Source organism: Arachis hypogaea, chromosome 16 (assembly GCF_003086295.3).
Source record: "Arachis hypogaea cultivar Tifrunner chromosome 16, arahy.Tifrunner.gnm2.J5K5, whole genome shotgun sequence".
NCBI classification, from domain to species: Eukaryota; Viridiplantae; Streptophyta; class Magnoliopsida; order Fabales; family Fabaceae; genus Arachis; species Arachis hypogaea.
Genome location: NC_092051.1, coordinates 25,725,621 through 25,797,473, shown reverse-complemented (window position 1 = coordinate 25,797,473; position 71,853 = coordinate 25,725,621). Strand labels below are relative to the sequence as shown.

The 71,853-nt window shown below is 35.1% G+C and overlaps 5 protein-coding genes across 9 annotated transcripts; 4 read left to right on the top strand and 1 right to left on the bottom strand.

Annotated features, from left to right (window-relative positions):
• The first annotated feature begins 535 nt into the window (after positions 1–535).
• LOC112758650 (phosphoinositide phosphatase SAC2) lies at positions 536–10,007 on the top strand. Of its 3 annotated transcripts, none has more exons than XM_025807358.3 (16): positions 536–1,080; positions 1,633–1,837; positions 1,945–2,110; positions 2,621–2,846; positions 3,324–3,400; positions 3,637–3,824; positions 3,906–4,003; positions 4,115–4,245; positions 4,336–4,458; positions 4,806–5,166; positions 6,060–6,181; positions 6,567–6,680; positions 7,337–7,507; positions 8,479–8,625; positions 9,175–9,262; positions 9,480–10,007. In XM_025807358.3, the coding sequence occupies exons 1-16, from the start codon at positions 991–993 to the stop codon at positions 9,594–9,596; spliced, it is 2,424 nt and encodes an 807-aa protein (XP_025663143.1). In that variant the 5' UTR covers positions 536–990; the 3' UTR covers positions 9,597–10,007. The 3 variants fall into 3 exon arrangements, with proteins under 3 accessions (XP_025663143.1, XP_025663142.1, XP_072076196.1); XM_025807357.3 differs by having other exon boundaries at positions 4,333–4,458; XM_072220095.1 differs by lacking the exon at positions 1,945–2,110 and having other exon boundaries at positions 574–1,080.
• Positions 10,008–40,473: 30,466 nt separating this feature from the next.
• Positions 40,474–40,809, top strand: LOC112756887 (transcription factor TCP7-like). Its single transcript, XM_025805497.1, has one exon. The coding sequence runs from the start codon at positions 40,474–40,476 to the stop codon at positions 40,807–40,809; it is 336 nt and encodes a 111-aa protein (XP_025661282.1).
• Positions 40,810–45,530: 4,721 nt separating this feature from the next.
• On the top strand, positions 45,531–57,255 carry LOC112758643 (uncharacterized). Of its 2 annotated transcripts, XM_025807353.3 has the most exons (11): positions 45,531–46,046; positions 46,625–46,746; positions 46,840–47,022; positions 47,136–47,235; positions 47,329–47,359; positions 49,443–49,485; positions 50,099–50,251; positions 52,620–54,573; positions 54,734–56,108; positions 56,242–56,325; positions 56,705–57,255. In XM_025807353.3, the coding sequence occupies exons 2-11, from the start codon at positions 46,688–46,690 to the stop codon at positions 56,767–56,769; spliced, it is 4,047 nt and encodes a 1,348-aa protein (XP_025663138.1). In that variant the 5' UTR covers positions 45,531–46,046; positions 46,625–46,687; the 3' UTR covers positions 56,770–57,255. The 2 variants fall into 2 exon arrangements, with proteins under 2 accessions (XP_025663138.1, XP_072076195.1); XM_072220094.1 differs by lacking the exon at positions 45,531–46,046 and having other exon boundaries at positions 46,540–46,746.
• Positions 57,256–62,466: 5,211 nt separating this feature from the next.
• On the top strand, positions 62,467–65,772 carry LOC112758639 (uncharacterized). 2 transcript variants are annotated; one of them, XM_072220093.1, is made up of 6 exons: positions 62,845–63,115; positions 63,247–63,403; positions 63,512–63,967; positions 64,288–64,521; positions 64,757–64,848; positions 64,995–65,772. In XM_072220093.1, the coding sequence occupies exons 2-6, from the start codon at positions 63,308–63,310 to the stop codon at positions 65,620–65,622; spliced, it is 1,506 nt and encodes a 501-aa protein (XP_072076194.1). In that variant the 5' UTR covers positions 62,845–63,115; positions 63,247–63,307; the 3' UTR covers positions 65,623–65,772. The 2 variants fall into 2 exon arrangements, with proteins under 2 accessions (XP_025663134.1, XP_072076194.1); XM_025807349.3 differs by having other exon boundaries at positions 62,467–63,115; positions 63,247–63,967.
• Positions 65,773–66,562: 790 nt separating this feature from the next.
• LOC112758640 (DNA N(6)-methyladenine demethylase ALKBH1D) lies at positions 66,563–68,242 on the bottom strand. The gene is made up of 3 exons (XM_025807352.3): positions 67,800–68,242; positions 67,097–67,711; positions 66,563–67,008 (listed from the first exon to the last, which is right to left on the bottom strand). Exons 1-3 carry the CDS (start codon positions 67,887–67,889, stop codon positions 66,733–66,735), a joined length of 981 nt encoding a protein of 326 aa, XP_025663137.1. The 5' UTR covers positions 67,890–68,242; the 3' UTR covers positions 66,563–66,732.
• Positions 68,243–71,853: the final 3,611 nt, after the last annotated feature.

Below are 71,853 nucleotides of genomic sequence, written 5' to 3'. Positions count from 1 at the left end.
CCCAAAGACATTTGACTAATTTTTGGCTGGTACCCTCTTGATTTCCTAACATTATTGTATTTAATTTAAACAATCTCTAACAACTCTGACTAAGTGGATCAAAATAAAATATACATTACTTATAGAACAAAACCAATTACTGTGTATTAATATATAGGTCTAATTAGTTGTTTTATAGATAAAATATGCATAATAATAATAATAAATATAACATTAGTTAAGAAAATAAATATTTTATATTTTATATAACACTTTTGAATTTAAAATTTATGATCAACAATTTTTTGTTAATTATATAATATAAATAAAAAATTTAGAAATTAACTTTTAGTTAGTTAATTTTTTTAATTCTAAAAATTTTCATGTTTTTTAAAAAATTTAAATTTTTAAGATTTAAAATTTAAAATTTAGAACTATAAATTTATGATTTAAAATTTAAAATAAATAAAATAATTTTTTAAAAAATAATTAATATTAATTGAAAAACTAATTATCTAATATTATATATATATACACACAGCAAAATATCTCTTATATTCTTATTATTATTATGCACTCATTCTCAGCAGATATGATCCTCTGTAAGGTTCAATAACCTTTAAGGTCAATGTCTTTAATTTAATCTATCCAAGTATCCATCAAAAAAAAAAAAAAAAAAGAAGTCTTTAATTTAATGACTTCAGAAAGTTCCTTTGCCGATTACTTTTTCCGGTGGCCGCCAAAGGCTAACCTGAGTTCTGTGTTATTGTTATTGTCATTGGGTCACTCAGCTGGATTAAGCATTCATTCATTATTCGAAAACACCTGCTACTGATCCTTCTTTCTTGTCTCTCCTTTTTTCTCTCTCTTTTTTATGTGTACTGGAACTAGAAGAGTCTCTGTTGATTCATGTGACACAAACAAGCTTGTTCAACTTCAATAATTCAATTTGAATTGTTGGTAATAAAACATTATATTTTGGAGGGGCTGGATTCTCCAGGGTGGAAGGTGATGGAGAACCATCGTCAACATCAGCAGAAGCTGAGTGATGGCGGTGAAGTACGGTATATGCAAAAATTCAGGCTCTACGAAACCTATTCGGTATGCATTCATCATCCTTACCTTTACTTTCTTCTCCTGTATCATGTTTTCGTTCCTTTTCTTCTTTGCATTGTGTGATAATCATCATGCTTTCTTTCCCTAGAACCGCAAATATTGCCGTGCAGTTTCTTGTCATCGCAGTTAATCTTCACAGGCATGTGATGGTGCTAACTGTGTCAACTAGTTTTGCAAAGCTAATTCCATACATTTCACCTTTTCATTGGCAAATTTCCTCATAGGGATTTACTATGAATTTCCCTATGATTTCTGATTATCTACTTTTCCTGCAGATTCTCAATTTTTAGGAAAAGTTTGCCTTTTAATTTCTCTACTCAATTGCATGCATATGACTGTGATGGGTGTGCCTTTAGATTTTGCAACTTTACATTAAGCTACTTGTTAAGCAGATCTTTTGTCATATAGTTATTTCCTGTAGTTTTGTTAATTGGATGTTAGTACTTTTCTTTGTTGAATATTATTCTTTTCATTTTCTTTGACCTACCAGAATGAACATTGATACAGCATTATTATATTTGTTTCTTCTAAATACAGAAATTTTATATGATTGGAAGAGACAAAAGCAGAACATATTGGAAAGTCTTAAAGATAGATAGACTGGAGCCATCTGAACTTACTATCAGTGAAGATTCAACAGTATTTTCAGAAACTGAGAGTAGTGATATTCTTAGGCGGATACATGAAGGAAACAAGCCAACCGGAGGACTTAAATTTGTCACAACTTGCTATGGAATCATAGGTATATCCATGTAATATGTGAGAGAAACCATTTATTTTTACTAGTTTTGTTCTTCCAATTACTGATAAAAATAAATCAATAATCCATGGAATTTTCTTTTATTTTAGGATTTATAAAATTTCTTGGACCATACTACATGCTGCTCATAACAAAAAGAAAGAAGATTGGGACAATTTGTGGGCATAATATATATGCTATCACAAAAAGTCAAATGATTACAGTTCCTCATATCATCATGCTATCCAAAATGGCATATTCTAATGATGAGAACAGGTCTCTAGTCAATTCTCCATGTAATTGTAATATATTTGGAGTTTATATAAATGAATATATAGAGTGGCATTGAGAATTATACTGGGTGTATTGTACTTACAGGTGTTTGTATTGTACCCTAAAAAATACATTGTGTGATTTAATTATTTAAATTCTAAGTTGTATTCTTTGCCTTTACATATACGTTGATTGTGTCTTCCAACAAAATGTTTGCTTCCAAACGTTCGTGTGGTACCCTCGTTGTCTTTGTTTTATCATTAATCCTTGCATTGGTACCGGGGCAATGTTCATTGTTATTAAGTCAAAGCAATTATTATGAACCAGTACACCGAACACCCCCCTTCCCTATCCAACCACCTGCCACACCCTGCCAATAAAAGAAAAAATACTGTTTTCACCTTTGCTCAACTTCATCTCTTTCATAATCCATAAATTGTTTTGATTAGCATTTTAATTCCTTGTATTCCTCCATTTAATTTCCCTTTTCATTTTCTTCTCTTGTTGACTTAGATACAAGAAGCTTCTATGCAGTGTGGATCTTACAAGGGACTTCTTTTTCAGCTACTCATACCATATCATGCTTAGTCTTCAAAAGAACTTATCTGCTAATAACCCACCAGGACTGTTACCATATGAGACTTTGTTTGTTTGGAACGAATATTTAACTCGTGGAATCAGGAATACTCTCCAGAATACTTCGTGGACAGTTGCCCTAGTACATGGCTTTTTTAAACAGGTAGGATTGAAGCTTCCTTTAGTGGATAATAGTATGATTTTTAAAGGAAGGCAACTAGCAGAGCTAATAGTAATATGGTTATGGTCCTTAAAGTTTTTCTGTTGCTGATATTTGTTACATTATACTTGATCATCAATCATACTTAACTATGTCTGTCTCTCATTATAATTGTGCAATTAATCTTGTTTGCATTTTAGACAGTGGTTAATAGTGATGCAATTAAACTTTTAAATTATAGTTTTCAGTTGTCGTGATTTTGGGAAATCCATTCGTCTAGATCAACTCTTTGGTATGGGAAGTATTTCCAACACATTTTGTTGTTTAAATCTTAATTGATTATATGGTACTAGAGTATATTTTTAACTGTTAATATATGGTACTTGTGTATATCATTACTATGATGGCACCTCAAAAAATTGTATGCACGCTAATCTTATGTGTTGTCTGAATTTCTTTTTGTCATGGCATGGTATCTAGGTCGAATTTTCTATATCCGACAGGAAGATCATCTTGACTATCATTGCTAGACGCTCACGCCATTTTGCTGGGACCAGGTTTGCACTTTGTTTAGCCTTTATCTCAGTTAATGATACAATAAAAGTTGGTCATCTAGATAACATCATTTCCTTTGAGCTGCTGTTCCATATTGTTATGAATTTATACTGGTTTCTCAGTGCACTTTAATTTATACAGTTTTTTCTATTTTATGTTGCTCATAATTTGTTGTCATTGTTGTTTCCCAAATCTAGAGAATATCTTCCTTAGTTTATCTAATCTGTATCTTGTGCAGATATTTGAAACGTGGAGTGAATGAAAAGGGTAGAGTAGCTAATGATGTTGAGACAGAGCAAATAGTCTTTGCAGATGCTCATGATGGAGACCCTATGCAAATAAGTTCTGCAGTGCAGATTCGGGGTTCAATCCCTCTATTTTGGTCTCAGGAAGCATCTCCATTGAATATAAAACCTGACATTATATGTATGATATCCAACAGTTTCCTTTATTCGTTTTTTATTCACTTTTCTGTTGTTTACACTGACTGTTGTTCTATCTTCCCAGTATCAAAGAAGGACCAGAAATTTGAAGCCACACAACTTCATTTTGAAAATCTCGTTAAGAGATACGGAAACCCCATTGTTATATTGAACTTAATTAAGGTAGAAATTTTTTTTACATATGTATGGAATCGTCCGGGCATGCTTGATTGCATCATCTCGTGGTCCTCGATAATGTGGTCTGACTCTGTCTTCTTTCATCTTGTATTTAAGACACGAGAAAAGAAGCCTCGAGAAACTATTCTTGGAGTTGAGTTTGCAAATGCTGTTAGGTTTATCAATAAAAATTGTGGGGAAATACACCTGAGGTTCTTTGATTGGGATCTTCATCAACACTCAAGATGGTAATTTGCTATTCCTCCATATTTGGTCCAATCCGAACAGGTTTTTCTTGGGCTTATTTTGACATTAATCATGAAAATTACCTTCAGCAGCAAAGCTACTGATGTATTGACAGAGCTTGGAAGAGTTGCTGCCAATGCATTGAAATTAACTGGCATTTTCTATTGTCATGTAACCCGAAGGCTTGGCGGATCAATAGAATATTCCAACTCTGTGTAAGTACAAAAACAGCATCTTTCAGCCTTTTTCTGCCATTGGATTGTATAGTGGATGTTGTTGATAATAATTCCTGAGGTGTGTTGTCATTACCTTTATGCTGATTACAATCAAAATGTTTTTGAAAACCCATCAAAGATGGGTTTTCTCGTTAGTACTTTACAATAACTGACGTATTTACCCAAATCTTGTTGATGTATCATCCACACATTTGGATCAGTTACATGGTATACCTAACTGGATGAGTTTTTCATAAATAAATATCCAACAAATAATGATAACAACTGTTTTTCCCGCAAAACACTTGCTGATAATTGTACTGATAAGCTTTTGAGACATGATGCAGGAATTGTGTTGACAAGCACTCTACTGCCAAACAAGCTAATTCAAACAAGGCTAATGTTGATAAGGATCGAGTAGCGAAAGACTGTTCGCATGCTGATGAGAGCGTAGATTACATTATAGAACCCCTGATGTTTCAGTCAGGGGTCCTGAGGACCAATTGTATAGACTGCTTAGATCGGACTAATGTTGCTCAATATGCTTATGGTCTAGCTGCACTTGGACGTCAACTAGAAACCTTAGGATTTTTCGAATCCTCTAACATTGATCTTGATGATCCTATAGCAATGGAGATCATGGCATTATATGAGTCCATGGGTGACACACTAGCTCTCCAATATGGAGGCTCTGGAGCACACAATAAGGTCATTTTTCTATTCTTCAGGTTCAATAATTGGTATTGCAGCATGCATCAAAATGTCATCTGGCACCCAACACCTCACACACGATGCCTGTCTTCCCTCTCACATTCATGTATGGGGGGAATGGGAGATTGTTCTTGCCAGAAAGGTTGCCAACCTTGAACACTCAAGTTTCAAAGCCTTGTAGGCTTGTAGTGTTTAACAGTAGTGTTTAGTACCTCTATTTCTATTTCACTATGTCCTGCACCCCCATAGATGCACCAAATCTATTGAAATGTCATTATGCATGATGAAGCAACTTGATTATCCCTATACAATGATTAAGACCCCCTGATATTCATGAAGGATAATAGGAGTACAAAATAAAAAATACAACCTAGAACTCTGGACTTAATACTGTGATATAACCAAGGAATAGCAAGAAACAATAAAATGTTATTGTACTTCACGAGACAACTACTAGCAACTTGAAATATTCCCTGTTCTATGCCTGGTTGACAGTTAGTTATTAAACCCACCCCGCCTACAGTTCACTTAGTTTATGATTGACTAGGTTCTTAAATATTTATTGCATAGGGAAGAGCTTGACCTTTCGTTGCAATTGTATTGTGTGATTAGAAGATCTATTTTATTAAGGTTAGTTGCTTGAATATTATAAACTTGGGACTAGAAGCAGTTGTTTAGTTATTGTGCAAAAACATTGATTCATAGAGACTTGGATACTTATAACTACATGTATTTCACCATGTTCTTAAGGGATGAAATGTCCAAATGTAATTTGAGCATATAAACTATTTTACCCTTCTGTCTGTTTGCTTGTCCTTTCCTTGCAAAGGTTTGGTCTGAATTTAGTTCTTCATGTGTCTGATAATCCTGTATTTGATTCTTCCATACAGATATTTTCTGAGAAAAGAGGACAATGGAAGGCTGCAACTCAATCACGGGAGTATATTCGATCCTTTCAGCGTTATTATAGCAACACGTACTTGGATGGCAATAAACAAAAAGCAATTAACTTGTAAGAAACAGGGTCATTTGTTGTCATTAACCCGTTTGGAAATTCTAAGCAATAATTTAAATAATCTTATTGTTAGGGAAACTTAGATTTAGAAAATTATCCTTACTAAATTCTCGTTCTTCCTAAATTATTTCTACCCACTTACACTCGTCTATTTAATTGGGGATATAATTGAAATAAATTAATTAATATTACTTAGATTTCCTAAATAGAAATTTTTTTTAAAGAAAAATGAATTTTGCTAAGTGGCCAGAGAATTAGTTCCAGTAGGAGGGATTACGTTCAGATAATTGTTTCCATAAGAAGTGATATATAGTTATATACTTATCCTAGTTGTATTATAGTGGAAGATTAAACTGTGTTGCTTGATTTTATATTTGGTTAGGTTCTTGGGCCATTTTCAGCCACAACAGGGAAAGCCAGCACTCTGGGAACTAGATTCAGATCAGTATTGCACTGTTGGGAAACACGGCCCTTCTTCAGTTGATAGCAATGTTAGGTATGATGATGTATTTCAAAATGCTAGTCAAGATATTGGCTAATATATACCAACCAAACTTTCGGTAGCCAATTTTGATCTTTTTCTGCATAATTTCATTTATACTTTCCTATTTAAATCAGCTTTCATTCTCAACTTATTCTCAAATTGAAATAGAAGTTAAGCATATGAAGTTATACATCAAACTTGCTGATTTTGTGATGCAAGGAATTCAGGATTCCTTTGTAGTGATACTTCAAATGCATACTAAGATAATCTTGTGTAGTTCATGGTAGTGTTAATATGAGTAGTGAATGCATCTCTTTTTTTTTTCCCTATCACTCATTATCAAAGTGTACTCTAGCTACATTCCTCTGTGAAGTTGCTGCTAACAATACAGAATGACCACATTAAATGCTCAGTTTATTCTGTAACCAAAAGAAAAAAGAAATAAAGAAAGAAAAGAGCTCAATTTGGTCATTTTACTTCAAACAACGGGTTTGCTCTGATTTATGATGTAATTAACGGACCATTTAGGCAGTATTAGTCTTAAAATTCATGTGGATGAAAAACAAGGGTGTACAAGATATATGCTTCTTGAATCTTATTAACTGATATTCTCCATGACTGACTTCCACCTTTGAAACATTAACAATGCTATTCATTTATTTTGTTAGGTCGACTATTAGAAGATCGCTATCAGACGGCAGTATTCTCTGCGAAACTGATACTACAATTAGGAGCATGGAACATATAAATTGTCAGCACTCTGGAAAAAGTGATCAGCATAGTCTTTTAGAGATTTCTCCAGATATCCGTATTTGTGGAAGTGATGTTTGTCATTGCAGGTATGCTTAATTAATCTTGTGCATAGTGCAGCAAGCAGACAAACTAAATTTTTGTACTTGGATATACTTATGTCCACTTTGTTGGCTAAATATAAGTTTCGTATTTTTCTAAAAGGAGAATCGTCTATCTAAAATGTAGTGTAACTTCTTTGAAAGACCATCCAAAGATGTCACAGTATCACTAAACCAGACAGTACGTGGTTCCGGATTCAAATTCTGAGAAACACAATTCATCTGTTTTGATTTTGAATTTTCTTAAATCATGTACAACTGTTAAGCTTTGATAATTCTTTGAATAGACTATAGGGTCAGTTTGGATTGCCTTTTGAAAAAAGTAATTAGTTTTTTCATCTTTTTAAAAAAGATCTTTTTTAACAGACAAAAATTATTTTACATTTGGATAGACTTTTTAAAGAGTTTTCAAGTATTAAAAACGTGTTTTGCTTCTGTTTTTTTTTTTAAAGCAAGGTATTGTTAGCTTTTAGAAAAAACAAATAATTTTTTTTAATAAAGTACTTTTTTAAAAGACGTATCCAAATGGGTTTTAAATTTAATAAAAGTATTTTATTTTTTAAGAAAGATATTTTTTCCACTCAAAAAAACCAATCCAAACTAGCATTTTATCCTTTGATCGTTTCAGAAGGAAAAAGTTAAGAATGCTAGTTAAAGCTTAGATCTTCTTCCTATGAACTATATGCCATGGAGTGAAGTAAACACAAAATAACAAGAAGTTGCCTACAAGTGTATAATGGATGTGTATTCTGAATTTATTAAGATTCAGTATCTCATTTCTTTTCTTTATTTTAATGTTAATTTAACTTGTCATTGAAGTTGAAAGTTGAGAATAGGTGTTTGTCAGACATAGTAATTGTTGCCAAATTTGTTTGATGTGATCTTTAGTTTGACCTGAAATTTTTTTATCATGCAAACCTTCCAAATTTTTCTAGTCATGGTTTCTTAATATCATACAGGCAAATATATAGTGGTGAGTTCGAAGACCCAGTTGAAGATCACATTTGTTATGATGAACATGGGAATTCATATGACTGCTCTGATGTCCTTGATGTTGACTGGCCTTCTTCTTCTGCAAATTCTTGCGAAGAAGAAACACTAGAAAGGTATTTCCATGTCTTCAAGAGTTGTTTTCTTCTTCCCTGTAGGGAAAAAAATGAGTAGACACTAACACATAATTGAAGTTTGAGCCTACTAAATACAAATGATAAGCCCACAACATTTCACTTTATACCATATAACTTGGCCCAGGAGAATCCAGTTATTCCTCCTTTAACCAGAACTTAGCAAGTTGTTCAACTTGTAGGATGCCTGAAAAACTACACTGTTGCTCCTTAATTTCTAAAATAAGTAAGAGCCTTTAATCTGTCATGGGAATTATTATCTAATTTGTAGGTTGTGGTGGTGGTTGTGGTGTTAGTCTTGTGTTTTATGCCGGATTGAATCCTCGAGTGAAATTAAGGAGAATATGTTGTTAAATGGTTTATAAGTTCGTGTCCGATTTGACAGATTGAAGGATGATGGGGTAGTCAAAATTATTGTGTTGGGGATTTGTTGACAGCAATGATGCTATAGGCATTAATTGATATCAATATGGTGGATTATATACTTACAACAGTTCATTTTTTCCCCCTTTTTTGTTTATGAATATACAGGTCAACCTTCATATCATCAAAAAATATTTTGAATGAACTAAGGGCCGAGAAAACTGGATGTACAAGACAAACTGAATCCTGCACAAAGGTCAGTATATGTTATGCTAGTGCCAGAATCACATACTTTAGTTTCCTAGAGGTAAGACGGAGGAGTTGGGGGCTTATAAAGTGGAAGAAAAGTAAACATCGAAAAACATTGTCCTCCCTGGATTCCATAATAATCTTGTACACCTCGCTTGTTGATTAGTTATGGCTTTTGGTAAGCAACCAGTTGGAAATGACAATTTATTTTGACCGCCTTTCAGATTCAGCGAAGGGGACAGATTGAAGTACAGCTAAACAAAGACACCAAATTTACAAAAAGCTTTGGGCGTTGGGTAAACCATGAGGATGGGGGATGCTTTTGGTCTAAAGATTGTTGACACACATTTTATGTCTCAACACCTCAGTCTATATGAATATGGATGGGGTTCCTGTACAGAAATGAAATAAAATGATTGTTTGAATGTGGGTGGCATATTCCAAAGCATATAGCAGTTGATGGCAGCAGCTCAGCAAATGATTTTCCTTGGCGTACATAATTTGGAAGGTAATTGACTAATGGTATATACATCACAATAGGTTGTTGGCAAGTCATTTTTCAACATCCCAAGCGCACTGATACATTAGAGCTAGTAAGTAAATAACTAACCATGTATATAATCATTTTTGTTAAGGAAGGCAAATTTCAACACTAAGGTTCTGGTTGTCAAATGACGTGAGTTGAATCAAACTTAGTTATTTATCCGATGTAACTGCCTGCATTTTATTTTGAAAAAGAAGATTTTATTTCATTGATTCTATTTATTTTGTTTTTTGTTTTCATCAGCATTATCGCTTATTTGGTTGTGTATACTTTTAATACATTCACCTCAAAGAATTAATGGCGGTCAAAGTGCATACTCTGGACACCAGTAATGTTAGGGTTTAGGAGTGTCATTATTCCCACATTTATATTTATAGTTACAATATTCGAGTTAAATCTCAATTTGGTCCCTGAAATTTAATTCGATACTCATAATGACCCCCACAATTTCGTTGGTTTCAATTAGAACCCCTAAATTTGCAATTGTGGCTCCAATTTGTCTCAATAATCATTTCCGTCACCAGAATGCTGATTTGATGCAATTACATGATACGGTGGACACTATTTAAACGACGGCGCATTGGTTTCGCGCCCAAACCCTTTGAAAATCACGTCGTTTCAGTTTTTTTGTGGGTTAAAACTCTCTTTCCACTACAACGATCATAAGTTGCCAAACATTAAGAAAACCCTTACACTACGTGGTTTTCAAAGGGTTTGCGTGCGAAACCAATGCGTCGTCGTTTAAGTAGTTTCCACCATGTCATGCAATTGTGCTAGATCAGCATTCCGGTGACGGAGATGATCGCAGGGACAAGATGGAGCCACAATTGTAAATTTGGGGGTTCTAATTGGGGCCAACGAAATTGTGGAGGTCATTTTGAGCATCAGGCCAAATTTCAGGAACCAAATTGAGATTTAACTCTACAATACTTACAATTAAATTGAATTCACTCTCAAAGGCCGGATTTTTTTTTAAATAAATATTTTAAATATTTTATTTATCAATATAGGTACTTTGAACACAATTTACGTTTTTATATCGTATTACTTATCTTGCTTACCATGTAAAGGAATTAAGTATGAGTATATCTCATTTACACTCTTAAACACGTATCTTATTTATATGGTAAACGAGATAGATTCATAATTAATTCGTTTATACTATAAACGAGATATATGATTGTAAGTATAAAAATATAATTTTTAAAATAATAAAATATTAATAATTTAATTTAAATTAATTTAAAAAAATTAATACATTTTGTTACTACTTGAATCGAATGAAATATTAATAAATGTTGTAGTTGCATCATTAAATTTTTAAAAAAAATTCAAATATAGGAGCAGTTAAAAATTGTGTTTGTTTTGTTAACGTCAAAATTCTCTCCATATTTGTCAAGTATGCCAATTTTTCTACATTCCGACTACTTGTATCAACTAACTATCTCTTTCTCTGTTATATTTAAACAACCAATCTTCCTTTCTTGTAATCCATTGAAAATTTTAAACTTTACCATTTTTTTCTTAAATTTATTTTTATTTAATTAGATATGAAACCACCCAGGTTTATTAGAAGAGGAGGAGTACGAGAATTTGTTTCAAATTTAATTTATAGGAATGAGAAGAAAAATCAATAAACAATATATTTAAACAAGCTATGGAAGCCAAATCAAAAGGATTGGAAGTTGAATAAATTTAAATAAAATTTGTATGTACTTTTCTAAGTATTAAAAATTTAAATATACGTATTTCTTATATCTATTATATATTTAAAAATAAATTCAAATAAAAATTTATGTACTCTTTTAAGTATTAAAAATTTGGATTATTTTAGTCGTATTTTTTTATAATAATACATGTGTATTTTTTTAAATTCTAAATATCTCGTTTACACTACATCCATAATTATCTTGTTTACACTGCAAACAAAATAAGTCATGTGATGCAAATTGGTAAATATGCTACAAATTATATATTTCGATAAATAAAATAATTAAAATATTTATTTAAAAAAAATCCCAAATAAACACTTGTTCATACCCTGACCCAAAACATAAAGCTATGCCCAATGAGGATGAAAATGTCCGTCCAAAAAAGATGGCCTCTACCATTTACCCGACTTCTTGAAGAGTCAGGCATAGAAAAAAGGGTGGTTCAATCTTATTTATTTGAATAAGTAATTACCTCCTGGAATCTCTCCTACTATCTCTATCTCCGCTAAGAGATAGATTCCAACGAACTCCCAAGATAAAGGGAACGGTCATCCACCAACAAATGTGGAACTACTCCAAAGGGTGGTTATCGACTCTACTATAAATACACTGACACCCCTCAGGTATATTTACGTTATAATCTACTAAAAACTTGCCTAAAACCCTTGCTAACTTAAGCATCGGAGTCTCTTGCAAGTACCACCCCCACCTCCTCATGAGGATCTCAGACGGCGGCACCTCGGCACTAGAGTAAGTCGGATGCTGCCTCATAAGGAGTTTGGACCTCACATCCAGGTCCAAATCAACGTTTCAGGTAATCCTCAGAACATTGGCGCCATTGCCAGAGACCTAGAATTCAATCCTTGATAATGGCGGACGATCAATACGAAGATGATCACACGGCATCTAAATCAGAACTAGAGCTTTACCGCGATGATCTCACACTTGCAATACCCCCTCCTCAGGAAAGGACGCACGGACTTCGGGAAACCCCCAACCAAGGTGGATCCAGTCAGAGGTCCATTCGCCAAAAGACAAAGAACCTCTCCGTCCAACGGATATACTAGGTTTAGTCCACGGACACCATGGAGGACTAGAGCAACTTGAACTAGAAGTTGAACGACAACGAAAAGTAGAACGGAAACTGCAAAGGGAGGTACGGCGATGAAAGAGTTGGAAGAAAAGCTCTTAAGATTGGAAGCTGACCTCCGAAGACAGAGTAATCGCGTGGATAGGGAAGAAAGCCTACTGGGGGTGAAGATCCATTTGTTATAAAGATCATGCGGGCCAAAATACCAAGAAATTTCAAAACCTCTGACATGGATCTCTATAACGGAACGACCGAACCGAGGCATCATCTTACCAATTTCAAAAGTCGGATGTACCAAGTCAATGCCTCTGATACTACTCATTGCAAAGCCTTCCCGATGACCTTGACCAAAGTCGCGATGAAGTGGTTTGATAACTTACCTCCCAGGTCGGTAACTTGTTTTGACAACCTGGCAAGGAAGTTTCTTACTAGATTCTCAATTCATAAGGATAAGGTGAAGCATGCCCCGAGCTTGCTAGGAGTTAAGCAAGAAATCAGAGAGACATTTCGGGATTACATGGAAAGATTCAACAAAGCATGTTTGGAAATACAAAACTTACCTCCTAAATCAGTTATAATGGGACTAGTTAATGGCCTTAAAGAAGGGTCGTTCTCTCAGTCCATATCCAAGCGACACCTGGCTTCTTTGTACGAAGTACAAGAACGGGCAGAGAAATATATCGACATGGAGGAGAATTCATGACTAAGAGATCCCCTCCAAAGCCCAGCCTGCCCTATCTACCTCGGAAAAAGGAGAAAGAAGCCAAGAAAAAAGAAGAGTACAACTCGAAAAAACTTTGATGGTATCATAATTATACTCCACTCCGAGTTTCTCTTGTAGATATATACAAGAAGATATGCCACACCGAGAAGCTTCCACCTCCTCGCCCAATCAAACACGGAAAGGCAAGAAGTCGGACGGAATACTGCGAGTACCACAAGTTTTATGGACACTCTATCAATGAGTGTTATAACTTAAAGAATATCATACAAAAGCTGGCCAGAAAAGATTGGCTAGACAGATTCTTAGCTGATAGGTTGGATGACCAAAGAAAAAGAAAGAGAGATGAAGAAGGAGGTTGGCAAGAGTTTCCACCTCAAACTCCAGAACGACACATACACATGATAAATGGAGAATTTGTTGGAGGAGGAATCTCGAAATCATCATGAAAGAGGCACGTTAAAGAGGTGTATCAAGTCGGAAAAGATAACAGGACTCCCGACTTGCCAACCATCTCGTTCACTAAAGAAGATGCTCAGAGGGTAACACCTGGCCATGACGACCCAGTAGTGATAACAATAATCATCGCCAATGCAAATCTCCATAGAACCCTAGTGGATCAAGGCAGTTTGACAGATATATTGTTTAAATCCGCCTTTGACAAGCTCGGACTGGAAGAGAAGGATCTAAAGGTGTACCCAGATAATCTTTTCGGGTTGAGAGACACGCCGATCTGACCTTTTGGGTTTATCTCTCTATACACTACTTTTGTAAAGGGCACGAAGTCAAGGACGTTAAGCATCGACTATATCGTGGTCGATATCACGTTAGCATACAATGCCCTAATAGGTCGAACCACCTTAAACCGACTTGCAACGGTTGTTTCTACACCTCATTTGTGTATGAAATTTTGCACCGCAGAAAGAATTGCCACCATAAAGGGAGATTAAAAGTTGGCACGATTACAATGAAAGCCTTAATTTAAAAGGCAGCTCGGGAGAAAAGAAAGTCAACACTATCGAACTTGGAGGTGTTTGAACTCGAGAAGAACTACGCCCCCAACCTGGAGGAAAGGAAGCATAAGTGCAAATCGAACATCATCCTGAAAAGACAACAAATATAGGGGCTAATCTAGAAGGAGGTCTAAAAGCATAGCTCATAGATCTCCTACGAAGGAATTCCAACCTCTTCGCTTGGAAGGCCTCCGATATGCCTGGTATAGATCCTGACTTGATGTCCTATAAGCTTGTTGTATACCTGGGTTCCAAGCCTATTCAGCAAAGGCGTCAGAAACTCGGGCCTGCAAGGACACAGGTCGTGGAAAAATAAGTGCAAGCCCTATTGGAAGCAAGATTCATAAGAGAGGTAAAATATTCATTGTGGCTGGCTAATGTGGTTCTAGTAAAGAAGCAGAATGGAAAATGGAAGATGTGTGTAGATTACATGGATCTCAACAAAGCTTGCCCTAAGAATCCATATCATCTCCCAAGTATCGACGCTCTAGTCGACTCAACCTCAGGTTATTAGTACTTGTCCTTTATGGACGCCTACTCGAGATACAATCAAATCCCGATGTATAAGTCGGACCAAGAAAATACCTCTTTCATAACTCCTAAGGCTAACTAGTAATGCCTTTTGGTCTAAAAAATGTCGGAGCCACATACCAGCGACTGATGAACAAGGTGTTTTCCATTCACCTAAGGAATCTCATGGAAGTCTATGTGGATGACATGCTCGTCCAAAGTAAAGACGACCTAACCCTCTTCTCCGACCTCTCTAAAGTATTCTCCATAGTCAGAAAACATGAAATGAGACTAAACCCCTTAAAATGCACCTTTGCGGTGAAAATTGGAAAGTTTTTAGGTTTCATGCTCACTCAGAGGAGCATAGAAGCAAACCTGGACAATTGCGCATCTATACTAGAGATGAAGAGCCCGACTTGTCTCAAGAAAGTTCAACAGCTAAATAGAAGACTAGTAGTGCTGTCCAGATTCTTAGCAGGTCAGCATTGAAGTCCCTACCCTTATATTCAATTCTCAGAAAAGGGGAAGCAATTTGAATGGTCCCAGGAGTGTAGACAAGCATTTCAAGGCTTTAAAGTATTCCTAGGCCAACCACTCATACTTACCCGACCTGTTGCGGGAGAAGAGCTCGTCTTCTACCTAGCATTGGCAAACCAAGCTATAGCTTCAGCCTTGATCTGAGAAGATGAAAACGGGCAGCAACCTATCAACTTTATTAGCAAAGCTTCACAAGGAGTAGAGCTGAACTATCAAAAGATAGAAAAATTCACTTATGTCCTTATCCTTATCTCCCGAAGGTACCTTACTTCCAAGCTCACACGATAAAGGTCTGTACTAATCATCCAATGAAGCACATTCTGCAAAAAAACGGACCTAACAGGAAGGATGTTGCAATGGGTTGTAGAACTGTCCGAGTTTGATTTGAAGTATGAAGCTCAGACAGCAATTAAATCCCAATATCTTGCTGACTTCGTAGCTGAATACACTGAAAGTCAAGGAAGCCCGGCAACATGGAGCCTATACGTAGGTGGATCATCCAATAAAGTCGGCAGTGGAGCAGGTGTCATCCTAGAAAGTGAGCAAGGAACTCAGATAGAACTCTCATTAAGGTTCGAATTTTCAGCTTCCAATAACCAAGCAAAATATGAAGCCTTGCTCGCTGGCTTGAAGTTGGCTACAGAAGTGGGAGCAGAAAGGTTGGTAGTGTTCAGTGACTCTCAAGTGGTAACTTCACAAATCAATGACACTTATCAAGCCAAAGACCCCAACATGAAGAAATACTTAGATGAAGCATGGAAACAACTAGCAAAATTCTCAAAAGGAGAGATTCGATATATAACTCGGGAATCAAATGTCCGAGCAGACACCCTCTCCAAGCTAGCCAGCACCAAGCCAAGGGGTAACAATAGAAGCCTCATCCAGGAAAATCTCCATACGCTATTAATATCAAAGGGAGATGACAACTCGGACATAATGGCCATATCCAATCAAAATTTAGGATGGATGATCCGCATAGTCAACTATCTTAAATTTGATATCTTACCTGAAAATGAAAAGGAAGCTTGAAGACTCATAAAGGAAGAACAAAATTACACCTTGGTTCACAATATTTTATACAAAAGAGGGGTATCAACACCTCTCCTAAAGTACGTCCCGACCTCCAATACAAAGGTGGTCTTAGAGGAAGTACACAATGGCATATGTGGGAACCACTTGGGAGCCTGATCACTAGCCAAGAAGGTGATCCAGGCCGGCTTCTTTTGGCTAACCTTGTTAAAACGATGCTAACTTCCATGTTCCACCTCCCGAAGAGCTCATTAGCGTTACCTCCCTATGGCCATTTGCAAAATGGGACTTCGATTTACTTGGGCCATTCCCTTAAGCTCTAGGGCAAGTGAAATATCTCATAGTAGGGATTGACTATTTCACTAAATGGATTGAGGTGGAACCACTAGCAACGACCACTGCCCAGAGAACTCAGAAATTCCTCTACAAGAATATTGTCACAAGGTTTGGTGTTCTCCACTCCATCACCACGGATAATGGGACCCAATTTACAAACTCAACTTTTAAGAATTTAGTGGCTGATCTCAAGATAAAACACCAATTCACATCGATGGAGCATCCTCAGGCCAATGGACAAGTTAAAGCTACAAACAAAGTCATATTGGTCAGGTTGAAGCGCCGACTACAAGATGCCAATGGAGCATGGGCAGATGAACTTTCTCAAGTCTTATGGGCATATCAAACAACTCCTCACTTCACAACAGGGGAGTCACCTTTCCGACTTGCTTGCAGAATGGAAGCCATGATCCTCATAAAAATTGCAGAAAAATCACCAATTGGCTCGTGATATCACTTGTCGGTCTATGAATGCCAACCCGACACGTCCTTTCGGATGTCGCCTTTCTGCCATGTCCGAGGATATAGCGCCTTGCACACTTGCATGCTCATTCTGAGGATATAGTGCCTGGCACACTCTTGCGGCAGAGAAGGAAAACAACAACATCATCTATTTCATCATAAATCATTCCAAGGATATAGTGCCTGACACACTGTCATTCCAAGGATATAGTGCCTGGCACACTTTCCACATCCAACAAGTCTTTCCACCTCAAATCATCACCAGTCATCACCATTTCTCATCTCAATCCACTTTCAATTATCAATTCTCAACATTCCAAGGATATAGTGCCTGGCACACTCTCCATCAAACATTATCATTCCAAGGATATAGTGCCTGGTACACTTTTCACATTCAACAAGATCATCATTCCTCTTTGAGTCCTCATCTCATCATAACCATCATCATTTCCATTAACATCCTTAAACATTTATATTTCTCAAGTTCATCAGTTTCTTAATTTGTTGTCAGTAATCACCAAGTTAACTACTCATCCTACTCTCTCAACCAAACTCATCCTCAACACCAGAACCTAACCTCCGTTTGCTAACTTTTCAAAGTAAAATCCAAATCAAATCTCCTAAGACCTTTACCATATTTTAATGCCCAAAAATAAGCCCAAGAGTCTTAATTAGGTGTCATAGAAGTATTCAATCTTGTTGGAAAAGTGAGATGTTTCGAAAACAAAGTTTAAGTTATAAAACAGGGCGTGTGCGTGCGCACTCCCAAGAGAATCTTTAAACGTGTGCGTATGCATAGGGGTCTGTGTATGCACAAGTACAAATTTTCACAATTCTGTTCACCCGCACAAGCTGTGCTAGCGCCCCCAACAGACTGCCTTTTCCAATGTGTGCGTGCGCACAGGGTTGTTGGTGCACGAAATTGTGATTTAAAAACTTGGTATGGCGAATTAGTAATCTCAATACTTCTTCACAACTCCGATGCAACTAACCAGCAAGTGCACTAGGTCATCCAAGTAATACCTTACGTGAGTAAGGGTCGATCCCACGGAGATTGTTGGCTTGAAGCAAGCTATGGTCATCCTTGTAAATCTCAGTCAGGCGGATTCAAATGGTTATGAGGTTTTGATAATTAAAATATAAATAAAATATAAAATAAGATAGAAATACTTATGTAATTCATTGGTGGGAATTTCAGATAAGCGTATTGAGATGCTTTGTTGCTTCTGAACCTCTGCTTTCCTATTGCCTTCTTCCAACCATGCGTTACCTCCTTCCACGGCAAGCTGTATGATCCTCTCGGATGAAAACAAATCCATCTGTGCTGTCACCGCAGGGCTAATCATCTGTCGGTTCCCACTAGCGTCGGAATAAGACCATTGTCTTTTTGCACACTGTCACTTGTGCCCCACATTCGCAGGTTTGAAGCTTGTCACAGTCATCCCTTCCCAGATCCTACTCGGAATACCACAGACAAGGTTTAGACTTTCTGGATCCCAGGAATGGCTGCCAATAATTCTAGCCTATACCATAAAGACTCTGATCTCACAGAATGGACTTCTCTGTTGTCAGGAGAGACAACCATGCGTCGTGAACCAGGAGGCTAAGAGATACACACTCAAGCTATTGCAGGTAGAACGGAAGTGGTTGTCAGGCACGCGTTCATAAGTGAGAATGATGATGAGTGTCACGAATCATCACATTCATCAAGTTGAAGTGCGAGTGAATATCTTAGAGAAGAAGTAGGCGTTAATTGAATAGAAAAACAATAGTACTTGTATTAATTCATGAAGAACAACAGAGCTCCACACCTTAATCTATGGGGTGTAGAAACTCCACCGTAGAAAATACATAAGTGAAAGAAGTCTAGGCATGGCCGTGAGGCCAGCCTCTCCAAACGTGAACAATAGATGATCAAAAGATCAAAGTGATCAAAGATGAAAATACAATAGTAAAAGGTTCTATTTATAATGAACTAATGGCCAAGGATTTACAAAAATAAGTAAATGATGCAGAAATCCACTTCCGGGGCCCACTTGGTGTGTTCTTGGGCTGAGCATTGAAGCTTCTTCGTGCTTAGGCTGTTGCTGGAGTTAAACGCCAACTTTGGTGCCAATTTGGGCATTTAACTCCAATTCTGGTGCCAGTTTGGGCGTTTTACGCCAGAATTCCTTGGGCTGACTTTGAACGCCAGTTTGGGCCATCAAATCTCAGGAAACGTATAAACTATTATATATTGCTGGAAAGCCTAGGATGTCTACTTTCCAACGCAATTGAGAGCGCACCAATTAGGCTTCTATAGCTCCAGAAAATCCACTTCGAGTGCAGGGAGGTCAGAATTCAACAGCATCTGCAGTCCTTTTTCAGCCCCTGAATCAGATTTTTGCTCAGGTCCCTCAATTTCAGCCAGAAAATACCTGAAATCATAAAAAAATATACAAACTCATAGTAAATTCCAGAAATGTGATTTTTATTTAAAAACTAATAATTATATACTAAAAACTACCTAAAAACAATGCTAAAAAGCGTATAAATTATCCGCTCATCAGTTGTACGTGCACACAGGTTGTAATTCTTCATTGGTTATTGATAAACCACAATTTTGTGGTTTATCTTGTGCTTAATTTAGGGAATTTTATCACATTTTCTCATATTTATTCAATGAAATAGCATTGTTTTGTAATTCTCCCTTAAATTGTGCTTAAGTATAAAAACATGCTTTTTAGGCCCTTAAATTGGTGATTTTAATTCACATTAATTCCATTCGATACCTTGACGTATTTGTTGAGTGATTTCAGGTTCATAAGGCAAGTATTGGATGGAAGAAATAAAGAGAAAAACAAGCAAAATGGAAAATTCATGAAGAAATGAGCATTTGGAGAATTGAGGGCCACGCGCACGCGTCATCCACGCGTACGCGTGAGTAGGAGTTTTGGCCAGCGATGCGCACACATCACCCACGCGTAAGCGTGATGCTCGGCACGTGACTCACTTAAAGTGAAATCGCTGGGGGTGATTTTTGAGCTGCCCAGGCCCAAATCCAACTCGTTTCTGATGGTATTTTATGCAGAAATGAAGATTGAGTAAGGGAGGGAGGAATTAGTAGTAGCTTGGCATCATTTAGTTTAGTTTCTTGAGAGAAAAGCTCCCTCTTCTCTCTAGAATTAGGGTTCCTAGGGTACTTTGCATCTTAGATCTAGGGTTTAATTCTTGATTTTATCTTCTTTTTTTTACAATTTCTTGCTTCTACACTTTCATTCTCATAGCTTGGAGTGTTAATTTTACCTTTATGCCTCTTTTATGTTATTGATGAACTCTTGTTGGATTTGGATTCTCTTTAATGCAATTAATTTTTGATGTTCTTTTATTGTTGATTTGAGTTGTGGATCTTACTTTGCTTGTATTGGGTAGTTGTAGAGTTTATCCTTCCTTGCAATTTACTATACTTTCCTTTTATGCCTTCCAAGTGTTTGACAAAATGCTTGGTAGGACGTTAGAGTATATCTTTGAACATTCTTAGCTTGGAAAGATGAATTAGGTGACCTTGAGTCATGAATACCCAACCTATGTTGGTGATCTAGAGTTATTAGCTAGTATTGTTTCCATTGACTCTAACCTCTTGCTAATTCAATTAGTGAGTTGATTAGGACTTTTGGATTAAGATTAGCTAGTCCTGTTTGACTTTCTCTCATGTGAAGATAACATTATACCTTCTTCCATTGTTAGAGATGAACAAATAGGATAAATTCTTTTTAATTATTGTTATGATTAGTGACTAGGTGATGGGGTGCGGAAACTAACCAGCTAAGAAATTAATAAACGAAATGCGTTGCAAGTACAGCCCTTAACCAGTTAAAATCCACCTCACCAATTTAAAAAGGATATCACAAAAATTAAGAATAAAAATACTGGGAGTATGAGTCCCAAGTCGTCTCCCAACGAGTTGCAGGAAAGGGTGCTATTTTATTAACTAGGAATTTTCCGAAAGTTTGAGAGTTGAATAATGATGAGAAATTGAATAATTATAAATTAGAGCAATAAAAATAAACTAAGAATAATTATTGATATTCTAAATAAAAAGCCTTGACTGGGGGAATGATTAATTGGAAGTTCTATCCTTGTTGAGGTCTCTTAAGTGTAGTATTAAAAAGGTTATTATTTTCACTTAGTTAACCCTTACTAAATAAAGGAAAGTCAAGTGATTAAGCCAACCCTTATTCGCAAATCCTAGTCCTCTCCCTTAGGAAGATCTAGCGTTAGTAAATATAGAACTAGCCAACAATGTTCAATTTAACCGACACTTAAGCCTTCCAACTCAAGTGTCTCCTCTTAATCAACCCCCATGTCAAGTAGAAAAACTACTCCATTGACATGGATATAATACTCATAAAAATATAAGAAGACATAATAAATTAATTAAAATAAAATAGAAAATTAAAATTAATTCAAAAGTGAAAGTAACTCTACATATTAATAAATCCAAAATGCAACATACTTATCTGAATAGGGTCAATGATCAACTGAAAAGAGTAAAGGAATAAGGAAATAAACTAAAGTAGTAACTTCAACGGAGGTGATGACTCTTCAACATCCAAAATCCAAAGCAAAAGCATAAACTATGAATGTAAGGCAAATCTAGATTTAGATCTAAAATTAAAAGTAATCATAATATCAATGTATCTGAATGTGTGTTTATGCGTATGGATGCGTGTTGAGTCTCTGCATGTTTCCTGGCTTTATTCTGTGTTTCTGGGCCAAAAAATGGGTTAAAACGCGGCCCGAAATCGCCCCCAGCGTATTCTGTTATTCTGCATATCGCGCAGGTCACGCGTACGCATAGTCCACACGTTCGCGTCATTTAGCGATTTTCCTTGTCACGCGTACGCGTCAGGCACGCATTCGTATCGCTGCGATTTCTTCGTTTCGCGCGCTCGCGTGAGCCATGCGCTCGCGTCAATGTTCGTTGGTCATCTCCTTAGTTTCTTGTGTTCCTTCCATTTTTGCAAGCTTCCTCTCCATTCTCTGAGCCATTCCTGTCCTATGAAGCCTGAAACACTTAACACATGGATCACGGCATCGAATGGGATAAAGGAGAATTAAAATGTACTAATTAAAGGTTTCTAGGAAGCAAGTTTTCAACCATAAATAATACTAGGAAGGAATTATAAAATCATGCAATTCATATGAATAAGTAGGTAATGGCTTGATAAAAATCACTCAATTAAACACAATATAAATCATAAAATAGTGGTTTATCACTAGGATAGAAAGCCTATAATCTCAACCCTTGCCATGAATGTCTCTCTTTATTACTTGCTTTCATTAGTTACTTGATTTACGTTTGTTGTCATTTATTTTCTTGCCCTTTTACCAATCAAACCCCCTTGCATCTTCATAGCCAATAATCAAACACTTTATTGCAATTCCTTGTGAGACGACCCGAGGTTTAAATACTTCGGTTAATTTTTATTGGGGTTTGTACTTGTGACAACCAAATTTTTGCATGTGAGGATTGTTTGTTGGTTTAGAACTATACTTGCAACGAGAATTTAATTGTGAAATTCTAAACCATACAATAATCCGAACATCAAAATGGCGCCGTTGCCGGGGAATTGCAATGGTGCTATGTTATTGGCTATTGTATATATTGTGAATATGTTTGCCTCTTGCTTCTTTGTTAGTTTTTACTAGTTGTAGAACTTTGCTTTCTTTGTTCCTTGTTAGTTTTGTTTTTGTTTTCTCTTGTCACCATGAATTCTCATCACTTTGGCTATGAGTGTGGTTCAAACTATGTTGTAGGAAATGGAAGCTTTAATGAGGATTCGCATCAAGGATTTGGAGATCAAAGGTGGGAGGAGCCCCAAGCTTATGGACAACCTTCTTGGCAACAATCTCCTCCCGAATCAAGTTTAACAAGAGTTCTTGGGGACATGACTTCTCTCCTCACGGAGATGCGCAAGGAACAAAAGGCATTTTATTCCATCCAAGCCGTTCAAGCACCACCCCAACATGATTACTCTCCGAATTCTTATGGGTACAATCCAAATCCTAATGCATACCAATCTAATGTGTGTGATGACTCTTATTGTGATTGTCAATCACAACCACCACATACATATGACCCTTTCCCTCAACATAGCCCCCAACAACCTCATTCACAAGCCTCATACCACCAAACACCTCCATATGATCCTAACCCATATCTACCATACCAACCACTATATGAACCATACCTAGAGCCACCACCATTCCAACACCAATACTCCCAAGAACCACAATTTCCATACACACCACCTCAAGACTTTCACCAATATGGACCACCTTCCAACTACAATACCTTTCCCTCAAACAATGAACCCTCTCTTCCACCACCACCTTCATCGGACGACCTAATTCGAGAGCAACAAGAACTTCTAGCTAGGTGTCTGAAGTAAGGTGAAGAGCTCAAGGAGATAGAAGCCAAGGTTGCTATTATGATGGAAGCCGTCAGCAACATGGTCTCATCCCGCCTAAGCCTATGCGATCAAGGCACTCCCATTGTTGAATGTGGAGAAGCACTCAAGGAGCTTAGTGAGGGAATGGACTTGAAACTTCAAGGGGAAGAAGAGGAGTTAAAGCAAGAAGTCTAACAAGAGAAGGAGGTAGAGATTATTGAACAAGAAGAAGTAGTGGTTGGAGATTTAGGATATGTTGAGTACATAGGAGAATCACAAGTTGAAAAGCCCTCTTCCAAGAAACTTGATATTGATGTTGAAGAGGGTATACAACCTCCAAAGCATATTATGGTTGAAGACTTGGAAAAGGTTGAAGAGATGGATTCAATCATTGAGAATTTCTTATCTACAATCGAATCATCTCCCATTGGGCTTGAAATTGAGATTAAAGAAGAAGATGCACAACCTCCCATACCCTTGGTGAGCAATGAAGATGAGATGAAATTGGAAGAAAGCTACCAAGAAGAAGGTTTGGAGAAGTTGGGTAATCAACAAGTCCTCCTATATATGATGATTTCGCATCAACATATGATCCTTTTGAGCTTGATGAATCCTTCCCCACTATGCTTGGAATTGATGATGAGGTAGATTTCACTAAACCTCCTATCTATGATGAGAGTGATGGGGAAGAGCTTGAAGAAATTGGTGAAGAAGAATGTGGACTTGAGGAAGCTTGGCAAGAGGCAAAGCTTGAAGAACCTTGCCAAGTGGTGGAAGCCTCTAGAAGAGGATGGACGGGAGTGGAACATGCTTTGTCAAGACCGTTGGGAACTCCTCTACCTGAGTTGCCGTCTAATCTTTCATTTGAGTGGGTAAAACTTCTAACTCTTAGCTTTCTTATCCCACTTGAATATGGTATTCTTGAGACGGATGGCCAACTTAGGGTGCTTTGTGGAATTAAGTGTAAGCGGAGAATGTTTAGTGGTTGGTGTTGTAAGTCTAGGCTCATTATGGTTGGAAGCTCAAAATTGAAGAGCATGGATTGGTGTAGTGCTCAAGTAGATGGGTCTAGGAGGGTAGTTTGGTGTCTTCATGAGAATTCGGTTTTTCTACCACCCGGAGGGAATCACCATGATCAATTCGAAGACGGGTGTGAAAACAAAGTATGGGATCCCGGACTACTAGAGGAGGATCAACCTTAGGAGCCTATGGTTTGTGAAGAACTCCATCAAAGCTTGGAGATATCAATTTCGAATGATGGAGCTTATTGGAAGTCCAAGTATTGGTGGATATTCAAGGATGGGTTCAAGCACAAGCCACCTTGATGAAGAGCTCCCCATAAGTCCAACTTAAGGACAATAAACAAAAGTGCTAGGTGGGAGACACCCCACCATGGTAAACTCTTTTCATTTTTTATTTTTGTAAATATTGGTAAGATTAGTTTAATTTCATGTTTTGATTGGTTTTTTGAGTTTAATTGGGAGTTTGGTATATTAAATAATGTTTTATGGTGTTTTGATAGCTGTTTGGAGGTGTGAAATGCTTGGTTTGGTGCAAGAACATGAAAAATTTTGAAAAACAGAGCACCAACCCACGCGTACGTGTGACCCAAGTTTTTTTTCGACCATCCACGCGCACACATCACCCACGCGTACGCGTGGATCCCAAATTTTCACCCCCAAGCCAAAAACCCGAGAGTTGTGCGTGAAGTGTGCCAACTTTGTGCCTTCACCCACATGTACGCGTATCTCACGCGTACGCGTCGATTCTCTCTGAATAACCCACCACGCGTACGCATGCCTCACGTGTACGCGTCGCTTCCATTTCACCACTCCACGCACACGCGTCACTGATGCGTACGCGTGGGATGCCCTGCATCACCCATCTTCTTTTCTTCTCTTCTTTCCATTTCTTTTCTTCTTCTCTCTTCTCTTCTCTTCTTTCCACCCTTCAACTATCACCCAACACTACCAAACACCATATAACACCATTTCTTTTAGTTAGTTGATTAGTTGTTTAGTTTTTTTGTTTCATGTTTATTTTTTCTATTTCATTATAAGTGTTGGATTATTAATCTTGTTTACTGTTTATTGCTGCTTATTATTAACTGGATGCTATTTTAGCATACTGTTTTTTATATTCATTGTTAGATTCTTTGTTGAGGGTACTATTTTGTTACTTGGTTTCGAGTTCTTAATGCTTAATGTTTTGAATACCAAGTCCTTGTATATTGCCTCCAAGTATCTTAACTCTTTTGAATTGTATGTTTTGGCCGCCATGCATTCATCATCCATCGTTAGGCAATTGTACATTATCAATGCATTTTTTTTAGGTGATGCTTGCTATGCTTGATCCGTATTCACATCACCTATTTCATGCGTTGATATTTTGGAATTGTGAAATTGGATCGAAAGCTTACCTGAGTGACATATTTTTGAGCTCTTCAAGTTTTGTGGACCATGCTTGCTATGAGATTGATCTTAACTCTTATATTTCTTTTCCTAAATTCCATAGCACTCATGTGTTCCACCTCTATGTCACTTAGGTGTTGCAACAACTTCAATATGTATTATTGTTTGATGTGTGAGCTCTCTATACCATTTTGTTCACCAAGTTACCTTGCACATCAATCAATGTCCATGCATTATCCAATTTCACAATTACTTGATTGTTGCTTGAATGCTTTTATGCTTCTTTATTGCTTGTTTGGTTGTCTTAACCTACAAATTTTTCTTAAAGTATTTCAAGCACACTAGAATGAGTGAAGTGTATGCTTTCTTTGTGTAATTATGACATAACTCTCTATGATAGTGTGCGTTCTAAAGGGCGCCTAATTTAGAATTCATACACCTATTCTTTCTTAATGTCACCTTAATTCACTCATCCTATTCTAATGATTTACCTCATTTTGAAAATTTACGCTTCCTTACTTTTGTATTTTCTCATCTTACGGTGTTATTTTCTGTTTTTCATGACCGCTGCACCATAAACAAAAATGAAAGCGGAAGAAAAAACATGCAGCGCAGCACCAGTTGATCCACCAGTTGAAGGTGACAATTCAGAAAGTTGCCGTACACCCCTAGCTCATCTTTGAGTGCACCAAGGACGGTGCAAACTTTTAAGTGTGGGGAGGTCGTCCGACCAGTCGGCGTTTTTGGGTGACAAATTTTTAATCCCAACACTTTTGCATCTCATTTTAGGTCTTCTAGGATTTTTAGTTGCATTTTATTATTTTGCATATATATACATAATAAGCTTAGTCAAAATAATGAGATTTTTCAAGAAATTTATCTATAGGGCACCCCAATTATTGAAAAAAAATTTAGAACTTACTTGAATTACACACATTGCGGATCATGTTTTTGAGCTAAGAACACAAGCATGTGAGATTTGAGCCTAATTGTGTGGTTACATCATATAACCATTTATTTTCATTCTTGTGTGTATTATTCTCTTTCTATGAATGCAATCTTTGATTTGTTCGATTCTATATGTCCATTATTTTGTGTATGAATGTACTTATATGATTGAGGCCATTGTTCAAATAGCTCACTTACCCAAATAGTCTACCTTTTATCTTCCATTGTTAACCAACTTTGAGCCTATTTAAACCCATTTGTTCTTAATTTTAGCATATTACAAGCCTAAGTGAAAAACAATAAATATCCCTTGCTTGTTTGGATCTTTGATTAGCTTAGACTAGTGAGAGTGTTATCATTTGATTTTGGGAGAGTTGGGAACAATGGGTAAAGATAAAAGTGTATTTTGTAGTTTTGTTGAAAATATTGGGAATTGGGTGCATACTCATGCATCGAACATTAAACTATATGCATTGATGCTCTTGTATATATTTTAGTTTGAAAAAAAAAAATGAGAAAAATAAAAAGAAAAAAAAAAAAAAAAATATATATATATATATATATATATATATATATATATAAAGAAAAAAATAGAAAAAGAAAGAAAAAGAAAAGTAATAAAAATGGGACAAAATGCCCAAAAGTAAAGTTCAATAAAAAGCAATGCATATATGTGGTGAAGTGAAAAGAGAATGCATGAGTGTGTGAAAAAGTGAAGAATGTGTAGTTAGGTTAGCTTTGAAATTATATAGGTTATCATAGGTTAGGTGGGAAGTTTAAACTTATCAAAGATTCAAATTCTATTCCACTTGACCATATGCATCCTTGACCATATGCATCTTTACCTTGACCCTAGCCCCATTACAACCTATGGGAAAGACCTCATGATATTTGTATGCATGCATGAAATAATTGTTGATTGTTAGATGAAAAACAAATCTTAGAAAGCATGATTAGGGGAGAATTGAGTGAATCAACCCAAACACTTGAGTTACTAGAGCGGATACACATCCGGTAGTTCGATTGCTCAATTACATGCTTCCACCCATGATCATCTTTTCTTGCAAGTTTATGAACTATTTTTAATAACTCAATTCAATTGTGGGTTTGATTTGATTGCTATTGCTTTATCCCTTGTACTTGTATATGTATTCTTGGGAATTGATTTATTTTGACCAAGTAATTGCATTCATTTAGGTAGATTACATATAGGTAGTTGCATTTAGGTAGTTTACATTGAATAAATGTTGATACCCTTTATTTCTCTCTTGAGTTTAGCATGAGGACATGCTTGGTTTAAGTGTGGGGAGGTTTGATAAATCCCAATTTTGTGGTTTATCTTGTGCTTAATTTAGAGGATTTTATCACATTTTCTCATATTTATTCAATGAAATAGCATGGTTTTGTAATTCTCCCTTAAATTGTGCTTAAGTGTAAAAACATGCTTTTTAAGCCCTTAAATTGGTGATTTTAATTCACTTTAATTCCATTCGATGCCTTGACGTGTTTGTTGAGTGATTTCAGGTTCATAAGGCAAGTATTGGATAGAAGAAATAAAGAGAAAAGCATACAAAATGGAGAATTCATGAAGAAATGAGCATTTGGGGAATTGAGGGCCACACGAACACGTCATCCACGCGTACGCGTGCTTTGAAGATTTGCAAGCCACGCGCACGCGTCACCCACGCGTATGCGTGAGTAGGAGTTTTGGCCAGCGACGCGCACGCGTCACCCACGCGTACGCGTGACGCTCGGCACGTGATTCACTTAAAGTGAAATCGCTGGGGCGATTTCTAAGCTACCCAGGCCCAAATCCAACTCATTTTTGAAGGTATTTCACGCATAATTGAAGATTGAGCAAGGGGGAGCAATTAGTGGTAGCTTGGCATCATGTAGTTTAGTTTCTAGAGAGAAAAACTCCCTCTTCTCTCTAGAATTAGGGCTCCTAGGGTACTTTGCATCTTAGATCTAGGGTTTAATTCTTGATTTCATCTTGTTTTCTTTACAATTTCTTGCTTCTACACTCTCATTCTCATAGCTTGTAGTGTTAATTTTACCTTTATGCCTCTTTTATGTTATTGATGAACTCTTGTTGGATTTGGATTCTCTTTAATGCAATTAATGTTTGATGTTCTTTTATTGTTGATTTGAGTTGTGGATCTTACTTTGCTTGTATTGGGTAGTTGTAGAGTTTATCCTTCCTTACAATTTACTATGCTTTTTTTTTATGCCTTCCAAGTGTTTGACAAAATGCTTGATAGGATGTTAGAGTAGATCTTTGAACATTCTTAGCTTGGAAAGATGAATTAGGTGACCTTGAGTCATGAATACCCAACCTATGTTGGTGATATAGAGTTGTTAGCTAGTATTGTTTCCATTGACTCTAACCTCTTGCTAATTCAATTAGTGAGTTGATTAGGACTTTTAGATTAAGATTAGCTAGTCCTGTTTGACTTTCTCTCATGTGAAGATAACATTATACCTTCTTCCATTGTTAGAGATGACCAAATAGGATAAATTCTTGTTAATTATTGTTATGATTAGTGTCTAGGATAGAAAGCCTATGATCTCAACCCTTGCCATGAATGTCTCTCTTTATTACTTGCTTTCGTTAGTTACTTAATTTACGTTTATTGTCATTTATTTTCTTGCCCTTTTACCAATCAAACCCCCTTGCATCTTCATAGCCAATAATCAAACACTTCATTGCAATTCCTTGTGAGACGACCTAAGGTTTAAATACTTCGGTTAATTTTTATTGGGGTTTGTACTTGTGAAAACCAAATTTTTGCATGTGAGGATTGTTTGTTGGTTTAGAACTATACTTGCAACGAGAATTCAATTGTGAAATTCTAAACCATACAATAATCCGAACATTAGTTATGTACGCGCACAAGCTGTGCCAGCGCTCTAAACAGGAAGCCTTCCCCTGCCTGTGCGTACGCATAGGGCTGTGCGTGCGCACAGGTTTAGAATTTCGCAGGGGTGTGTGTGCTCACAAGATTGTGCGTGTGCACATACCAGAAATCACAAAATTCTGCAAATTTGCAGAATTTCAAATTTTGACACCAACTTTGAATGATCATAACTTCTACAAAAATCCAAAGTTTACAAACTTTATATCATTTTGAAGAGTTTTCAATGGACTTTAATCCTAAACAATTTTCATCAACTTTTGGAAATTGAGGCACAAGTTATGACCTGTCAACGTTCACTAAAAACCAGTGTTTACCAAATAGCACAAAATTTTCCAATTCCTTGCAACACACAACCAATTCAAACTATTCCAAACTCAAATTCCCATCATAACTCACCCTTTGTGTCATATTCCACCATTCATACCAACTTTTTCTCAAACACATTACCATATCATCAATCTCAACATCACACATATCATACTAAACCAATTCTCATTCCACACAATCATTCCTCACCATCATATCATTATCAATCATCATAACTGAAATCATTCAATCTCAACATTTCTCTTCAACATCCTTTTATCAACATTAATATCACATCTCATCAAATTAGTCAAAACTCATTAATTCGTCATGCATCACATCTCAAAAAATCAACAAGCCAATATCATAATATATCATTAACACCAATAACCCTCATCAACAACAATAATTCACACATTCATCATCAACCTTCATAATCATTAAATACCAATAATCACCAACAACATATATCATCACACCTCATAATCACCATTCAACAACATCCACAACCATCATAAAGACTCATAATTCTCCTTGTTCATCATAATCATCATGCAACCTCTTATCTCAACACAACGTCAATAATCCATCATCATGCTACATATACTCAAAGTCATCATACATCACATTCATTAACATCCAAATTCAATCCTATCCTATGGTCCACTAGCCTAAGTATCTAAAAATATTACATATTACATAAAGAAAATTGAAACCATACCTTGGTCGATTCCCAATATGCACAAAACACCACTTTGAGCCCAAACAAGCTTCCAAAAAGCCAAGCCAACTCCAACAAGCACCAAAGCTCAAACTAACATCATATAACATATAAACATCAAACCTAAGGTTTACAAAAATAACTAAACACAAGGTTTTAGTGAAACCTTACCTTTTCCAATGAGATTAGGGGTAAAATCCAATAATTATCCACAATTAGAGATCACCTAAACAAGCAAAACCACAAAATCCACTCAAAAACCAAACCCCCAAAAAGGCAGAAGTTAGGATAGGAAACTGGGGAGTGAGTTTTGATTCCTTACCATATTTTCTTAGATATAAAGGAAGAGCTCATTGAGAGCTTCGCGTGGCCACAAACGGCTCGTTAATCGGAGTTCCGTAGCTCAAGTTATGGCTCCCAGAAGATGGAGGTGAATAGTGAAACCCCTCTTCTCCTCTCTTCCCCTAAAACCGTGCCTCTCTCTCTCTCTCTCTCTCTCTCTTATTAAGGTGGAAATGAGATGAAAAGCTCATTTAATGAGCATATATATATTGGGCCTTGGATCTGGTTTAGGCCCGGTCCAACCCGTTAGCTTTTTTGGTCCGTTTGGCCTACTTTGGGCCAAAACCTTTAAGATTAGTGTCCGGTTTTCAATTCTAAATCATTTTTGTCCTTTAAAAATAATAAATCAATTTTTAAAATCTTATTTTTCTCAAAACACAGTATCGGACATACTTAAACCGGTCCGACCGGTTCGGCTGTCGGTTCGCAGTTTTTTTCGGTTTTTCGCAGAAAATACATTTTCTGACTCAGAAAAATTCACTGAGACCAAATTTCCCCTTTTTATTTTCAGATTAAAACTTCTAGATTATAAATCTATTCCAGGCACTAAGACCATTTTTATTAAAACGGTTTTACATGAAAAACTCTGGTTCTTACATTCTCCCCTCCTAATAAAATTTTCGCCCTCAAAAATTCGAATCACGCGACATATCCCCATCAAAGCATTCTACCGTGTCGATGTTCCATCTCGCCTTCTGCTGCGTCACTCTAATTATCGTCATCAAGAATCTGAAATTTTTCTCAAAACAAAAATTGATTTTTTGTAACATTTTTCCAAAACATTCAAAACAAGTTTATTCTAATCCAATTCATTGTTGCGCTTTCTCAAAAGAGTCCAAAAATCATTTACTCGGAAGTCGATTATTTTAAATCATGATTTTCTTAAATAAAAACTTTTCAAATTGAATCCCTTTCGATAAGATAAATTGAGAACCAATTTCACAATTGAACAAAATCAGAGAACTCATTTTTCTTTTAAACCATATCTCTTAAATCAAGAGTTCCGACCAACTTTTAAAACCAAATCATTTAAACCAAAGTTTCAAACCAGATTTGAAAATCATTCTAAACCTTAAAACCTCAAAATCATAGTTAAAACCGCAAAAGCGTCAGTTGGTACTTTCATTGCCACTAGTGCTGAACTGCTCCCATCATCCATACAGGGAGCCAACAAGATTTCCAGTGATGCCCGATAACCATTCCGGTACGTCTACTCGATTTATCGTCATTAAGAAACCGGATTACTCAACTACATGCACCCAGAAGCCTCCTTCTCCATCGGTCCCTCTAACAAAACTCTAAGTTCGACCAAACTTACGACAACCTTCCATAGGATAAAACTAAGCCAACTGGGTCCTAATAACATATCACTACAACTTTATGCGCTTACCTCGCATTAGCGAATCTGACTCTATCGTCTCTTTTGCCTCCGTGGTGAACACACAGCCTGATTGTTGATTCTGACCCATGTTCTGGTTTCCCTTACGACGACAGTTCTTGGCTAGGTGCCCAGGTAGTCCACAAGCATAACACAGGAGACTCCCTCTCATATGGTGAAACTGGGCGTTGTTGTCCCTTCTGAAATTCCCTTGACCTTGCAGATGCGGAGGAGTATGTCCGTTTTTCTTAAAATTCTATCATCTTGGTCCAAGGTGATCGTCACGTTCCCTACTAGTGTTTCCTTCAGAAGTGTCCTTTGACGATGCTACCGTCTTTGCATATTCTTCAACCACTCTCGCCTTGTTCACCAGCTCGGAGAAAATATGAATCTTCATAGGAGCCACAGCAGTCATGATATCATCTTTCAAGCCCCTTTGATACTTGATGCACTTCCAACTTTTATAGGTCTCTGGGGCACCCTGACATGCCCTAGAGAACCTACAGAGCTCCTCAAATCGGCTAGTATAGTCCACCACAGACAAGGGACCTTGCTTCAACTGCATAAGTTCCATCTCCTTCACTTCCCTTGCAGACTCAGAAAAGTACTTCTTATAGAAAGCCGTCTGAAATACATCCCAAGGGATATCAGCATTCTGAAGCTGGAGCAAACGGCATTCTGCTTGCCACCAATGTTGAGCCTATCCCAAAAGCTGATATGCAGCAAACTCTACATATCGGTTGTTTGGGACATGCTGCGCTTGCAGCACGCGCTCCATGGCTTGGAACCAGTTATCCACTTCCATAAGATTAGTTGAACCTCTGAAACTTAGAGGATGAACCTTGAGGAAAGTCGCCAAGGTCATCGGAACACCTCCTATGTTATCTCCATTTCCTTCAGCATTATCATTCGCATTTCCCTCTCCATTCCCGTTTTCGTTTCCAGCCAGTTGGCCTAACCTCTGCACAACTTGCAGAGTTGCAGCAACATTAGCTTCCATGGTGTTCGCAAGATTTGCCATTGCCGCCATAAATTCGGCATGGTTATCGGCCGGTTGTGCGTTTCTACTCTCGTCCCGTGAATGTGTACGACCTCATCCGCGAGTGGCCATTAGGGTTCCTGTCTACACCAAACAATCGATATCAAGGTGACCAGTCTCAATATCAAAAGTCTAGTGCTTCAATTATCCCAAACAGACACTCACAAATAAGCATGCTATGCAATATCAAGTAGATAACCTAATAGCATCGAAGAAAAGACACACAGAACCCTTGTTTTCTCTGTAAGTCATGAGCCACTAAACCTCTTGATTAAGGTTAGGAGCTCTGTTTATTTCTATAGATTAAGGCTATTACTTTTTTATTTTAATTAATGTACTGATTCAGTTTCAAGGATTACTTTCGTTCTTAATTTTATAAATTTGGGTGGAACGAGAGTATGACCCTTATTTTAGATGCGTTCTTGTGACCCTCGGGAGAGGTCTCTCACATGAACATAGCCTGAAAGTAAATTCCTCCTAAATTGCTAATTACTTGAACTAATATGGATACGTGACATATAATCTATTTAACTTTGGGTAATTAGAGTTTCTGTGGCCATAAACTAGATTTGAACTTAATCCTCTAATCGGAATCAAGTGACCAAGAGATTGGTGGTTGATGAAGGTTAGAGGAGACTAAATCACTAAGAGATTAGGGTTTAGTAAATTACAGTTTGCCATGAAATAAATCTTGTATGATTAAAATAGTTGGTAAAAAAACTTAATCCGGAAAAGTAAACATCTCTGATACCTTAACTGTTTCTCTCATTGATTTCTACACTGATAAACCCCAATTTTGTGGTTTATCTTGTGTTAAATTTAGGGAATTTTATCAATTTATCTCACATTTATTCAATGAAATATCATGTTTTGTAATTCTCCCTAATTTGTGCTTAATGATTGAAAACATGCATTTTAGGCCTTAAAATAGCTAAATTTAATTCACTTTAATTCCATTTGATGCCTTGATATGTTTGTTGAGTGATTTCAGACTTATAAGGCAAGGATTGGATGGAAGAAGTGAAGAGAAAAGCATGCAAAGTGTGAGAATTCATGAAGAAATGAGGATTTGCTGAACTCAAGGCCACGCACATGCGTCACCCACGCGTACGCGTGAGGAGAAAATTTTCCAGGCGACACGCACGTGTCAACCACGCGCACACGTGACGTTGGTCACGCGACCTCATTAAAGGCAACACGCTGGAGGCGATTTCTGAGCCATCCAGACCCAAATCCAACTCATTTCTAAAGCTATTTGATGCAGAATTCAAGAGGAAACAAGGGAGAGCAATTAGATTAGCTTAGAATCATTATTTAGGTAGTTTTCTACAGAGAAAATCTCCCTCTTCTCTCTAGAATTAAGGTAGAATTAGGTCAAACTCTCTTAGATTTAGGTTTTGTTTCTTTTTTTCATTTAGTTTTCTTTACAATTTCTTGTTCCTACATCCTTGTTCTCTTAATTTTACTTGTTTATTTCCCTTTTATGTTTTTTTCATGTTCATGCACTATTGTTGGATTTGGATTTTCTTTAATACAATTTTATGTTTTCATGTCATTGATGTTTAATTGAGTTGTTAGTGTTATTTTCTTGCATTAGGTAGTTGTAGAATTTATGTTTCTTGTTATTTTATCATGCTTTCTTTTTATGCCTTCTAAGTGTTTGACAAGATGCTTGCTTGGATTTTAGGATAGATTTTGTGCATTCTTGGCTTGGAAAGAGAAATTAGGCAATATTGAGTCATTAATACCCAATTTAGATTGGTGATCTAGACTGATTAGTTAGTCTTGTATCCATTAACATTACTTATGGATTGGGATTAACTAGTCCTATTTGACTTTCTCTCAATGTGAAGATAACATTGTACTTTCTTCCGATGTTGGAGATGACGAAATAGGATTAGCTCTTATTAACTATTGTATGATAATTAATGACTAGGATAAAAAGTCTTGATTCTCAATCCTTGCCATGAATGCCTCTTTTTATTAGTTGTTATCTTTAATTGCTTGATTTACTTTTATTGTCATTTAAATTCTCGCCTTTTTAATTTCTTGCACTTTTATCAACCCAACCCCTTGAAACTCATAACCAATAATTGAGCACTCGATTGTAATTCTTAGGGAGAACGACCCGGGACTAATACTCTCGGTTATTTTTAGTGGGTTGGACTTGTGACAACCAAAATTAAACTTTGATTGAGATTATTTGTCGGTTTGGAACTATACTTGCAACAAAGCTATTCCTCTTACCTAGAAGAAATTCTAAGCCGACGGTAACCCTCTATCATACACCAAACGCATTGTTTACTTTCTTTACTCTTTACTTATTGTTTAATGCTATTAAAACCCACAAAACCAACTTTTCTGTTTGTCTGACTAAACCAATCAGTTGACATTGTTGCTCAGTTTCTCAGTTCTCGTGGGATCGACCCTCACTTACCTGAGGTATTACTTGGACGGTACACTTGCCAGTTCAGTTGTGAACATTCTAAAATCTGCAATATTATCCGTGTCAATTAGGCCAAATCACAATAATGTTGCTAGCATTTTTATGTGCATCACAGTAAGAAATAGGCTATCAGTTAGTACGGACCTTCCCGCATTAGCAACTTTAGGCTATCAGTCAGGCGGACACTTTCGCATTAGTAATTGGCACAAAGGCCCAATCAAACAACCAATAATTATCCATTTTTAATTATCTCTTTCATTCATCATTTCTTATTCTTTTTCTTTTTGTCATACCTCCGTATCGTCAAATAATTAGTCACACCTCTGCTTCACCATGTAATCATTCATATTTCCGCATCACCATATGATTATGCACACCGTCGCATCACTAGAAAGGTACACTTTCAGTCATTTATCAATCATAATATCGAAACGTTTAGTTTATAAGTATTTAAACTTTTGTTATCTTTCTTAAGCATTATTTTAGTCTTTGCTCTCTACTCTCATGTGGTAGTGATCCCCTTAGATCCTTTTAATCTTTTCTTTTCTTTTCTTCATTCTTTTATTTTATTTTTTTTTTGTTTTAATATTACAAATCACCTTCCCACTCTTCCCTCATCTCTCCCTAGATATTTTATAAAGAGAGAATTATAAAATGCTTAACTTCATTCTGTGTTCCTAATAATTTTAGAAAGTCTTATTATTTTACTTTTTTTTGTTTACTGAAAATAATGGTTATAATAAATTATACTAATTATTTATGTATAAATATAATAATATTACAGAGATATTAATATTTCAATATATATATTTCCTATATATAGAAACTAGTTTGGTTAAAGCTTTATTCTTTAACTTCTAAAATTATACTTTAAATCTCAAGCTTTTAAGTATTTTAATTTTAACCCAACATTTTCATAAAATTTCTACTTTAACTTCATATCTTTTAGCATTTTAAAAGTAATTTTGAACTTTCATAAAATATCCATTTTATTTCTAAATTTTTACTTATTACTTATAATACCCTAAAACATATATAATTACTATTTTTAACCTCGATCTTTTATCAAAATACATTTTCATTCTCGAAAATAATTTAATGCTGGTGACAAACACTTTTTCTGAAAACCAAAATCGTCTCTTGTAATCTTTCAAAATATATACTTGATTTTTAATTTGTTTTTGAGCTCTACCATTACCGATTTCTTTCAACTTTCACTTTAATCTTCAAACTACTAAATCTTATCAAATTCTCAAGAGTTTAAACTTAGAAACAATCCAAATAAAGCCACAAACAGTTGGTTCTTGACTGCTCAATAGTAACCAAACCATGAATCCAAGAAATCAACAACATTTAATTAATCACAAATCAAATACAAAATTACTCAATTTTAAGCCATAAACATCAAATTAACAATCACACGTCAAGAACACATTTAATTATTATAAAATTATTAAAATTCTACCTCCATATGAAATTAAAACAATGGAAGTTTTAGAAAAGCTTTTTGACCAAGTTGTTAAAGAAGAAAACGTCAGAAATCGTCTGTGCCTCCTAGAATTTTGATTGGCCGAACTCAAAGAAAAAGAGAATTACGTCACCGTCAACTTCTACTGAACAAAAGTGACGCTGACGTATAAAGGAGAAAGATATACAAACACTTTTATCAAATTAGATTTTTTTATTGAAATTACAGATCTCAAAAAATTAAAGCTGAAAGCTCAGAGGTTCTATGATTTCTCTTGCTCTGTCCCTCACGGCCTCTCTCTTTTCTTTTATTTGGGTTCAGGTTCGGTGGTGAATGAAAGAAAATGAAGATGATTAAGATTAATGGTGATGAATAATAATGAGTGGTGGTAAAGCATTATAGGTGTCAAGTTATATACATATATGTATATATGTATTAAGCCACGTTAACACTTTCTTTTCCTTTGTTCCCTTTCTTTCTTTTTCACCAAATGACTTCGTTGATGATGATGATTAATTGGTGATAAGTGTGTTTATTGGCTAAGTGTCATGGTTCATTAATAAAGGACTTGGGTGTCATGTTTCGGTGTTGTCAGCAGTTTAAATTATAAATATTTTAAACGAATAATTATAAAAAGTGGATATATATATATATATATATATATGAGTTATTAATATAAATGACATTAGTAATATAATAATAAAAGATATTTAATAAAGTATTAACAAAGTTAAACTCATCAAAGTGTATCAATATTTATTCATATCGGCGAATTTTGAACTTGATAATAATAATATTAACTAAATTTTGTTTTAATCAAAGCGAATAATAATAATAATAATAATAATAATAATAATAATAATAATAATAATAATAATAATAATAATAATAATAATTTTATCTTTTTTTAAAATATCTTGTTATAATAAAATTATATAAAAATTTTAATTAATTTAAATTTTAGTTATCATAAAATCAATTATGTAAAATATCTTATTATAAAAAAATTATATAATAACCATAATTTATCCAAATTCAAATGATAATAATAATAATAATTATAAAAATTAATTTAATTTTATTTAATAAAATAATTTCAAAAAAATAATTCAAATTAATAGAATAAATTATAATCAAGTTAAACTTTTATAATCATAAAATTCTATTTAATTACTTTTGGTAAAATAGTTTTCCTACAAATAAAATCTCAACAAATATAATAACTCATAAATAACTTAATTATTTAATTTTAAAAAACTTAGGATGTTACAATGCGCACACATAAAATCTAAAAAATTGAGAAATCATGCATACACATGTCTCATGTGTACGCACAAATGGATGTTTTTTGCACGTCATGCGTACGCATGGGATGCGTACACATGACCCCTGAATAGTTGGCATTTTACACGCCAAGGATAATGGGCGTGCCATTTTGGCATGCCTTCGAGGCCTCTTTTACATACATTTCAGTGGCATTTTACACGCCATATATGGGATTTGCCACATGCCACAGTACACCTCCCAAGACTTGAATTTTGTTATGGCGTTTCACACGCTGAGACACGGTGTTACACGCTAGGCTAGAATTTTAAAAAACCACTTCAAGACACTATTGGGAGTTTCACACGCCGCACCAAGGACGTGTCACAACCAAGAAGAATGAAGTCTCCAGAGATATCAAGAAGTAGTGTTTCACACGCCACAAAGAGGTGTTACACGCCAAAATATGTTGCTCCTAGGGGAAGAAAAGCGTGGCGTTTCATGAGCCAATGGGTTGGCATTTCACACGCCCCTTAGCGCAGCTTTCACAAGCTATTTTGGAAACTCTCCAAGCCCATTATGAATGATAAAGAATTTGACCATTGAAGTCTTGAACCGAAAAATACTATTGAAAGCTGAAGATTTAATGCGAAAGATTGGATTTAATTTGATTTGATTTTGTTTTGAATTAGTTTGAATTTAATGATTAGGTTTTGTTTTAAATTGAGTATATAAGCACATGGAAAAAGGACTTTTGGGGAATCAGACTTTTTGCCATTTTTTTATTCTAAGTTTCAGGTTTTTATTGAAGCATGAGTCACTAGTCTCTTTGGTTAAAATTAGGAGCTTTGTTTATCTTTTTATGAATTATTAATCTAAGTGTTTATTTTATATGAGAGTTATACCTTACTTTATTTCATGATTGAGTTTTCATTCTTCATCCCTAAAAATTTAAAATTGTTGAAAAATATTCTAACTCCGTTTTAGATTCTAAATATTGTTTTGGAAAAAATTAATATTTGAATTAGTTTGAAAACTCTTTCACACTACTTTTTTATTTCACTAGGAATAGTTTCAAAGAGTGTGTGACATTTTGTGATTTTTAATGGTTAGAACTATCTTGAATACGTGACATATAATTCAACCTAAGGACTATTTTTGAATCTTACTTGAAAAATTGAATTAGAATTGTACTTCACCTCTTTTTCTTAAGTAATTGACTAAGAAATTAACGTTTAGAGTAAAGGACAAGTCCATCCCTAACCTTTTTTTCCTCGAACATTTTTGTCCCCGAGGATTGAAAATACTTTAATGTCCCTGACCTCTCGAAAAAGCGGACATATTTACCCCTCCGTTAAAGTCACTCCGTTTGTCCTGACGGAAAACGGTGACGTGGCTCCCGTGGGGCTGATTTAGCCGTTACGGGCTGCCACGTGAGATGAGCTTTTGAAAAGAGGACGTATTAGTCCCTGGAATTAAAACATCGCCGTTTCTCCGTCCACCTCCAATCTATGAAATCTTTGAGCCCTAATCCTTCGAATGTAGTGTGAGGGTGAAGCGGGTGAAGGAAGAAAGGGAGCATTCCGACCCATGGCGGAGATCGGCCACAAGTCCGACGGCCAGACCATCGAGTGGCTCCTCTGCCAGGCTAAGCCCTCAATCATTGCCGCCACCGGAACCGGAACCACTCCCGCCAGCTTCTCCTCCATTTCCGTCTCCGTACGCGGCGGTGCTGGCTCTCTCTCTTCTCCTTCCTCAACCTCTGCAGCGTCTTCGCTCGACCACAAGCCCTTGCTCGCTCCCACTCCCTTCATACTCGTCAAGCGCATACGCACCGACGATGACGCTTCCGCTAAGGACGACGACGTCCCCGTGGGGCCTGCCGTGGGGTCCTCAGTGGTCCCCGGAGCTCCCGCAAGGCTCTAGGCCCTCCCAGCCAGGCTTGATTTCGGTCAAATTTAGTATACAGTGAGCCTGTATTTTGTGTTCGGATAAGATGTGAACCAGATTTTGAGTAGGTAGATGGGTCGTAGACCAATGAGATGATTTTTCACATTTCTTTGTTACATATGATTTAATTTTAGCAAGCTGTCGTTCCCAATTATCTTGGAGCTGTCTCGTATGTTAAACTCAATTATTCAACTCAGCATTATCATCTATTTTTCTACCATGGAGCTTTATCTTCAATTTTTGAATATTTGCTTATGCTTGCATGTTTATGTATTATACTATTATCATACTAAGCATTGTGCAGAAATTGCTCTGATAATATGATATATTCATGTCTAAAAATTTTGCATATGGGAATTATCCTAATTATCCTATTCTATGTTGAATTTGCAGGAAAAATTTGCATCAATGATTGCTGATGCAGGGTTCCAGAAAATATAGTATAAGAATCTAGTAGGGGGAGTGGTTGCCGTCCATTCAGAGGTCATAGTTGGCACTTACAATTCACAATTTTGGTGAGAATGTGTATATAACTTTTCTTTTTTACTTATATTAAATTCTTTACCAAAAAGATAGAAACAGAATTGACGATTGTTGTTAGTAAATATACTTAAGAACAATACATAAATAAATAATTCAAATAGATCCTCTTTATTTTATCTTTTCAATTCATGATTTTATTAACATGTTCTTCCTATTTTGTTCATAGAGCCTTTCAATATGCTTGATATCTTCCATTTCCTACCCCTCACCACCACACTAACCCAATAGCACAATCAAACAACAAAGGGGGGTTTTGATTTTTGATTAAAGAAATAAAGAGGGGTTAATGGGAATTGTTCACAGTTGACTTGACAGAGCTGAGAAATAGAGCTTAGAAACGACGTCGTTTTAGTATAGTAGGACTAATTTGTCCTGTTTTGAAAAACTACACGTTTTGGTGTGAGAGGACTAATATGTCCTGTTTTGAAAAGTTATATGCCACATGTGCTCCCGTAACGGCCATGTCAGCGTCATGGGAGCCACATCAGCGTTTTCCGTTGAGTCCAACGGAGTCACTTCAACGGAGGGATCAATTTGTCCGCGTTTTGAAAAGGTCAAGGACATGAATGTGTTTTTCAATCTTTGAGGATGAAAATGTCCACAAAAAAAAGGTCAGGGATGGATTTGTCCTTTACTCTAACGGTTAATTAGGTTAAAGAGAAATTGAATTGTCAAGAAATTAGAATTTAATTATTTATGACTCGTTGTGATTGATCTTTGCATACCTCATCTAAATAGACACAAGAATTATTTTCTTAAAGAGTGAACATCTCTAACACCTAGTTACCTTTATCATATTATTTTTTTAACCAAGTTTAGTTTGTTCTTGTTTAATTTACTGTTTTTATGTAATTGCTTTTGAAACACTTAATTTTGATAGTTGATTATCCAACTAAAATAATTAATTAACTATTACTTACTAATTAATTCGTTAATCCTCGTGAAAACGATAACCTACTTTTGTGGTATTATTTGATACGATCTAGTGCACTTGCCAGTAATTTGTAGTTTGTAAAATTCGCATCACCTGTCCTAAATCTTCTTGCTCCATAAATAGATCATAGATTTACACCGTAAAGTTTGAGAAGTTGATGAACAGTGGCAGACATGCAGCTTCCCTTGTTGATCTTTCTTCCTTCACTGACCGTTATAGAAGTCATAGTGATAGTGGTGTGGCTCTCACTCTCTCACTCACTCTTCTGTGACTTCCAATAGTACTGTTGGAGTGCTGGTGGTGGTTCGTGGTGTACTGTTAGTAGAGTTGAGGTTGGAAGTAGTAGGCTTGTTGGGTGTTTTTGAATGCTAAACAAGAAAATGAGTGTCAAATAAGATCTTAACTTTTTTTGTGTGTCTTGTGTATTTATTTCATCGCTGCCTTTGGTTACGAAAACAAGACGGACAGTAAAAATAAAATACAAAAAATAAAAATACAAAAATTAATGTTTTTTTATTTCGTTTAGTAATAAATTAGATATAAAATATAAATTATAAAAATTTAATTTATTATTTTTTTATAAAAAAAATAATTATAAAAAATTAATTAAAATAATAAAAAAATAAATTATTCTATAAAAAAAATCTAAAATAATTCAATACTTTTAAACATAATATCTATACCTGTATTTTATATATTAAATATAATTTTATTTATCTGTATTTTTGTCTTAATGTCCGTACCTGTAATAAAACACAGCCATAAGAGCAACTCCAATGGTAATTATTCCAAATTCCTTCTCTGACATAAGGGCACTTTTGCCCATTGGAGTGTCAACTCAAATGAGTTCCTTCACATGGATCGATGAGGAGAGTTTCTGCTCAGAGGAACTCTCAGCCTCCAACAAAAAATTGACACGTGGAATGTCAATAAATAAAATAAAATTAAAACATATATATAAAATGATAATTGTATTGTATACATATATATTATAACTGTTGCATGTTACATATAAATGAATTAAAAAATGTTATATATAAATAAATTAAAATATATATTACATACCTATTATATGTATGTTAATTAATTTTGTAAATTAGTTTAATTATATTTTTTATATTAAGTAATTTTATAAATTAGTTTAAATTAATTAATAATTATAATAATTAAATAGGCAGCAGTATAGACAGTTAAAAGAGAATTTGTTGAACATATATGACAATTTTATAATGTTTGTCGTCAACTATAAAATTTATCTATGTTTTTCTTTGTATTAAGTAATTTTACAAATTAGTATAATTTCGAATTATATATTGTGTATTATTGTTATATATGAATTTATTTAATATTAATATCTTTTAATAGTGAATTATTTTTAAATTTAAATATTTAAATTACATTATTAAAAATAATTAATTACATTAATTACAAGTATTTTAATTAATTAATTAAGTGGGACCACAACAGGGACTAAAGTTAGTTCCTCCTAATGGAGAAGAGAGAGATGCTTTGAGTTCCTATTTACTGTTTATGACGCAAAAGCTGATGTGGAGTTACTTTTTATGACAGGTGGGCCATAAACAGGAACTGGGATGAGTTCCCTACTGGAGATGGTCTAATGTTTTCCATCCCAGTGCAGCAGTGCTTATCTCACTTGAGACTTGACTACTTGAGAACCTTTCATCTATGGGACTAGGGGTGCACATGGGCTGGGTTTGATATGACCCAGACTCGACCCGAAATAGACACCGGGTCTATTTATTAGACCCGAACTCGACCCTAGACCCGATGAAACCAATACACTTTTGGGCCACAATTATACCGGGTGAAAATCGGGCCGTTAACATTACATTACGTTGATACCTTCTTGTAAGATAGCATGTAAAAATATTCAAATTTCCAAAACTCCAACTATTATTTAACATGGTAAAATTCACTTAGAAAAATATAACAAGAATCAACCCTTCTTTAACATTAAAGCATAACCACAATCAATACTAAAGCAAAACCACAATCAATACTAATATTGTCTAATAATAGCAAATATTTAAATCAATACAAATAACACAATATTATACATTAGTCTAAAGTCTTATACGTTCTAAACATAAAACATTAACTTATAATCTTATAATGACTAATAACACAAAATATTAAGGTTTACAATACTTAAATTCCACATAAGAATAGTCATGATCCATCACTAATAACACAAAATATTAATTGTATATGATGACCGGGTCACCGGGCCGACTTCGGGTGACTCGAGCTATGGCCCGGACCCGACCCGAAATAATAACCGGGTCTAATTTTGAGACCCTTACCCAACCCTAAACCCGATAAAATCACATCAAATTAGTCCCTAAAGTGTTCGGGACCGGACCAGACCTTCGGACCGGACCGGGTCTGTACACCCCTATATGGGACTATGGTGACTGTACCCTTCAAAGATGCTAAAATTGTATTCGGGATTCAAAAACATAAACTCTCCCTTGACTATTATGAATTTTACACTCTTGTATATCTCGCACTTTGGTTTAGACAAAGATGAATGCAAGAGGATGTAGTAGTACTAACATTAAAGATAGGGTGGATAAAAGTGTGGTTTATTTATTTAGCCACACTTTAAATAAAAATAACATTTTTATAAATATCAAAATCTAACTATACAATCCATCATCCAAGAATTAAAAAAAAATATATTCATATGAAGATAATTATAAAATTTTTATTGTAGTATCCACTTAAAAATAGAAGTATTTTGGAGCACACATAGAAGGGAAGGGTATAATTGCTACGTGCCTACGTCATGAGATGAAACTAATCTAAATCTATTTTATAGATTTGGTCGCCACAAATATGGGGAATGGAACCTCATTAACGGCTGAAGCTGTTGTTTCTTTTTTTTTTCTTTTAACGTCAATCCTCCTCCTTTAATTTTGTGAATTGTGATTTAGATTTAACCTACTCACCTCACCCCCACCCTATCATAATCATCATCCTAGCTAGAAACCATTGATTTCAACGTTAGATTTAGTTGCCACCTCTAGGGGCAGGGCAGTAGTAAAAGTTGAAGTCAGAACAAGGTAAGGTAAAAACACAATGAAGCCCGTTTTCGTAAATGTGCTTCGTCTTCCGCAAACCGCACCATACCCGTCTTTTGAATTTCCTGTCACAGTTTCACAATTAATTTATTGATTGATTGATTAATAAAAAAATCGATAAATATAATCAGCAAATCTGATAATTGCAAATGTCATCGCCTAAACAGTTAGCAGTAATTTTTGTTTTTGTCTCAACTCTCAGCTCAAAGGCCGAACAACTTACCACATGCGACACCTCTTTCTCTGTCTCTCTTTAACTTTCAACTCAAACAAGACCCTTTCTTTCTCTCTCTACTGTATGTGTGATGTGTACGTGTGCGTGAGAGTGTATTGGGAGAGTAGAGAGAGAAAGTAGTAGAAAGAGAGTTGAAGGATGAGTAAAGCAAAAACCATCTTGTCATAGTAGCTACTAGCTAGTAGGGTTTTCGTAAAACTTCAAATTGGAAAGAAAAGAAAAGAGAAGAGAGCTCGCTCATTGATTCTTTCATTCGTTAGTTCGTTCATTCATTCATTGTAGAGACTAGAGTGAGATTAGAAGAGAGTGGAGGCAAATGCAGGTGACCTTTTGAACTCCAAATTGGAGGATCGGGTTCCGCAGTCCAAGATCTCCAACCTCTCATATCATAATCTGGGTTTGCATTCACTTCCACCATCGTCCCACATTTCTGCTCTCGTGTTAATTAATTAATTATTATTAGGGTTTCATCATATCCGTGAAGTTCTCTGCATGTTTTCCCTGCACCTTTCTCGGTTTAGCTTTTTTCTCTGGGATTTAGGCTTTCCCAGTATTTGTCCAAACACCATTTAGGTTCCGTCTTTGTTCAAGCAGATCTGTTTATCTTCTAATTTCCTCTTTGTGAATTGAAATTTCTATCTTTGTTCCATTTTGTTTTGCAACTGGGATCTATTTAATTATAATTGAATTGGATTGAAACTAGTGCGATTTACCTTTTCAGCATCAGGTCAGGTTTTTCCTTTTTAATATTAAAATTCAACTTCAGCTCGATTCAAAATGTAGATTTGCAAACTGGTCTCAATTCGAATATAACACGCTAGTGCAAATGCACCTTTTCGTTGGTTGCAGAAGATACTGATCTATCATTGTTCCCCCTGAAACTTTTTCAGAATCTACATTCTGAACTTGACCTTCTTTGAGTAGATTTTTTCTTTTACTGATTTTGATTGGTCTCAAACGTGAATGATGATGCAGAATGCTTCTGATTAAGAGACGGGGTCCAAGAATTGATATAGAGTTCCCTTTATCAAAACAAAAATGAATTCTGACACGCCTCTTGATTGTGCTGTATTCCAGTTGTCTCCAGATCGATCAAGGTCTGTATAAACTACCTGTGTGCTGTCTAATTACAGGGTTTGTGGTTTTCCTCTGATTCGACTTGGTAATTGCTCTCTGTGTTTAATGTGCAGATGTGAGTTGTTTGTTTCAAGTGATGGAAACAACGAGAAACTAGTATCAGGATCAATACAGCCATTTGTGACTCATTTAAAGGTTGCAGAAGAGCAGATTGCACTGGCAGTCCAGTCAATTAAACTAGAAACTGAGAGAAATAAAAATGTTGAGACATGGTTTACAAAAGGAACCCTTGAAAGGTGAAAGCACTGAGATGGTGGAAAATTTATATTTATTTTTTTGCATTTTGTGCATTTGTATGCAATGACCCGTAAGCACTTTGTACTTATTTTATTGTCCCTGGTGCTTATAGGTTTGTGCAATATGTCAGCAAACCAGAGGTTTTAGAAATGGTCAATACCTTTGATGCAGAGATGTCACAATTGGAAGGAGCAAGGCGCATATACTCTCAGGTAACAACAGATTTTCAATCAGTGAGAAGATTGTGCAAACAAAAGAACAATATCATCACTTATGTTTTTTTGTTGATGTTTGGAAAATTTCAGGGAACTGGAGATCAGCGAACAGTTTCTCGAGGTATGTTTCCTTTACTTACGAAGGTTACTAACTTCTGTCTAGTATAAAACTTGTATGTATTGCCGCTGTAGTTGAATGAATTTGTTCTGTTGGTTTGAACCTCTCTCATGAAAATATAATAATTAGTTGTTCGTCTTATGCATCAAACAACTAATCTGATGTGCTGATGTGAGTTGGCCTTTGGAGGTTTGATATGTGTATGACTGTAGAATGGGATCATTATCCAGAGAAGTAGCAGGTTTTAGTCTAAGACTAGAAGTAGCAGTACATTCATTATCAAACATTGTTTAAATAAGGTGCCAAACACACACTATATACCTTGAACTGAGTCAATAGACAATGCAGAAAACATATGATTTAACCTAAAAAGTACTATTTATTAAATGTTGTCTATCAATGAAGGAAAGGTAAAATAGTTGTGGTGTGTGAATAATTCAAATCATACCTTAAATGCATTTATGTAAACTGATGAAGAACTAAGTATGTGGAAGTGTTTGTGGACTACAATAAACTACATGTGACGTGTCCACTTCTGCTGATCAGCTAGCTTCATTTACACTGTCAATAAGTTGAATTTCTTCATCTTTGGTTTCATATAAGAATAAATCACTCAGATTGTACCATTACTTCCGCATTGTTTAGGCAATGTCAGAGACATCTCTTATCTCTATTTTTCATGTGGGGAGCCTGCAATTACCATTCCTAACTTTCAATCTGACTGCTTACATGTAGTTAGAGAAAAAATAGTATCTCCTCATGTTGTTCAAAAGGACGCAAAACATTTTTTCTTTGTAGGAAATGCAGCTGGGCTCTCAGGTTGTGGGGTATAGTTAGATAATGTTGTTACTAAAGTGATGAATTTAGTCCCCGAACCCTTGGACTTTGCAGGCAGATCTTTCCGTAATTTATTTTTTTGGTCTACGGCCCCGTGGTCTTTGGACCTCCTTTTATGTGGGCTTTCTTCTGGTAGGCCGGCTAATTTGGAGTAAGGATTTACATAGGCCTGTTTCTCGGGGCTACTCTCCAAAGCAGATTTTCTCTATTTGCAGCCTTCAGCATTCAAACCTGAGAGAGCTAGTTAACAGACACAGACCCTCATCTATCTTTTCCTAGGGTTTATACACCATTTTCGCCACCAACCACTTTGACGTACCCCTTGTATATTAAATTCTATGAGTTGGCATTAAATTGTACAACTTTTGATGTTGGCCTGTTGGGTGCTTGATCGTTATTAAAGTTCATCAGTAGTTGTCATTATCCTTTCTTTTCCCTTTTCTCTTTACCTGTGAGTATGTTTTGCTGTAAAAGTATGACCAAGACCAAATAATGTATTTTACATGGTTCATTATGAGGTTACTATTATGACTTATCATAAATGAAGTCTTCTGGCTATATTATGTGTTTGTTGATTGTTTTACATTCTTTGGGAGCTTTTGGAAATTATCTTGCGTAAGTAATTTCATATTTATTTATTACCTAATTCCATGAAATGCTATGATGTTTGTCATTTTATAGAAGTTCTATATCTGATAGTAAAGGAAGTAGAATAATTTTGAAACCCTGATGAATGTGGAAAGAAGGAAAAATTATGTTCAGTTCTTGATCACATATCTTCATCCATAATTGCACTAGTAGCATGCTTTATATGAGTTCTTAAAAGTATGTCTAAAGGGTTTTGTGTTTGAGTATTGTCATGCTGTTGAGGAAGCAACAGATGAAACTCCTGCCTAGGTGGTAAATCACCTTATCTTCTAATGGATAAAGGAATGATAAAACTAACAATTTTTTAAAAAAAATTGAGTGCTTATATTAGTGGAAGAAAAGGTTAAGATTGGAATTCTTACCTTGCTTTCTCTCACAACGCTTGATAAACCATATATATCAGTGCATTGTGCTGTGTAGATTATGTTTATGCAAGATGCAAGTGAATATTGAGTGGGATTCATGGTCTTATCTTGTGGAGGAAGTTATGAAGCTCTCTTTTTTTTAATCTCTAGTTGTGGTTTCATGACTTATAAACCTAATTGTTTTCCTTCAATGATTGTCAGTATTATGCTCACTGTTTTCTCTTGGTTTGCTCCAGGTGGGGTTGGAACAGGATCACCTGCAGCAGCAGATGCAACCAAGTATCCTTTCCTCCCTCTGTCATTTTTATCTGTATTCATTATTTCTACTATTAGTTATTTAGTTATACTTTTATTGAGGTTGGGTTCCTTATATCAACCGTAGAGAAAATAAGATCTGAAGTTAAAATATCTAAGGGGCTGATTGGTTTCTCAATTTTCATTAAAAAAGAAACTTGAAAATATATTTGGTAACACTCTTGAAAATATTCAGGAAAAACGTTTTTGAAAAATACTAACAGAAGTGAAAACTTGATTTCACATTATGTACAGTTGGTCAGTTATGTTTCTTTTTAAGCCATTGGGTGGGTTCGATTCCCATTCAAGTATAAGTTGTGCCAGCAAGTGGGAATTATGAGTTTTGTGCATTTTAAATTTCAGGCTGAATACTAGCTTTGAGCTTCTAATGTTAACAATTTACTTGAGTGAATTGCTGGAGCTTAGTTGTAGAATGACTGGGTAGAGTTTGATAAGTTTTATGATGATAAACCTATATGTGAAATACATAACGAAAGGATTAATAATTCTAAATAGTTGTGCTTGGTTTCTTTTTGTTTCCTTTCTTTTTCAAATTCTTACCGAATCACTGATATTTATAGTTTTATTTCTTATACAGGAAGGAACTGCTAAGAGCTATTGATGTACGGCTTGCTGCAGTAAGGCAGGACTTGACCACAGCTTTTGCTCGTGCATCAGCTGCTGGTTTTAATCCTGATACTGTTTCTGATCTAAAACATTTTGCAGATCAATTTGGTGCTCATCGCTTAAAGTAAGAACTCTGAAAGCTCCTTTAAAATATATATCCTTTCTGCATTTCTTTCTGTGACTGCTTGTTACATGGTTCAGGAGTCTATGTAAATAACTCAGCATGAACTTTGGTATAACTAAGGCTGATTAAAATGGAAATTGATTGTAAACCGAAAATTTGTTTTAAGATGGCCTTTGGATGTTCATTTTGAGAGGAATGGATTCACTGTGTTTATCTTCTTTAACACAAGCTATAATGGTCTTAATGAGTTAACCAGAGCTCCTTCATGTCCTCTTCTGTCGTCTTTTTGGTTTGGATGAAGCGATAGGCCCTTTCCTGCCAAAATGATAAATTGTGTGAAATTAAAATGAAAAAGCCATCTCGCACCTTAAAACTCTTCTAAGTTCAGGACTTCTTATCAGTTGAGAAATCTTTTGGCTTAATTGGTAAGACATAATGGTCACATTTGTTTACTTTTTAAAATTTATGTTTTCTTAGCTATATCATCAAGGTTACCTTATTTGAACGATTTTATTTATTATTATTAGGGTAAAGTATACTTCTTGTCCCTGAAGTTTGGCAAAAGTTTCAAAAATACTCATAAGTTTTATTTTGTTTCAATTTTATCCCATAAGTTTTCGATTTGCATCAAATATACCCTCGACGGCTAAATTTTCAAAAAATTTAAGACCAATCTAACAATAATGCATGAAAATTATGCTTGATTTGCTTGTGTTGAGGGTTGTTCTTATGAAATTGTTGAATTGGTCTTAATTTTTTTGAAAATTAGTCGTCAGGGGTATATTTGATGCAAATCGAAAACTTTTGGGACAAAATTGAAACAAAATAAAACTTAGGGTATTTTTGAAACTTTTGTCAAACTTAATAGACAAAAAGTATATTTTACCCTTATTATTATTATTATTATTATTATTATTATTATTAAGATTGCCTTCCACATGATTTAGTGGTGTTTGTTCTGCTTTTGATACCAACTCACATTGGATTTTCTCATAATTCTCCTGATTTCCGAGTCCCTTTCCCTGCCTGACTATTGGCCTATTGGGTATAACTTCAGCGGTTGAAATAATGCACTCTATGATAGTTCTTTGCACAATTGTCGGTTTGCAACTCTGATAGACTCATAGATTGCATCCAAGTAATAGACTTTCTAAATTTCTATGTGCACCTGTAACTTCATTATTTTATGCTTGTTTAGGAAAGCAATATTTTATGCGTCTTACCATTAGGTTATTGTAATGATTAATCGTTATAAATTAATTAATTGAATTTAATGGTAAGCTGAGAAGCTGGTCACAAAATGCCCAAACAGAATGATATTTTGTGAAAGGTATAGCAGTTAAAGGTCCTGTTCTTTTGGCAGTTATTTTCCTTCCTTTCCTTGGGCTACTTTGTAGGTGTTATACAAATCAAATACATCTATCTATAAATGCCCAAAGAGCCTATAGATATGCTTTAATCCTAGTGGGATGATTGTTATTTGATTTACCTAAACTTAATATATATATATATATGAATGCTCTAAGTGTGTTCATCATTATAGTAATTAGGGTTTTGCTAACTTGTTCTCTAAGGACATAGGTTAACCATACCATAAAAAAAAATATTTTATAAAAATTATTGTAAAAATTAATTCTTTTACATTTCAAATGCACTGAATACATCAAAAGCATTAATTATTATTATATTTTTAAAATGTATTTTTAGGGCACAAGTTAGTTAAATCCTAGTAATTATAGTAGCTAGGTCACATTTTTAAAACACTTTAAATAGTTGCCTAAGTTGTTCAACAACCGTAAAATGATAGTCACCATTGCATACACTTGTATATATATAACCTTAGGTAGCATTTGGAAGAGAGACAGATTGTGTTTGGTGTAAAGTGAGAGATAGAGATTGAAATAAAAATAAAATTTTAATTTAATTTGCATAAAGAATAAAGTTGGAATTAATTAATTAAAATATGAGTATTTTAGATATAAAATATTATTAAAGTTTCAATCTCTGTACTAAAAAATTTTAGTTTTCTGTGTCTCTATTTTTTGGAAGTACTGAAATACTAACATTTTGAAAATAGAGATTGAAATTTTAGTACTGGTCTTTGGACTAACAAATATGATACTGAGGCTCAGTCTTCCAGCCTCCATTCCAATACCTCAAAACAAATGTTACCTAAATGAATGCAAGTGTATTCTTTCCAACTTTCTGAAATAATTTTTCTGAAGCAGCTTCATTAGTTGGTCGTATTTTGTTCAAACTTATTACTTATAAATAGTAGTTTAACCAAAAAAAAAAAAAAGAAACTGATAAATACTAGTTTTCCTTAATTAAGTAAAAAATAAAGAATATGGATGATTTTTGGGCGCAGTGAAGCATGCAGCAAGTACATGTCAATGTGCGAAAGTAGAGCTGATTTGAGGGCGTCGAAAGGGAATAGTGAGAGGGATGTCCGGTCATCAGTTGGATCAGATATGTCTATTGAGGATCCCACAGAAGACCAGGCTGGGCCCTTCCTCGGGCCCAATAATGCCCAGGCCACGTGGCAACAAAGGAAGATCGTTCCCAGTATCGGATCAAGACGTAGCAGCATCGGGGGCGGGGTAAACGAAAAAGATCAAGAACAACAACAACGAGTCGAGCCTGAGGTAGTGGAGGAGGAAGACGAGAAGAAGAAGAAAGAGGGGCATCAAGTGGGGGGTCAGCCGCAGCCAGGTCGGCGTCTGAGCGTGCAGGACCGCATCAATCTTTTCGAGAGTAAGCAGAAGGAGATTTCGTCATTTTCTGCCTCTTCTGGTGGGAGCGGCACCAAGCCCGTCGTGGGGAAACCCGTAGAGTTGCGGAGGCTGTCATCCGACGTGTCAGCAGCGGAGAAGTCGGTATTGCGTAGATGGAGTGGCGCGAGTGACATGAGCATTGACACCGAAAGCCCCTCCTCCTCCTCCTCCTGTGTTTTGGCTCCTAAGTTGAATGCTGAAGACGTTAGCCACAGTCATAGAAACAACAATCCCGAGGTCTCATTCAGTGCTGCCCCACGCACGCGTCCTGATACCCAAATTCCTTTTCCTTCCGTGGTGAAAGACGATGATTCCAAGGACAGATCAGCTTCAACTTCTCTCCCTTCTCCTGTCATAAATGATGATGATGATGTTGCTGCTGCTGCTGATGAGCAGTCTTCTCACGACACTTCCAAAGTTTCTTCTTTTTATCACGACAGGACTCCTGCTGCCCCTAAAGATACGCATTTCAGGGGATCAAACCAGGTTGCTTCTCATATGCTCTCTGTCACTGCCACTGCCACTGCCACTTCAGACGACGTAACACCTGACATCAAATCATCCACTGCAAGGGGGGATGATGCTGGCAGGAAAAATCATCCTGTTGCCCAGTCATTTATCAGGGCTTCTCATAGTCATTCTCGATCCCGTTCTGCACAATTTGAAAGCAAATTTAGGGAGGTTGAGGCCGATCAATCTACTCAGCCCCAATTGAGATCTTTCAATGCAGAACCTGAGGAGCTTGTAAAGAGGGACTCTTCTTTCTCTTCCAAGCACCAATCTAAGGTTGAGGATTCTGAATTCTCAAAGATGAAGTACCAAAGGCCTCAGTCTGGTAGTGCTGATCAAGCCAGCAGGACTCGATTTAAAAGGGATGAAACTCGTGTTCCTCATGAAAGCAGTAAGCTGAACCTTCCTGTTAAGCAAGTTTTGGAGAATCAAGATAGTTCCCAGATAAACTCAACTCCACCTTCAGAGCAAGTTCAGAGAGTAAGGCAGTCTAAGGGAAATCAGGGCCTCCATGATGAGCTGAAAATGAAGGCAGATGAGCTTGAAAAGCTTTTTGCAGAGCATAAACTTCGTCTTCCAGGGGATCAGTCTGGATCTGTGTGGAGAACTGAGCCTGTGGATGCACATGTAGAACAGGCTGTTAACTCAGAGCATAGGAGACCTAAAGCAGCGGAGTTGAGTCCTAATATGCCTTCCAGAAATTCTGTGCTCGAACCAACTGCCAGTACGAGCAATGTACCAAGCTTTGATGCTACGTCCCTTGTGAATAAGGTGAATAATCAAAATTTTGGTGATGATTCTAGAGGAAAATTTTATGAGAAGTACATGAAGAAGAGAGAGGATAAACTTAGGGAAGAATGGAGTTTAAAGAGAGCCGAGAAGGAAGCCAAGATGAAGGCCATGCAGGACAGTCTTGAACGCAGTAGAGCAGAGATGAGGGACAAGTTTTCAGGGTCTATAGACAGACTTCATTCAGCATCTGGTGCTTCTCGTTCTGAGAAACGTAGATATTTCAAGTCAAATATTAAGAGAGAGCAGGTATCCTTTACACTTTTTTGTGTGAACTTTGATGATGAATTCTGATCCTTAATATTCTATAGTGCTTATGTTTCCCCTCAGTATAAAACATCAAGATGCCTTTTGGATCTGATTTATACCCCTATTTTTTCTATGTATTTTTATTTTTTATTTTTGGTAGCATCCAATAGATTCCCTTCAGAATGAAGAGGATGAAGATCAATATGAATTCTCAGAAGAGAAGATCTATGGACAAGATAGCATATCTGGTGAATCAAACCTTGGAGATGGAGCTTCAAGGCAAAGCAGGAAAATTTTGCCCAACAGACATATGTCTTCAGCTACGCCTCGCACAGCAGCAGTGTCCTCATTCTCACGGTCATCTACCAGGATTTCCAACTCTTCTGGTAGGCGAAGAGAGAGTCCTATAGCTCAGTCTGTTCCAAACTTTTCCGACTTAAGAAAAGAAAATACAAAACCTTCTGGAGTGAGTAAATCAACAAGCCGCTCTCAGTTGAGAAACTATGCCCGTAGCAAAAGCGCTCAGGATGAGACGCAAGGTTCCAAGGAAGACAAGTCAAAGCGGTCTCAATCCTTACGAAAAAGTTGTGCTAATTCTGAAGAGTTTAGTGATTTATCCCATTTGAATTCAGATGGAGTTGTTTTGGCTCCATTGAAATTTGATACGGAGAGGTCTGATCTGGGCCCATTTGATCAATCGCCAAAGTCATTCCTTAAAAAGGGTTATGGCCTAGGCCATGGACCTCAGGGGAGTGCTATAAGGATGAAAGCTTCAGTGACATATGATACTCATAAAGATGAATTATTTGATGAACTGGCATTTGAAGGGGAGGGTTCTCTGGATATGGCAACAGAAGAACCGGATGAGATTGGAACTGTAGCTATTGAAGATCATGCATATACCAATAATGGAAAGGTGAGATTAAGCCAGGAATCTGAGAAATCTGGAAATTCTGAATCTGAAATTGGTGACTCTGCAAGATCTCTTTCTCAAGTAGACCCTGTTTCAGTAGCTGAAATGCCTAGTGCTATGCCATCATCTTCCAATGGTGTGGGATCTCTGCAGGACTCACCAGTAGAAAGCCCTGTATCATGGAATTCACGCACCCGTCATCCATTTACTTACCCACACGAGTCTTCTGACGTTGATGCATCTATGGATTCTCCAATTGGAAGTCCTGCATCTTGGAATTCTCATTCCCATACCCAGGGTGAAAGTGATGCTGCACGGATGAGAAAGAAATGGGGAAGTGCCCAAAAGCCAGTTCTTGTTGCAAATTCATCTCAAAATCAATCACGAAAGGATGTCACGAAAGGTTTTAAACGGTTACTGAAATTTGGGAGGAAAAACCGTGGGTCAGAGAGTTTGGTTGATTGGATTTCTGCTACTACTTCTGAAGGAGATGACGAAACAGAGGATGTTCGAGATCTAGTCAATCGGTCATCAGAGGACTTAAGGAAATCAAGAATGGGATTCTCTCATGGTCATCCATCTGATGACAGTTTCAATGAAAGCGAGCTGTACAGTGAACAAGGTAACCTTTTCATTATTTTCTGAAATTCCTAGGGTGCCCTGTTTCATCTATATATATTTGAATTTTCGCTTCTATTGAGTTGAAATTTTGCAAACGATCATAAATGGATTAAGTCGATTTGGAATGATTGCAGTCCAATCCTTGCAAAGCTCGATCCCGACACCTCCTGCTCATTTTAAATTGAGGGATGACCATATATCAGGAAGTTCGTTAAAAGGTGATGTCTAACCTTATTCTTCTTTTATTTTTATCATCAACTTTTAGCATTGAAGCTTATATAAGTGTCTGGCTAAGGATGTAAGTAGTTTAATTAATCCTGAGTACCTCTTTCTTTTTCTGGGAGCTGATAAATCCTGAAACCTCTTAATTCATTTCTGGACATTTTGTACTTCATTCTGGATGTAATGCCTTCTCTCTTTTGCCATTTTCGCAACTTGCATAGATCATTGTATTGTGATTTTAAATACTATGATATCTTGATTGAAGTCCAAGAGTTTACATGGTTCTGATTTCCTTTGATTAATGTAATTTGCTAATTGCCAGATTTCAGTAGCTTTCATATGACTCTATAGTTACACAAATTTCAATTTGTGCAGCTCCCAGATCATTTTTTTCTCTTTCATCTTTCCGAAGCAAGGGTAGTGACTCGAAGCCCAGATAAATGTCACTGATTTTGCTTTCCGAGAGTAATATGGATCCATTTTCAATAGGATGGTGTAAGGGACAGTCTTAAATATGTTAAGAAAGAGAGGTAGGGATGATACCATGATCAATTTGAAAGATATATGACAAGGTTATGTATATTTTCTTGGATCCATGAGGTTTTCCCCTGTGATTCAGTTAGTTGTGGCTATAGTTGTGTTAAAACGTGCTGCATACTGTGTATTCAATGAGGTTGTCGCCTATTGGTGCACTGTCATTGTGGTTTTGGCAGTACAGAGGCATTCTTTTACCTTTTTTTTTTCTTCTATTAGTCGTGTGATGTATATCAGAGTTTGACACATGTTAGAATGAATCGTTTAGTCAGAATTACAAAGAGTGATATGATTTCGGAGTAATTTCCAAAAATGATCGCTATTTGCCTCTACAAGAGTTATTGTATTTTCGTTCTACCATTACCAAAAATACGAGTTTAATTTTCATGCAATATATTGTTCATGTTCTCCTAGCTGTGTAATCTTGGTTATTCATGTTCTCGATCTTGATGGACTAGTAAACCGCCACCATCGAATTGGCCGATCTTCTATTCTATGTATTGAAGTTGAACTGTCTAATAGTATTGTGATGGGGGATAATTTTCATAACTCTCATACATTTATATTTATTTGCAGATGCTTAAATCTGATTATCTTTTGACCTACCCTTTGAGGGTGACTAATTTGTAGGGATGTCAATTTGGACCGGCCCGAGCCAACCTGTCCGCCCTGCCCCGAACGGGGTAGGTATTTTCAACGGTTGATTGGGTATGGAGTGAGTTTGAGTAAGATCTGGTTATTTTTGTTTTGGTATAGGACGGGTATGGGTAATGACCGCCCCATCCTATTACCCACCCAGCCCTGCCCCGTATATATGTATGTATTATTCATGTGTAAGACTTGATTATTTTTATATAATATGTATGTTGTGAACAATTTAGGATTATTTTTGAACTTAATTATGTTTCAAAGTATTTAATCATGTTTAGTTCCGTTAAGTTTATCTTCATATTATAGATTTTTCGAAGGAGAAAAAATATAAATCAATTAGGTTTCGGCGGGACGGGTACAGGACAGGTATATACCCGCGTGTTTGGGTATGGGGCAAAACTTAAGATACCCGTGAGTAATGGGACGGGAAATGGGACAATGTGTGGGTGTTCAGGACGGCTATGGATACGTACATACCGGTCCCTCTCCGTAGGGGTGTCCGCGAATCGGATCGGATATGATATTCGCGCTTTTTAGTGTCGGATCTGATCCGATTCGATCCGCACATTTGTGGATCGGATTATCCGCATAATTAAACCTTCTCTTTTTAATCATATTTCTATATAAAAAATTTCGATAAAAATATTTCTTTCATACTTTTAAACTTATTTATTCCTAAAATATTTTTAATCAAACTCTTTCTAAATAACAAAAATAAAATAATATAATATATGAATAATAATTACTAACTAAAATATACAAACAAATAAATATAATACCAAGCCAATGAGTTATAGCTCAAATGGCATAGTCTCCCCATACTCAATTAAGAAGTTACGGGTTCGAATTTCATATCTTTGATAAAAATAAAAGTAAATATAATACCAAACATATATATATTTATTTATTTTTTAATTATTATGGTGCGGATCCGCAGATGTAGAGCAGATATCCGCGATCCGATCCGATCAATTTGCGGATCGGATCGTATCCGCAATTTTCGGATCGGATGCGGATATTTACCGCGAATCTGCGAATACGATCCGATCTATGGACACTCCTACCTCTTCGTGAGTAAGATATTTGCATTCTAATTAATTTGCTAATGCATTTAATTCATATGTGAAATTTATTTTAATTATTAGGTATAACTTTTACATTGAGAGGATTTTTTTTTCAAGTATGTTTTCGGTCTTTTAACGTTTTAAATTTTTTTTAAATTATCTTTAGTATTTAACTTTATCCTCAATGTTTAAACTTTAAAATATTTTTTTTTTCTTTATCATTAATACTTTTACTATTAAATGAGAGTCAAGTTGTTTTTCTTTTTAAGAAAAATAAGTAAAAGTACACACAGATTTTTATACGAAAGAGTCAAACTTGGCTCTTTCTATATGAAGACCAAGTTGACAATCATTAGACTAATTTATTTTTAGTATCATTCATGTTTTTTATATTATATATTTTATTTTATATAATATCCTAACTAATACACACACAAACACACACACATACACACCCACATATATATATATATATATAATTTAATATTTTTTAAATTAATTATTTTTTAATTGAAATACAAATTAATTAATTTTAAAATAAAAAATAATAATGAATATAAAATTAAAATAAAAATTGTTTATTCTGAGAAAAAAATAAATTTATATAATTATTTAATTATATAAAGATATTTAGATTTTGAAATTACTCTTTAGATATAATTCATAAATTGTTATTTTTATTGTGTCTAATTAAGATACTATTAGAGTAGTACGGACTAATTTTATGTCTATCTTTGTATTAGTTATTTAGAAAATTCGAGACTTAATTATTTTTAAAATGTTAGTAAAAATATATATTTTTAAATTTTAATTTTAGATTTTTTATTATTTTATATTTTTTATTTACGTGAGATCGGTTTTACCAGTTGGATCAGTAATTCATCGGTTAAACCAATGAATCAGTAACCTAACTGGTTCGATTACCGGTTCGATTTTGATAACTATGATTTGTACACACCAATATGAAACTACGTTGTCATTTCTAACCTTTCGTTGCATGAATAATTTTTTCAGCGGTGGTGAAGGCCAGATAGCACATTATGTATGTGGCCATTTTGGATAACACAATAAAAAATAAAATTATTAAATTTGTTAAAATAAAATTATTCTCACCGGGACTCTTTCATTTTCATTCCTGACAATGAGAGGTTGGGGGTTTGGGAGGGTGACATGGCTGGGGTGACAGTGGAAGAGTTGGGATTGAATTTTAAGGTGGTAGCCATGAAATGTGGTGTTGATGCCATGATGTTGGGTGTTTGTTGGAGAATGATGCTGGTGAGGATGAGACTGAAAATAGAAGAGTACAGTGACAATAAAAATAATTTTATTTTAATAAATTTAATAATTTTATTTTTTATTGTGTCATCCAAAACGGTCACATCATACAATAACATGTCACTTGATTTCTACCACCACCAGAAAAATTACTCAAGCGACAGAAAATTAGAAATGACAACAAAATTTCATATTAATGTGTAAGAATAACTCATTATAAATTTAAAATATATATCTGTCCATCATATAAAAATCTGTATGTACTTTTATCTATTTTTCCTTCTTTTTATTTTTGTCCTTAATCATATCACTTATTTCTATCTTCACTTCTTAATCTTAACTTTAATTTCAACCTTCGTCCTCTCTCTCCAATCCTTAATTCAATATCAATGTCACCTTCTAACCCTTCATGCTAACCCGGACATTCACCTCCAACTCTTTACTCCAACCCTCTAACATCACCCTAATCTTGATTGTCATCGTCGTCATTAATAATGATGATTTAAGGGATAGGGGATGATGAGAGCTGCAGGGGAGGGTGGTGATGGGTGAAGGGGTGGTGACGGTTGGGCTTGGGGATGATGGCAATAGTGAAGGATGGTGGCAACTATTACGGTGGAGTTGGGTTGGGAATAGATTTAGAATTGGAATTGGGATAGATAAATTAGAAAAGATGAATGTTAAAAGAGCTATCAGACTTTTATTGTTTTTGGCAATTAATTATTTTGGCTGTATTGGCCGCATCTTTTGGTGTAACTGATTATTTTTTATTTTGGGACCAAATTGATTATTGGACAGCAAGTAGAGAAAATCGAGATTTTACGTAAAATCAAAAAAGTAAATTAAGAATGTAAAATGTAAAATCTTAACAAGATTTAAATCGTAAAATCGTCAGACTTAATACAATTTTGTAAAATCAATAGACTCATTTAAAATCGTAATATCGGAAGATTTTAAGGGTTAAATCGAGATTCTAGCTACTATGTTGGACAGTCAAAATTGTAACAGGAGTACTAGAAACTATTCCCCGAATTAGGGGTGTTTGCGATGCGGTTTGGTTCGGTTTTAAGGGAAAAAGTCATCCGATCCGAACGCTTAATTTATGTGCGGTGCGGTTTGGATTGGATGAAATTTTTTTTGGAAATCTGATCCGATCCGATCCGATTACAAGCGGTTTGGATCGGTTTGAATTTGTGGTTTTTTAAATAAAAAAAAATTAAATACATATAATAAGTTTCAACATCGAATTTTAAATAATCAACAATGACATAACAAGTTTTAACAATATCTTAAAAAGCTAACGATAACATAACAATAGAAATAAAATTATAGGTTAGTTAAAATAAATAAATAAATAAATAATATTTTGAACATAAAATATTTATTAAATAATAATAATACATGAATAATAGAAAAATGTATAACAAATTGAACATGTTATAAGTATAATTGTAAATATAATAATAAAATAATAATATTATAGCACATTGTGCGGTTTGGATTGGATTGGATCGGTTATGAAAAGTAGATCCGAAATCCGATCCAATCCAGCGGTTTGCAAAAAATAAAATCCAATCAAATCCGAATTAGTGCAGTTTTAATCGGTTTTCGGTTTGGATCGGATTGGATGAGCGGTTTAATTTGGATCGGTTTGGATTTGAACACCCCTACTCCGAATAGTCGTTTATTGTGGAATTATTAAGAGAAAATGTTAATGTAGGACAATCTACCTTGACTCGTTTTTATAGTTTACATACTTTTGTATTACCGCTTCTTACTGTTGTATTTATATTGATGCACTTTTCAATGATACGTAAACAAGGCATCTCTGGTCCTTTATAGAGAATATATATCCTAGATATTTCTAATCAATTATTTTTTATTTTGGAGAGGAACAAAAGTATTTCATTGCTACAAATATGGATTATTAAAAAAAATAACATGTATTTGGATATTTTCCTGCAACTTAAGACTTAACAAAATTAGTGTCTTATTTTTTTATTTGACATATACGAATAGTTAATAGTTGAGGGGGATTCTTTGAAGAAAAAATGGATTATGGGAGTGTGTGACTTGAACTATTGATTGGATCGCGCGGATGGATGACTTTTTCATATCTGCCACATTTAAATTTGTAATAAAATGTGTCTAACCATCAATACTTAAAAGTATAATATAAAATATGTTAGATTAATAGACAAAAAAACTATATTAAAAGAATTAAATTAATGACTAAGTAATCACAAAAAATAATAAATTTTGATGCCCTTAGTATTTTTCATTAGAAAATTAAATTTATAAATTGTTGGCTACAAAATTAATAATAAAAATAAAACTAGAATTATTTCAAACGTTGAGATTAAAAGTTAATCGAATTAAATATCAAAGATAATTTTAAAGAATTTCAACAATATTAAGAACAGAAAATATATTTTGCTTTTTCTTTTTAACAAAAAGATGCTAGTTTGAGTGTATTATTATTATTATTATTATTATTATTATTGTTATTATTATTGTTATTATTATGATTATTATCTTTTTCTTTTGTGGCACTATTTTATTATATAAAATGTACATGTATATTTTATGAGCACACAAACTACACTCTTTTGTAGATTACAATAGATAATTAATTTTCTGGGTGTTTTCAAATAAATAAAGATAGATGTAGCTTTTGATAAAAAATAAAATAAACAAATATTTTTAGAAAAGAATTTCCAACTACAAGATGCAGCTAGGAAAAGAAATATCTGCAAGGAGGAAACGACGAATTTTGAATTTCGATCTTCCATCAACTGTGGAGAATGGTGATGGCTTCAAATGATTATTCGCAAGAAATTGACATGAGAATATCCTTACCTAAACTTAATGGTTACATTTCCTCTAACTTAAAAACGAAACATGACCGTATTGATCCCCACCGGCCACCAAAATAGTTTTCTTTCTTTCTTTCATTTATAATAAAGTTGCTGATTTGTCATTGTGAGTCTCACAGAATGTTTGAGTTTTGATGATAATGATGATAATAATAAGTCCCTTCCCTTTGAAGCCAAGAGACTTTGATGGTTACGTGACTGACATGCAAAGCTTTGGACATTGTTGGTTAAGGTAAGGCACTTGAGACTTGAGAGAGAGGACATTCCATTCTGTTTTGGAAGCCAACCAACTAGCTTGTTATCTCTGCACTCTGCACCCATTTTCCTCTTAGGTTGCATTGTCCCTTTTACTTTTATTCTCCTCCTACTCTCACTCACGCTCCCAGGTAATACAATGCTTTTCTTATTTTAGTTCCAAGCAATTCATATTGTTGCTTAGTTCTCATATGTTTTAACACAAACTATAATGAATCAATCAGATTTTTCTACTTTCATCAAATTAATTTTTATTCGACAGGTATACTCGTCTTCCATATATCAAACAGTCAGGCCAGGAATTAGAAGAAAGGGGAAGAAGAATGGCATCCCTCATACCGGGAGTACTTCTCAAACTTCTCCAAAGTATGAATTCCAACGTAAAAGTTGGCGGTGAACACCGCTCCTTCCTTCTGCAGGTGATCAGCATTGTCCCTGCCTTATCAGGCTCGGAATTGTGGCCAAACCAAGGTTTCTTCATAAAAGTATCTGACTCTTCTCATTCTACCTACGTTTCTCTCTCAAAGGAGGACAATGAGCTTATCTTGAACAATCAGCTGCAGCTTGGACAATTCTTTTATGTAGATAGAATTGAAGCCGGTACACCGGTCCCAATTCTTGTAGGGGTTAGACCAGTTCCAGGCCGGCACAGTTTCGAAGGCAAACCCAAGGATTTGATGCAGATGTTAGAAGTGTCAGAGCGTCCAGCACTTCCTGATAACATTGGAGTTAATGCCCCCAAATCCCTGGACTTAGATGCCAAAGAGAATCCAAGTTCAAGGCACAAGATAATAATTAAAGAGGAAAAAGCTGGTGTTGCATCCAGGTACATGCAGGGGGTACTAAATCCAAACTCAAAGGTGAATGTCCCAGATAACAATAACAATAATAATGTCGAAAGCAAAGGAAATTATTTAGAGACTAGTACAGATGGTAAGAAGGTTGGATCCGCAAAAGGAAAGCAACAAGAGACTAAAGGTCAGGTATGATTTGCACAGGATTTCTATTTTTGAAGGCTCAATCATGTGGGGTGCAGAACTCAACCTCTTCCATGTAGCTATGGAACGGTTAAGCAAGAAATTTCTTTATCAATAATTTAATAAAGTAATGCAGCACACCCCAAAGAAAGATATTCATCGAAAGAAATCATGTTGCACTGCCATATTTTGGTAAAATTCATGAAGTGGAAAATTATTGCTTTTGCAGATTACATTCTGTTGCAATAACACAAAAATCAGTTTAATGTTGGTATTCTTTGCTAAAGAAGACAATATAGTGAGAATCATTGGTTTTAGCATTGCAGTTACTCTCAAGGACTCCAACTCAACTTGAAGCACTTTCACCAAGGCATGATGTTGCTCAATCTAACACCCAGGAGAATGCTACAGCACCTTCCAAGCGCACTTCTACCAGATACAATTTTGTTAAACAGGAAAATATGAACACGAATCTTTTTCCCAGCAATAAAGATAAAATTAATAACATTGAGGCTATTCCATGGTCCTCTTTGCCAGCCAAACTGTTTAGGCCTGGAAAGGTGCATTACTTTCCCTCACGTTCAGTATATCTTATTCTCTATAACCACTTACGACTTTACTATATTTGAGTGTTATTGATATGTCACCCCATGTCCCTAAATTAAAGATCTTTATCCTCTTTATAAAGCAATGCTATCTGAAAACTTGTGTTTATAAGATTAACATGGTTCTTTTCTTAGAAATCATATACAAACCTAACTTCCCCGCTTTTCCACCTTATCTTCATTTGTTAAGGGAATTCTTAGAAGGAAACACCTGGCCTCTCAGGTTGTAGTGGAAGCTCAAAAAGAAGCATCTGCAGCAGCAACGTTAGTCAAGTGTCTAAGGTATGTGAAACACATTAGTCGCATTAATGGTTTATCATTCATGGAATCAACACATTCTCATCAGTTGCTTTGGAAAAAAAGTGAGCTCAACAACTCCATTTGCAGTTTTCTAAAATTTAGTTCTTACCTCATTCTTTCCTTTTCAGTACTTTTGCCAATATCTGCTCCTCTGCAGCAGCAGAGAACCCCCACATCATAATGAACAAGTTCTTTGCTCTCCAGCAGCTCGTGGACCAGCCGAACAGCACAACTAAGTCGAAAGATAAATCGCTTCAGCTGTATAAAATTCCACCTCCTGCAGAAAAGGACGACAAACCTAGAAAAAAGACAGATTTAGTATCTGGTAAAAGCACATCAAAGTCTTCAAAACCCTTAATCGAATTAACAGCGAGTGAGAAACAAGAATGGGCCAAAGGGGATAGTATGAAAGAGATAAATGATCTGAGAGAGGTGTTGTTGAATGAAACAAGATCATGGTTTCTGAAGTACTTGGAAAAGACATTGGACGCCGGGTTCTCTATGGGCACCGATCCCCAGGCGAAGGGCAAGGAGAGCAAGTATATCACAGGGAAGCAGATGGAGTTGGCCAACCATATAGCTCTCACATTATCCCATCTTAAGCATGCAAACGAATGGCTGGACAAACTTAGAAGCAGTTTAAGCTCAGAGAGCGATGCGTTGGTGGAGACTGTTGACAGGTTGAAACAGAAAGTTTATTCTTGTTTGCTTGTACATGTTGACTCTGCTGCACTGGCTTTGGAGAACCGAGCATGATTGCTGTGCATGAAAATGTTTTACAATAGTGCAGTGTAGCTCCAACAATGCTATTTATTATATGTTAAATTATAATGTGATATATGTGGCTAAACTAATAAGTGACTGAATTGCCTATTAATAAGAGTACAGAAAAAGTCTTTTAAGGAACTCGTTTGTTCATCCAAAATAGAGTTGTCATGCTTTCGAACTGATCCGTTACAAGTACACTTGGAATATATAATTCATTCACAACACTTGAAATAACTTCCACTGAGGTTGACAAAAACGGATTTATTCAAGCTACTTGCAAATGTAACGATCCATGTTGGAAAGCCCTGCCTTCCAGCTTGGTTCAAGCTCCCCATTGTTTTCTAGTAGTTGGAACATTGGTCTAGAGATTGTCAAATGCCTTGTTTTACAATAACAATTTAGAGAAAAAACTGAGAAAATCCATTCCTAGTGGAGCAATAGTAAAACCTAGTTTTGCAGCTAAGAAAGTAGCCTGCTCATGTGTGTTGGTTGACACTTGGCAACCGTGAAGAGGGTGGTAAGGGTAGTAGATTTCTTACAGAACTTTGAACGGTCAGTTTTGTTCTTGTGCTGGTGAAGTTTGACAGCCAACATTAAGGTGAGTCAAATACTCTCTTTTTGAAAAGTAAGGTCTACCAAGCCATCTTTGCTTTAAAGAGAGAAAGTTACTTCAAATAAAACTAAAAAGTGATTAAATATCGCAGCTGCCTTTACATACTTTTCATTGTCTTACAGTGTGTAGTTGGAACTGAAAAGAGAATATACTAGAATATCTTCTGTGCACATAATCCTCTCCTTGAATCGGTTTTCAATATTTCAACTGCCGGATATTAGCTTAGCTTCTTTGAGAAAGGAAAATCAGGGAAGTAACACAAGTACGATAGTAGATAGAGAATACAGAATTAAAACGGGAAATAAATAGACCACCTTTGGAAGCAATGAGAAACTAGAAGAGTAGTTAGTTTAGCATGTAACACCGCGTTAGAACCGCATTTCCACCCATTGGATATACATTGACATATAGCAAGTACTTCTTGTTGGCAAAAGCATATAGCATAGTGATTGGTAACTCGTAGAGACAGGCACATGTATGTAATGCTAAAACTGTCTAAAAGTAAGATTCAATCGACCGGGGCGTAGATTAGTTTGTTGAAGCAAGGGGATGGGGGCAGTCCTTGGATGAATAGCAGAGACGCCATGAAATACATTTCTAGACTTGCCACCAAAAATTAAAACATCCCCTGATTGGAGCTCAAGCGTTTGTGCCTTGTCCACGTCCCTGCTGTCTCCATACAGAAAGTTTGCAGAGTCTCCAATTGAGAAGGATACCACTGGCAGGCCTTGTCGGAGACTCTCTTGGCTTTCATCCTTGTCCTGCCACAAGCGAATATATTCCAACACTAAATTGCTAATAATAATATTATTTATTAAGCTAGCAAGAATCATAGATAAAGGTACCTACCTGGTGAAGACCGAGGCGGCCGCTTTGGGAGTAAAAATTGACAATGCAAATGTCGGGTTTGATGGGGGGAAGTGTCTGGGCTTGGGCGATTGCGTCACGAACCAAGCGATGGAAGTCGGGGGGAATTTGGGGAGGTTTATCTCCATCGGAAGGGCGGTAGTCTGTGTACTGACTGGAGAGTGGGTCCCAGTGTCTGCCGAGGCACATCATTTTTAAATGGAGCTTAGCCCCTTCCCCATCCACATCTCCATAGCCAGGCTGGTAGAACCCTCCAGAGCCCATCCCTAACTCCCTGCATATCTTGACTATACTCACCTGATCGGACAGTGAAATATAGGACTTCAAAAGGATCATGCCGGGCCTTACCACTTGAGGAGGAGAAGGACCTCCTCCTTGTTTGCGTCTTTCTCGGTTGGTTACCAGCAGTGGTGGTTTCAAAACAACAGTTGCTGCAGTTTGTTTAGAAGGAGAGGGGCGGGGGCAAATATCGAAAGGATCATGTGAGTGAGGCTGAGGCATCTTCATATTCTTATCATCATCCACTGAAGAGCATGTTTTTCTTCCCTCCTGCTCGCTGGCGCCACATGCAATGTCTCCGTCTCCGGTTGCAGCAACCTAATCAATTACCAACAGAACATAATTAATCTGCTTCCAATTGGATTCGATTCCAATAGAAATTAGAAACGAACAGAATTTGCATTACCCTTGCCGGCTGGGAAGGATTGAATGGCAATGGCGTACTGGGAGACCAACCACGGCCTCTGCGGTACATTGCGGACTTTTCATTCTTCATTCTTCAAGTCTCAACTGATAACTGCTCTGCTTTTATTCTCTCTTATCTGTACAGCTGTACTCGTCTCTTCTCTTCGCTTCTCTTCTCTCTTTTCTCTTAACCACGCTGCATAGGGACTAGCAAATAGCGATTGATGGTCATTCCCACTTCCAACTTCCAACTTCCAAGGCTCACTACGGAACTCAATCCGTAAATCAATCTGATTAGCTAGAAATTCGAGATTAAAGCCTATAGTACAAACTACAAAGTGCCTCATGATACAAATTACAAAGTGCATTCACATAATCACATGGCCTTTCAGTGACCTAGCCCAACAACTAGGCCCATCAGTGTTTGGTTTGCGTATTGACAATACTTCAATCTCCACCATTTAGACTTAGCTTAGTAAAGCTTGTCGAAGAAGTATTTGTGTTTTTTAAAGCATTTTGTGTTTTGGTAACTCATAAAACTTTATTTGTGTTTGTAGTTTTTAAAAGATTAGAATACTTTTGAAAGCATATAAAATAGAATTTTTTAAAGTTGACTTGTACTTTTCAAAATTTAAAAATTTAATATAATCTTATATGTTAACTAATTTTTAAATTTGATGATTATATTTATATCTATTATAGTATTTTTAAATTTTAAAATCTATTTTACCAAACACAATTAATGTTGTTTGTATTTATTGAAAGCTATTTTTAATTTGATTTACCAAGCATAAATACTACAACTTTTAAAAAGCCATCTTTTAAAAGTTAACTTTTATAAATTACTTTTGAAAAGTAAAAATTTTACCAAACTAAGTCTTAGCGTGTGTTTGGATTGGATTTTTAAATTGAGATTTGAATAAAAGTGATTTTATAGAATTAATTTTAGGTAAGAATGAATTTATGTTAACATAATTTATATTTGGTAATTTTATATTAAAATTAATTTAATAAAATAAATATTATTTAAATAATATTAATTAAAATTATTTTTAGATAAATAATTATTAAAAAAATATATTATTAAATTATAATATTATTTTTTTAAATACATTTACTTTTTTATATTTGTTTAGTATGTTTTTATATAATATTTTTTTCTAATACTCCTAGTACTCTTTTTTTAATATGTTATAATTTTTTTTTATTATTATTATTATTATTATTTATAATTAATATTTTTTTTTTAATTTACTCTATCTAATAGGATAAATAAATTATATTATAAAAAAATAATAATAAATATAATACACAAAAATTACAATTATAAAAATATACAATATCAAATAAAAAATTAATTAAAATAAAAAAAGAAAACTCATAAAAAAATAATAAAAATTTTATAAATAAAATAATAACACATATAAATAGTAGAGTTGGTAAAAAAGAATTAAAGAAATACAAAAGCTAATTATAGGAAAATGCAAAAGCAAGGATTTGTTGGTTCTTGTTTCGCGTGTACAAGGAAAAAAAATAACAAAACCAAAAATTAAAGCGTTCAAAAAATTTAACGGTACTTTTTATCCTTTAAACACAAAAACAATCACATCCTAATTAATGAAAATAAAAAACATTGCTGAAAAGACATAATTAAATGAGAAAATTTTTGCTTCTATTTAACTTAGTATTTAAATCAACATTTTTCAATGTTTTATTTTACTAAAAATATTGACACTATAATATTTTCATACCAACTTAAATGATAAATCTAAATCTTTTATTAAATTATTTTTTAATCAAAATTTTAATTTTTTAACTAACATCCATTAATTTTTAAAATTATTTTTTATTTTAAAATTTAAATTTAAATTTTAAATTTTAAATCTTAATCTTATTTTACTAATATATTGTGCATATATAGATTTTTTTTTAGTAATTTTGTGAATAATATGGTCCTGCTGCAAAATGATTTGGCGGTGTTGAAAATCTTTGAACTACGAATATTTACGAATATTTTATTGAGTTATCGTATTAATGTGTCGGACACATTTTGGACACAATATTTATTAATATTCGTTCAATATATGTGTTTGTTGTGTGCAATTGTATCTTAATAAAAAATAAAAAAAATTTTGCTGAACACATTTGAACATTTATAAACACCATCACATATCAACATGTCCAACCTTATTCTTAATCTTTATTCTTGAAATGAGTATAAAAATAGTATATATTATTATTTATTAAAATAAAAAATATTTTAAATATTTTATAACATTAGAAACATATATTAAAAATAATTAAAAATTTAATATATATTTTAATATCAATAAACTATAAAATTATCATTATAATTTATCTAAAAAATACTTTATATTATATATATACATATTTCTGTATCTTATAAAATTTTAAATTTTATGTGTCCGTATGTCCCATGTCATAATACCGTGTCCATGTGTCAGTAATGTCTATGCATCATAACTTGAAATTGAGGAGGTTTCAGCCAACTATTGTAAGAATTATTTTTCTATTTTTTTTTTGGTAAACCTGATGGAAAAATTATGATTAAGAAGATGACAAAATTTAATTGTGTTGTAATTTTAAGGCACGATTAGATTATTTTTTTTTTTTAGAAAAATATTTGTCCTTACAATAAATTACTATATAGAGTTGATGACAATATTCTCTCTCAAAATACAATAAAATTTATAAATTTCTTACTTAGCAATAAAAAAAATTCACTCTCTTGAACAAGAAATTTTTTTGCTGAAAAATCTTTTATTTTTGTAACTAAATATAATGGGAAAGTATACATATATATGTGTTGCATGTAACCTCGTAACATAAGTCATGTGTTAGAACAAATAATTTTATAATTTAGATCATCCATAATAAATTATCAAAAATATATATCATAGTGCGAAAGTATATTTATATTTATAAAAGTGATTGAAGAGATGTCTCAGTCTTTTTCAACCAAAACCTTTTATATGCCTGATAAAGTTGAATTGTAACTCCTCTAATGGGAAAAAGAATGACAGTAGCAAGTTTGATGTGTTGGGGACCAAAACTATGATTATTTATATTTGAGCGTGTCACCTATTAATCTCTAAAGTCCAAATAAAATAGTATCTCTTGTTTTATTCTCATTTAGTTTCAAATCAAAAGTAATCATGACTTATTCAATTTAGCATTTATGATAATAAATGAGATCACCGTTATATAAGTGAATCTGTCTTTAGTAAGCTCAAATCTTTTGAGCTTTTCTAATAGACACAAAATATAAATTATAAATATACCTCACATGGGATTTAATAATTACTATTATTTTTTTTATGTTTATCATAAATATTTTTTTAAATTTAACTAATAAAATCCTTAATTTTCCACACTCCAAATTTAGCTCCACCCCCAAACTCACCGCCCTAATTCCCAATTCCTTTCCCTGTTAACTCACCACCACCTACTCTACTCTCCGTTGGTCTCAGCATTTGCCGTCGCCGTCCAGCTGAGCCGTCGCCGTTACCGTCCAATCCATCTCCCAGTGTCGTTCGTAGGCTCTCCCTCACCGTCTCCTCTTCTCTCTTCTCTCTTCTCTCATCAAGTGGTCGTCAGTGTCGTGGTGCTCCGTCTCCCCTTTCATCCTCCACTTCCACAGTAACAATGGAGCCTCAAACTCAGGTATGAAGTTACTTCATTGATTTCATTTTCTTTTTGTTCATTTTATCTTCTTGTTGTATTTCCCCACTCCCTTGTATGAATTTCTGTTGTAGTTCTTTCTTTCATTGATTTCATTCAATTTTTTTGTTCTGTTTATTTGTTCTGATTCAGGGGTTGTATGCTATATTTGTTCTGTTTTGTGGTACAAGCATGTTGGTGTAGCTAAGATTCATGCCAATTTAGTAATCATATGTAGCAATTGTAATTCTCCATTATTATTCTGTTGGTATCTAACATAGTAAGGCATCAGGCTTTATGAATTTTATAAACAATGGTATGAGAATTGTGTAGTTTGTTTGTATTTTGCATTGCAGCCATGGCAGGTTTACAAT

Bases quoted from the DNA above. Each gene is read 5' to 3' on its own strand.
- LOC112758650 (XM_025807357.3), top strand. From the start codon at position 991: ATGGAGAACCATCGTCAACATCAGCAGAAGCTGAGTGATGGCGGTGAA. The intron at 3,825-3,905 runs GTATGATATCCA...CTATCTTCCCAG, and splicing joins TATAAAACCTGACATTATAT to TATCAAAGAAGGACCAGAAA. The intron at 6,681-7,336 runs GTATGATGATGT...TTATTTTGTTAG, and splicing joins TCAGTTGATAGCAATGTTAG to GTCGACTATTAGAAGATCGC.
- LOC112756887 (XM_025805497.1), top strand. From the start codon at position 40,474: ATGGCGGAGATCGGCCACAAGTCCGACGGCCAGACCATCGAGTGGCTC.
- LOC112758643 (XM_025807353.3), top strand. From the start codon at position 46,688: ATGAATTCTGACACGCCTCTTGATTGTGCTGTATTCCAGTTGTCTCCA. The intron at 47,360-49,442 runs GTATGTTTCCTT...GGTTTGCTCCAG, and splicing joins TCAGCGAACAGTTTCTCGAG to GTGGGGTTGGAACAGGATCA. The intron at 56,326-56,704 runs GTGATGTCTAAC...CAATTTGTGCAG, and splicing joins ATCAGGAAGTTCGTTAAAAG to CTCCCAGATCATTTTTTTCT.
- LOC112758639 (XM_025807349.3), top strand. From the start codon at position 63,308: ATGGCATCCCTCATACCGGGAGTACTTCTCAAACTTCTCCAAAGTATG. The intron at 64,522-64,756 runs GTGCATTACTTT...TCATTTGTTAAG, and splicing joins AACTGTTTAGGCCTGGAAAG to GGAATTCTTAGAAGGAAACA. The intron at 64,849-64,994 runs GTATGTGAAACA...TTTCCTTTTCAG, and splicing joins ACGTTAGTCAAGTGTCTAAG to TACTTTTGCCAATATCTGCT.
- LOC112758640 (XM_025807352.3), bottom strand. From the start codon at position 67,889: ATGAAGAATGAAAAGTCCGCAATGTACCGCAGAGGCCGTGGTTGGTCT. The intron at 67,712-67,799 runs GTAATGCAAATT...GTAATTGATTAG, and splicing joins ATCCTTCCCAGCCGGCAAGG to GTTGCTGCAACCGGAGACGG. The intron at 67,009-67,096 runs GTAGGTACCTTT...CGCTTGTGGCAG, and splicing joins GCCGCCTCGGTCTTCACCAG to GACAAGGATGAAAGCCAAGA.